General features: G+C 43.3%; 2 protein-coding genes across 4 annotated transcripts; both read right to left on the bottom strand.

Moving 5' to 3' along the window:
* Positions 1 to 31,977: 31,977 nt before the first annotated feature.
* On the bottom strand, positions 31,978 to 36,171 carry LOC115132361 (microtubule-associated protein RP/EB family member 1-like). Of its 2 annotated transcripts, XM_029664943.2 has the most exons (8): positions 36,022 to 36,171; positions 35,418 to 35,551; positions 34,095 to 34,240; positions 33,798 to 33,990; positions 33,547 to 33,594; positions 33,228 to 33,340; positions 32,876 to 33,028; positions 31,978 to 32,744 (listed from the first exon to the last, which is right to left on the bottom strand). In XM_029664943.2, the coding sequence occupies exons 2-8, from the start codon at positions 35,536 to 35,538 to the stop codon at positions 32,688 to 32,690; spliced, it is 831 nt and encodes a 276-aa protein (XP_029520803.1). In that variant the 5' UTR covers positions 35,539 to 35,551; positions 36,022 to 36,171; the 3' UTR covers positions 31,978 to 32,687. The 2 variants fall into 2 exon arrangements, with proteins under 2 accessions (XP_029520803.1, XP_029520804.1); XM_029664944.2 differs by lacking the exon at positions 33,547 to 33,594 and having other exon boundaries at positions 36,022 to 36,169.
* Positions 36,172 to 40,834: 4,663 nt separating this feature from the next.
* LOC115132360 (DNA (cytosine-5)-methyltransferase 3A-like) lies at positions 40,835 to 58,928 on the bottom strand. Of its 2 annotated transcripts, none has more exons than XM_029664940.2 (25): positions 58,769 to 58,928; positions 56,972 to 57,106; positions 56,171 to 56,316; positions 55,768 to 55,990; positions 53,837 to 55,644; positions 52,683 to 52,854; positions 51,827 to 51,928; positions 50,820 to 50,887; positions 49,938 to 50,093; positions 49,232 to 49,315; positions 48,964 to 49,116; positions 48,762 to 48,869; positions 48,472 to 48,607; positions 48,115 to 48,225; positions 47,959 to 48,000; positions 47,747 to 47,826; positions 47,479 to 47,591; positions 47,115 to 47,383; positions 46,760 to 46,905; positions 46,398 to 46,488; positions 46,036 to 46,184; positions 45,781 to 45,866; positions 43,907 to 43,976; positions 43,586 to 43,704; positions 40,835 to 43,307 (listed from the first exon to the last, which is right to left on the bottom strand). In XM_029664940.2, exons 1-25 carry the CDS (start codon positions 58,911 to 58,913, stop codon positions 43,166 to 43,168), a joined length of 4,854 nt encoding a protein of 1,617 aa, XP_029520800.1. In that variant the 5' UTR covers positions 58,914 to 58,928; the 3' UTR covers positions 40,835 to 43,165. The 2 variants fall into 2 exon arrangements, with proteins under 2 accessions (XP_029520800.1, XP_029520801.1); XM_029664941.2 differs by having other exon boundaries at positions 51,827 to 51,886.
* Positions 58,929 to 72,089: the final 13,161 nt, after the last annotated feature.

The following is a 72,089-nucleotide window of genomic DNA, read 5'->3' as shown; positions in this document are numbered from 1 at the left end:
AGTTTGAAATATCCAATAAATGTCGTTCCACTTCATGATTGTGTCCCACTTGTTGTTGATTCTTCACAAGAAAATACAGTTTTATATCTTTATGGTTGAAGCCTGAAATGTGGCAAAAGGTCGCAAAGTTCAAGGGGGCCGAATACTTTCGCAAGGCACTGTATATATATATATATATATAGATATATATATATATATATATATATATATATATATTAAATCAGCTGCAGGCCAAAACCGGGGAACCCTGATATAGTGTATCATACTAAGTGTCTCAGATTTACAGTATGTACAGAATAATACGAAATGCTCTGAGACCAGGTTGTTTCCAAAGGCCCAGACCATAATGACTGACCATAGCCACACCAAATGTTTTAAAACGTTGTCTCCTGATGAACGCGCCTGAGAACGGCAGCATGGAGGAGAATAGTCAGGATGTTATAGGATGAACAGGGATGAAACATTGGCTGTCGGGGTTCCGAAATACAAAACTATGTTGAAAGGATATAAGACATATTTCATGAACCAAAACAATATTATTAAAACAGTAATGTGCATTTTGTTATAGAGCGGGTGATCGGCATCTTGAAGGGGAGGTTCCATATTCTTGATGGGCTACTTCCTTTTCAGTTTGTGAAAATAGGAAGGTTTTTTCAACTTTGATAAATATGTCAGCAAGTGTGGTATTCAACAATAACATGTTGGGGGGTGGGTAGTGTCCATACTCCTAATTCAAGAGCTCAAATTAAAGAAAAATCTTAACATGAAAATCAAAGCAGTATACCTGGTCAATTAAGCCAAATCATCCGTTATTGTTAGCTCATTAGACACATTCCTTAGTGTTGATATGATTACATGTCCCAGCATCTACCTTACTGAACTGCTCTCCACCCTGCACTGTGTGTGAAAAGGCAATGCAACAATGCTCTACCTCAACGTGAGCAAGACGAAGGAGATGATCGTTGTCTACAGGAAAAGGAGGGCCAAACACGGCCCCATTCAAATCGGCGGGGCTGTAGTGGAGCGGGTCAAGAGTTTAAAGTTCCTTGGTGTCCACATCACCAACAAACTGTCATTGTCCAAACATACCAAGAAAGTTGTGAAGAGGGCACGACAAAGCCTTTTCTCCCTCAGACTGAAAAGATTTGGCATGGGTCCCCAGATCCTCAAAAAATCAACAGCTGCACCATCGAGAGCATCCTGACCAGTTGCATCACCACCTGGTATGGCAACTGCTCGGCATCCGACCGTAAAGCGCTACAGAGGGTAGTGCATACGGCCCAGTACTTCACTGGAGCCAAGCTTCCTGCCATCCAGGACCTATATACTAGGCGGTGTCAGAGGAAGGCCCAAAAAATTGTCAAAGACTCCAGTCACCCAAGTTATAGACTGTTCTCTCTGCCACCGCCCGGCAAGCGGTACTGGAGCGCCAACTCTAGGTCCAAAAGGCCCCTTAACAGCTTCTTCCCCCAAGCCATAAGACTGCTGAACAATTAATCAAATGGCCACCTGGACTATTTACATTGACTCCCCCCCTTCACACCTACCTACTGTACATGTACAAATGACCTCGCCTAATCTGTACCCCCGCACATTGACTCGGTACCCTGTACAGGTGTAGTCGGAAGTTTACATACACTTAGGTTGGAGTACTCCACACATTTCTTGTTAACAAGCTTAGGTTTGGCAAGTCGGTTAGGACATTTACTTTGTGCATGACACAAGTCATTTTGCCAACAATTGTTTACAGACAGATTATTTCACTTATAACTGTATCACAATTCCAGTGGGTCAGAAGTTTAAATACACTAAGTTGACTGTGCCTTTAAACAGCTTGGACAATTCCAGAAAATGATGAAGCTTAAGAAGCTTCTGATAGGCTAATTGTCATCAATTGGAGGTGTACCTGTAAATGTATTTCAAGGCCTACCTTCAAACTCAGTGCCTCTTTGCTTGACATCATGGGAAAATCAAAAGAAATCAGCCAAGACCTCAGAAAGGAGGAAAGGCCGCTCAGCAAGGAAGAAGCAACTGCTCCAAAACCGCCATAAAAAAGCCAGACTACGGTTTTCAACTGCACATGGGGACAAAGATGGTACTTTTTGGAGAAATGTCCTCTGGTCTGATGAAACAAAAATAGAACTGTTTGGCCATAATGACCATCGTTATGTTTGGAGGAAAAAGGGGGACGCTTGCAAGCCGAAGAACACCATCCCAAACACAGGGGTGGCAGTATCATGTTGTGGGGGTGCTTTGCTGCAGGAGGGATTGGTGCACTTCACAAAATGGATGACATCATGAGGTAGGAAAATGATGTGGATATATTGAAGCAACATCTCAAGACATCCGTCAAGAAGTTGCTGCAAATGGGTCTTCCAAATGGACAATGACCCCAAGCATACTTCCAAAGTTTTGGCAAAATCGCTTAAGGACAACAAAGTCAAAGTATTGGAGTGGCCATCACCAAGCCCTGACCTCAATCCTATAGAACATTTGTGGGCGGAAATGAAAAAGCGTATGCGAGCAAGAAGGCCTACAAACCTGACTCAGTTACAGCAGCTCTGTCAGATGGAATGGGCCAAAATTCGCCCAAATTATTGTGGGAAGCTTGTGGAAGGCTACCTGAAACGTTTGACCCAAGTTAAACAATTTGAAGGCAATGCTACCAAATACTAATTGTGTGAATGTGAACTTCTGACCCACTGGGAATGTGATGAAAGAAAAAGCTGAAATAAATCCTTCTCTCTACTATTATTCTGACATTTCACATTCTTAAAATTAAGTGGTGATCCTAACTGATCTAAGACAGGGAATTTTTACTAGGATTAAATGTCAGGAATTGTGGAAAACTGAGTTTAAATGTATTTGGCTAAGGTGTATGTAAACTTCTGACTTCAACTGTATATAACCTTGTTATTGTTATTTTATTGTGATACTTTTTATTTTATTTATTACTTAACTTTATTTTGTAAATAGTTTCTTAAACTCTATTTCTTGAACTGCATTGTTAAGGGCTTGTAAGTAAGCATTTCACGGTAAGGTCTACACCTGTTGTATTAGGCGCATGTGATAAATAAAATTTGAATAGATTTTTGTAGACTCTGCTTCTATCTCCTGAGAATGCAAAACATGAATTGCGACATCATTTATTATGTTATTTGTCATGTGATTCAGACAAAACAATGAATTTCAATAAAAATCTGATCATGTTTTACCTTAGTTATACTTTTTCTATTTATACAGAATAGTCTTTTAATGAACCACAATGTGTTTTACCTGAACCTCCTTGTCCATCTCTTGTGCTGAAGTTCCAACAAGCCACGGGTAAATGTGCCTTGCACAGAATCTGCTGAAGGTGTCCACTGCCTTAATGATAAAATCCTCATATCGTGGGACACGGAAAATGAAACTTTGCTGGGGAGTCCAGGTGATAAAATCAGCGTGACAGACAAACATCTTCAGCTGCACCTGTGAAAACAAATGGGAAAAAGTAGCATGCACCTCAGCCCCATGACAGTCTAACAGTATAGGCTCTATTTACATTTACATTTAAGTCATTTAGCAGACGCTCTTATCCAGAGCGACTTACAAATTGGTGCGTTCACCTTAAGACATCCAGTGGAACAGCCACTTTACAATAGTGCATCTAAATCTTATAAGGGGGGTGAGAAGGATTACTTTATCCTATCCTAGGTATTCCTGAAAGAGGTGGGGTTTCAGGTGTCTCCGGAAGGTGGTGATTGACTCCGCTGTCCTGGCGTCGTGAGGGAGTTTGTTCCACCATTGGGGGGCCAGAGCAGCGAACAGTTTTGACTGGGCTGCGCGGGAACTGTACTTCCTCAGTGGTAGGGAGGCGAGCAGGCCAGAGGTGGATGAACGCAGTGCCCTTGTTTGGGTGTAGGGCCTGATCAGAGCCTGGAGGTACTGAGGTGCCGTTCCCCTCACAGCTCCGTAGGCAAGCACCATGGTCCTGTAGCGGATGCGAGCTTCAACTGGAAGCCAGTGGAGAGAGCGGAGGAGCGGGGTGACGTGAGAGAACTTGGGAAGGTTGAACACCAGACGGGCTGCGGCGTTCTGGATGAGTTGTAGGGGTTTAATGGCACAGGCAGGGAGCCCAGCCAACAGCGAGTTGCAGTAATCCAGACGGGAGATGACAAGTGCCTGGATTAGGACCTGCGCTGCTTCCTGTGTGAGGCAGGGTCGTACTCTGCGGATGTTGTAGAGCATGAACCTACAAGAACGGGCCACCTCCTTGATGTTAGTTGAGAACGACAGGGTGTTGTCCAGGATCACGCCAAGGTTCTTAGCGCTCTGGGAGGAGGACACAATGGAGTTGTCAACCGTGATGGCGAGATCATGGAACGGGCAGTCCTTCCCGGGAGGAAGAGCAGCTCCGTCTTGCCGAGGTTCAGCTTGAGGTGGTGATCCGTCATCCACACTGATATGTCTGCCAGACATGCAGAGATGCGATTCGCCACCTGGTCATCAGAAGGGGGAAAGGAGAAGATTAATTGTGTGTCGTCTGCATAGCAATGATAGGAGAGACCATGTGAGGTTATGACAGAGCCAAGTGACTTGGTGTATAGCGAGAATAGGAGAGGGCCTAGAACAGAGCCCTGGGGGACGCCAGTGGTGAGAGCGCGTGGTGAGGAGACAGATTCTCGCCACGCCACCTGGTAGGAGCGACCTGTCAGGTAGGACGCAATCAAGCGTGGGCCGCGCCGGGAGATGCCCAACTCGGAGAGGGTGGAGAGGAGGATCTGATGGTTCACAGTATCGAAGGCAGCCGATAGGTCTAGAAGGATGAGAGCAGAGGAGAGAGAGTTAGCTTTAGCAGTGCGGAGGGCCTCCGTGATACAGAGAAGAGCAGTCTCAGTTGAATGACTAGTCTTGAAACCTGACTGATTTGGATCAAGAAGGTCATTCTGAGAGAGATAGCGGGAGAGCTGGCCAAGGACGGCACGTTCAAGAGTTTTGGAGAGAAAAGAAAGAAGGGATACTGGTCTGTAGTTGTTGACATCGGAGGGATCGAGTGTAGGTTTTTCAGAAGGGGTGCAACTCTCGCTCTCTTGAAGACAGAAGGGACGTAGCCAGCGGTCAGGGATGAGTTGATGAGCGAGGTGAGGTAAGGGAGAAGGTCTCCGGAAATGGTCTGGAGAAGAGAGGAGGGAATAGGGTCAAGCGGGCAGGTTGTTGGGCGGCCGGCCGTCACAAGACGCGAGATTTCATCTGGAGAGAGAGGGGAGAAAGAGGTCAGAGCACAGGGTAGGGCAGTGTGAGCAGAACCAGCGGTGTCGTTTGACTTAGCAAACGAGGATCGGATGTCGTCAACCTTCTTTTCAAAATGGTTGACGAAGTCATCTGCAGAGAGGGAGGAGGGGGGGGAGGGGGAGGAGGATTCAGGAGGGAGGAGAAGGTGGCTCTATCATGGGGCTGACCTTCAGGCTGGTGTAATTCCACTTAATTTTATATGATGCTTTCACGCTGACGTATAATGGTAATAAGATTAAAATTGCACAGTGACCATACCTGAGTGTGAAGGAGGAAAATAAAGTATTGAGATGTCCCCTGTTGTCTTCTGTCCAGTGGTCAGTTGAGTGGTCATTTGCCCATTTAAAGGGATACTTTGACTCAAGTACTCCTTCTCCACAGCACTCACATGATATGTATCCATCACAAGAAAAGTCTAGATATGGCATGTCTTTCAAATTCTACAGCCTGCCTTTTCCGCTTTCAAGTTAAAATGCATCTGTATACCTGGTCTGATACTATCTTTGTAGAGGTTTGTTATATGGCAGTGCTCAGACCTAACACTTATTTGTATGTCCACCTCATGGTCCTTGCCCCATAGAATGCATGGTGTTTTGAGTTGGTTGTCAACTGATTGACTTTTGCAGAGGTCTTTAATAAGTGCTTGGAATCGTTCTTCCGGTGATGTGTGAATAACCATGTGTGCAGAGGAGCCTGTGATCCGTCCTGCTCTATGTTGGTGCCAAGCCTTACAGGCAGCCTGATCTTTTGTTTCTTCCTCCACCTGAGAAACTTGCTCATCTGTAAAACCTTGTATACTATTGTCATGATGTTGCCCTGTCTGTGAGGTTTATGACCCACATAAAGGGGTTTATGACCCACATAAATACCTTTCCCCCTTTTCTCTCTCTACTCTACAGAATAAACTCTTGGAAAGCCCTTTGTTAACATAGCGAGAGAGTATGGTAACATCAAAAGGTTGGGAACGGAACAATATTTCGGTAATCCAACCAGTTTAAGGTATCCATTGGTACTTAACCTCTGCGCACGGAACCCGGTAGCGGGATGAAATTCGACAACATACGGTGATCGCTACATAAATAGTCATTTTAAACATTCATGAAAATACAAGTGTCTCACATGTTTCGAAAGCCTAGAATCTTGCTAATCCAACTGCGTTGTCAGATTTAAAAAAGGATTTAATGCGAAAGAATGCGATTATCTGAGGATAGAGCCCCATAAAAAACAACTATTTCAACCAGCACAGGCGTAACAAAATCACAAACTGCAATAAAATAAATTGTTTACCTTTGACGATCTTCCTCTGTTTGCAATCCCAATGCTCATTGTTACACAATGAATGGTCTTTTGTTTGATAAAATCCATTTTTATAGCCTAACACGAAACATTTTGTGAACCGCTTGTGTTGTGAATTTCGTCTCATTCCATTTTCGACGACACATTTGAGGTAAATACACACACAAAACGTGACTTTTCCAGTCATGTTTGGTTTGTTTGTAACACAACCAAACTTGATGGGTCATTTCGCGGGACGTATTGACTGAAAGAAACCGATTTGAAGACAACAAGTAATGACATCATTGTGCACCAATGATTTGCCCGCTGTTTCGTTGATTGACTGTATTTTAACCCAATGACCACTGATCGTCTTGAAATCTAGCTGGGTAGATAGCCAATGAGCCGAGGTAAATGGCAATATGTAATGTTTATGTGTTGGAAGACCAACCCATGTAGTAAACTCCGGCGTAAAGAGGTTCATTCGCCATTGATGATTCCTACCGGAAGGAGCAATGCATGTCTCCTGACCCCTCCTGTCTCAGCCTCCAGTATTTATGCTGCAGTAGTTTATGTGTCGGGGGGCTAGGGTCAGTTTGTTATATCTGGAGTACTTCTCCTGTCCTATTCGGTGTCCTGTGTGAATTTAAGTGTGCTCTCTCTAATTCTCTCTTTCTTTCTCTCTCTCGGAGGACATGAGCCCTAGGACCATGCCTCAGGACTGACATGATGACTCCTTGCTGTCCCCAGTCCACCTGGCCGTGCTGCTGCTCCAGTTTCAACTGTTCTGCCTTATTATTATTGGACCATGCTGGTCATTTATGAACATTTGAACATCTTGGCCATGTTCTGTTATAATCTCCACCCGGCACAGCCAGAAGAGGACTGGCCACCCCACATAGCCTGGTTCCTCTCTAGGTTTCTTCCTAGGTTTCGGCCTTTCTAGGGAGTTTTTCCTAGCCACCGTGCTTCTACACCTGCATTGCTTGCTGTTTGGGGTTTTAGGCTGGGTTTCTGTACAGCACTTTGAGATATCAGCTGATGTACGAAGGGCTATATAAATACATTTGATTTGATTTGATGTTACGCACAGCACTATTTTGGTAAAGCGCATATTCAGCTGTTTATATATCAATCAGTATGACGACTAAGTCAGGAAAAGCTAAATCTAAGTCTAGATATACAGATGTACACACAATTTTAGAAGAAATTGATCGAAGACGATTAATTTAGCGATTCCCAAATGGAGGAATATTTTTTTAACGGAGAGGACATCGTTTTGAACTGGTAAGTTCTTCTCATGCTAATGCCGTTGTTTGAAATTAATAATATAAAATATTATTTGTGAAATTAAATAGCTTATTTGAGGCTGTTGAGGGGAGGGCAGGCCCACAACAATGGCCAAAGTGAAATGGACAGTAGATACAGCTGGTCTGTTGTAATATAATAAAGACAGTAGATCTAGCTGGTCTGTCATAATATAATAGAGACAGTAGATCTAGCAGGTCTATAATAATATATTCAACCTTATGTTCCCTGTACACAGTGACACTGACTCCGAATGGGAGCCCCCAGTGCTAAGGTGTCCATCCCCCACTGAAGCTGGTACATCCAGCTCCTGCCACAAGTGGTGTTCATCTGCCCAAATTTATTTCTGCAGGCATGGATGTGCTATGGCACCTGGCATCAGCAGCATAATATTGTGTAGAGGACTGAGGGTCTTCCAAATATTGAAAGTGTTATTTTGTAAATGTATATATATTTTGGTATTTTGTATGTAGTTATTCCATTCAAAATGTATAACTTCACCAATTTGGCCACTTGGGTACATTTGGGCTACTTGTGTGGGACACCTGGGTGACTTCATGATAAATGTCATGTGGAACACTCGTTTTGGAAGTTATCATTCTGAAAATTTGACAAGTACTGTTGCCCTCTTATGTTTTTCACTGAAATTGTCCCCATCATCCTATCTGAATGTTTGTTTTATCTTGTTCATTTTAAAGATTATGATACAACAATAAAAAAAAAAACGTATGTTTTTTTTCATTGTATTATCTAAACCAGATCTATTGTGTTATATTCTCCTACATTCAATTCACATTTACACAAAATTCAGAGTGTTTTCTTTCAAATGGTACCAATAATATGCATATCCTTGGTTCTGTGCCTGAGCTACAGGCAGTTAGATTTGGGTATGTCTTCAGGCGGAAATTGAAAAAAGTAGGGGGGTAGCTCTAAGAGGTTGAAGAATATGATGTCAGATCAGTTGTCGTCTGAGACATTATTACTGATGATAGGACGACATAAATTGTATCTTCGAAAGTCTACACATTCTAGTTATCAGATTCACATGAAATTGTCGTGCAATTTAAATGTTTAAATATGAAACTGTTTGTGAAAATATTAAATGTAATTTTAGTTTTAAAATGGGAGAATTGTTTTCATAAGTGAAATATGCTCACTCAGTGGCCACGCCCACGTGAATAGGCATTGGTTGGAAATTATGAACCAACCTCTTTTCTACATTTCTATAAGAGCCCCCGTGACCCAATTCATGGTTGACTAAGCCAACCTCAGCGTGAGCTCTGGTTGCGAATGGTTGAACGACTATAACCTAACGAAATTAACATTGTGTTCTCGATGATGTCAGGACTGATGTCCATACATTTTAGAGGGTGAATTTCAACGTGGAGTTGACGATCGCCACGCTGGAAGGATGAATTTGGACTATACTAGCCAGAATATACCATGAGATTATAGTATGGCAACTTGGTATGAACATTGAACTCCTATTCACTAAAGAAGTGATACATCCTAGATATCGAGTTATTAGGAGCAGCTGTAAATGTGCGTGGCCTAGGAAAGGACGGACAATCTCTTCAGAACGACAGGGTACTACAAAGTATCCGTTCTACCACACAACGACAGACTACAACGTATCCGCCCAGAAATATTCTTCAAAAGACAAGGGAGATCTCTGCTGGGCAACCCAGCCTTCCATCTTCGACCAATCTATCGAAGCGCAGCTCAGAGTAAATGTATTTCTTGCATTTTCCTTTTCCAAATGGGCGGTTATGTAGAATGCATAAAATTCTGTATTTACGATAGCATAGCTTCATAAGGTCCGATAGAGACCCAATGCTTTTGTTCCTCAGTCTTCCCACTTTCATTCAAACCCAACCCCCTTTCTTTGTGTAACCAGCGGTCATATCGATTTTCGTCCACTAGAGACGTTTTCTTTTATGACATAATTAATAATCAATGTATGATCCATCCTGTGTATATGTAATTCTGTATGACTATTTAGGTATTTAGTAAATAAATATTTTAACCAAATGTATTGCTGATTCAACTTGTTAGCCAGGGTTCGTGAAGAATTTTACGACATTCAGATGAGACTGAATAAGGTGACGATGAATAAATTGACTGCTATTGATATAAAATATTACCAGGTCTTCACGGGTTTATTCGGAAGACACCAGCTCTATAAACATTCTTCCGTGGTGCCCTGACTTCCTAGTTAATTATATTTACATGATTAGTTTAATCAGGTAATATTAATTACAGAATAGCATGTCATATCATTTAATCGATAGTAAAGACATGACAGTATTGAACCAGGGTTTGGTTGTGAAAACATCAGCATGGTCCTTGAATGGTCCCTTATCAATGAGAGCATCTGCCGCAGCTGCTTTTCCTGTGAAGTTAAAGCTTTGGGGATGGGTCTCCTTTCCCTACCTCTCTGTGTTGGTTAATTTCTTTACTATCAAATGAGGAGAGACAAACTTATCACACAATTCAGAGTTATACTTAAACTAAATCTTTAATCATTTATTAATAAGGGAGCAGGTCAATACAACGCAAACATATAAAGTGAATCGATTTAGTGCTCTACGATTATGATGGCTGGTCATAGCTGGTCGACGATTCACGCTCAGATGATTTGTTGAGATCCCTGAGACAAAAGTACAAAGGTCTTGTATAGCCAAGATACACCCCTTTCAACCTATATGACGAACAACAGATATATAGAATGGGTCACAAGGTTAAGATCTGTATGAACGATACCTATAATACATAGCAGACGGTATCTGCTGTGTCAACAGTTTCATTGTGTAGAGACCAGTGTCTGCCCCCCCGACTCCAAACTGGACCCATCTCTTCCAGGTACAGTATAGAACAGAAACATTAACTCATGCTCTGGAATGCTCTTTAGGTTTTATCACCCAAAAGACATGGTAAATCTTGTCTGTCAGTGTTATCTCCCAGAGGCCCATCCTCAGTAGAACACACACACAATAGTTAAGAATACTCTATTCTGTTAAATAAAACAACCATTTGATGCAATAAAAGTATTATAACATAGTCTTGAAATTTTCCACCATACTTCTTAGTTAATTTTTCTTCTACTGTTTAGGTGGATACCAGGCACAGGCGATGCTAGTACATGCCATGCTTGTGTAACCCAGGCAGACAGAGGCTTCCAACTTGCAACAGGACAGCAGCAACTTTTGAACAGCTTTCGCCTAGTCTAAAGAATAAATGAAGGCAGTCAGTTATGCTACCAATTCCATTTCATTTCCACCAATCCAGATTCCAATGCTGAAAAAGTACTGCTCTTTCAGGAAGTACATTTTTGGAATTTAAATGGCATTGACCCCCAACATGAAGTCAACTTTTAATATTTTCTGAATTTAAGTGCACTTTAAAGGTATGTAGTTACTGTTTTTTGCTTACCCTGCCATGCTGTCACAGTGAGCAGCTTTTATCTTCCCATCATTTTTAACAGCCAGTCAGGTGTTGTGTGGCTTGTCAGTAACCCTCGAGGATGGTTTGACCTTGGTCTTGAAAATAGTGCTGCCAGAAGCTTCAGATTTTACACGGTAAATCACCTGCTCCCATCCACAGAGATCTGTAGTTCTTCATTTTATTTGCTGTGTAAATGTCTCTTCATGAAAATAATAATGAAACTTGTCAACCAAGGTATTGTCAAGCTAAATGGTTTATACAGCCCACTGTTAAATCAAGCAGCCATCCACACTCAAGTTAGAAGCATCAGTAAACGTAGGACTGCTAACCAAACCTGAAAAATCAAACATCTCACTGACATATATTATTTTATTTAGCACCAGATATAAACATTTATAGCTTATAACTTACATCTGTCTGGAAACTGTGTAGAATCATTGCTCAAGTTTGGAGGAGGGTGACTGAAGGGGCATGAGGGAAGACGGATCAATCGGAATTTTTCTGTGTAAAGCAAACGCTCGAGGGTGGGCAGCGTTGCAGAGTAAACGCTTTACATGTCTGTTGCACATACAATAAGGGCTAATAAAAAAACGGTGTGTAAAATATGTGAAATTACATTGACATCTTGCGTTTATTTTCCCCCAAAAAAGGATCAAGATCGTTAGGTATACCAAAGTACCGGTCATGAGAATGGTGTGTGTCTTTTAGGTCCCATTTGTTGCTATAGATCTTTAATAATGTAGTCCTGCTTTGTGAAGGCTCTATGTGATACTCATCACACTATATGTTTTTGTGTGTGTAGATATGGTTGTCCTTGTTCGATAGAGCCATTGGACATCATTCAACAACGTTCCTACCAGTGGATTGCTTGCTAAATATACAAGCTGGCATTTTTTCCAGTCTCTGAAGACTACAAATCGTGTGAGGCGTTGTTTTGTGCTCTGGCCCCGTCACTCCCCTAAGGCAGGCATTTCTTTTTAAAGGGAGACGGACACTAACAACACTCCTTTACAGTTAGAACAGATTGATAAGACGTGTAGGAAGGTAATATGGTGTGGTGATTTTAATGCCCATTACAAACTCTGAGTAAGTATGCATTAAAAACAACAATGGGAGTATTTATGGATGCACCGAACAGTTGAAGAATTTATGGATAACAGGGGATTAGTGTGTGTTAATGATGGGAGGGGGATGAGAATCAATATGGCGAGGGGTACAGTCATGCTTGGACATTGGTATGGGCGGCGATGACAGGGAGATAAGAATGGGAAGTGATGATAGAAACCGGTTCAATGGAAGGTCAATATGGGTGTGTGTATGCAGAGTAAAGGCAATAACATGAGGTGGTGCTTTGAGAAAGCTAACTGGAAGATGTTCAAGTACCTGTGGGAGCGGTTGGGACAAAAGTTATCAATGGAGGGGTCTGTGGATGAGCGCGCTGAGGCAGTAAAGTATTTAGTTATATTAGCTGCAGATGTGACCTTTCCAGTGTGCTCGGGGTGAGGAAGATGGCGGGTGTTGCCATGTTGGACAGATGAGTGCTCAGGAAACGGATATAGCTCTACAGGTACTTAAGAATGTCTTGACAGAAAGGAATCTCATGGAGTATCAAAGGAATAGAGCGATTGCGAGAAGAACGATTAAGACAGTGAAAAGGGAGGCATGGTGGGAATTGTGCTCCACTATTGGTAAAGGGACCGAAATTGGTGAGGTTTGGAAAATATGATGGGGAAGGGTAAAATGCTGAATTCCAGTGTCCAGCATCAAGTAAAGAATGTAAATGTCCTAGGTGGTGCGTTTGCAGCGGTTCACAGATGTGATCACCTGTATGATGAGACTAAGATGAGACAAAGGGAAAAGTTAAAGGAGCATGGAGATAGATGTCTTAAAGAACAAAGCGTAGTCAGGATAAGCTATGGATGCAGAGTTTTCTATGTTTGAGTTGACAAGGGCGTTGGAGGGCTGCGTGAGGACTGCCCCTGGAGAATATAGGGTGTGTTATGTGATGTTAGGGTTGTATAATAAGTAGTGGAGGACTGGGGTGATACCTGCTGGGTGGAAATGTGCTGTTGCCAAGTGTAAAATCAAGTAAATATCCCTCTAGGGCGGGCAGTTATAGGCCTATCGCGCTGACATCCAACATGTGTAAGTTGATGGAAAAGATGATAGTGAGTAGGATGATGTATTTATTGGAAGTTATGGGTTTGATGAGTATAGCACAGAGTGGGTTCAGAAGAGGGAGGTCTACCATAGATGTCCTGGTGACAGTTAGTAAAGAGATAGCCAATAAAAGAGGTGATGAGTGTTGTGTATTTTGACATTGAGAAAGCTTACGATACCATGTGGATAGAAGGGTTGTTGAGCATGTTGAGTGCATTGGGGGACGTCTGTATAACACCTGTTGAGGCATTGTAGGTGGATAGTGGGGAACTGCCACTGAGGATAAAGCGGGCCAAACTTGCATTAGGTACTGGGCAAGGTTGAAAGGGAGTTCAGAAGGACATCCTGCGGTCACGGCAACTGGGGAATGCTGGGAGGGAGGAGTGGGTAAGCAGGGTGGACAATCGGGCAGAAAGAGGTCGAATATGGACTGGGGGAGAGAAAGATGGGGCCTTCAATTGCATTGGAGAACATTCCTCCCTTTCCGAAACCAGGTGTAGATATGATTGTGGGTAGGAGAGAATGGGGTGAGGACGTGAGAGGGTGTGTGTAGAGATATATAGATCATCGTTTTTTTCTTTCTTTCTTTCTAAGAATATATATACAGTGGGGCAAAAAAGTATTTAGTCAGCCACCAATTGTGCAAGTTTTCCCACTTAAAAAGATGAGAGGCCTGTAATTTTCATCATAGGTACACTTATGACAGACAAAATGAGGGGAAAAAAATCCAGAAAATCACATTGTAGGATTTTTAATGAATTTATTTGCAAATTATGGTGGAAAGTAAGTATTTGGTCAATAACAAAAGTTTCTCAATACTTTGTTATATATACTTTGTTATATACACTTTGTTGGCAATGGCAGAGGTCAAACGTTTTCTGTAAGTCTTCACAAGGTTTTCACACACTGTTGCTGGTATTTTGGCCCATTCCTCCATGCAGATCTCCTCTAGAGCAGAAATGTTTTGGTGCTGTTGCTGGGCAACACGGACTTTCAACTCCCTCCAAAGATTTTCTATGGGGTTGAGATCTGGAGACTGGTTAGGCCACTCCAGGACCTTGAAATGCTTCTTACGAAGCCACTCCTTCGTTGCCCAGGCGGTGTGTTTGGGATCATTGTCATGCTAAAAGACCTAGCCACGTTTCATCTTCAATGCCCTTGCTGACGGAAGGAGGTTTTCACTCAAAATGTCACGATACATGGCCCCATTCATTCTTTCCTTTACACGGATCAGTCGTCCTGGTCCCTTTGCAGAAAAACATCCCCAAAGCATGATGTTTCAACCCCCATGCTTCACAGTAGGTATGGTGTTCTTTGGATGCAACTCAGCATTCTTTGTCCTCCAAACACGACAAGTTGAGTTTTTACCAAAAAGTTCTATTTTGGTTTCATCTGACCATATGACATTCTCCCAATCTTCTTCTGGATCATCCAAATGCTCTCTAGCAAACTTCAGACGGGCCTGGACATGTCCTGGCTTAAGCAGGGGACACGTCTGGCACTGCAGGATGAGAGTCCCTGGCGGCGTAGTGTGTTACTGATGGTAGGCTTTGTTACTTTGGTCCCAGCTCTCTGCAGTTCATTCACTAGGTCCCCCTGTGTGGCTCTTGGATTTTTGCTCACCGTTCTTGTGATTATTTTGACCCCACGGGGTGAGATCTTGCGTGGAGCCCCAGATCGAGGGAGATTATCAGTGGTCTTGTATGTCTTCCATTTCCTAATAATTGCTCCCAAAGTTGATTTCTTCAAACCAAGCTGCTTACCTATTGCAGATTCAGTCTTCCCAGCCTGGTGTAGGTCTACAATTGTTTTTCTGGTGTCCTTTGACAGCTCTTTGGTCTTGGCCATAGTGGAGTTTGTAGTGTGACTGTTTGAGGTTGTGGACAGGTGTCTTTCAAATTTTATTTGTCACATACACATGGTTAGCAGATGTTAATGCGAGTGTAGCGAAATGCTTGTGCTTCTAGTTCCGACAATGCAGTGATAACCAACAAGTAATCTAACTAACAATTCCAAAACTACTGTCTTATACACAGTGTAAGGGGATAAGGAATATGTACATAAGGATATATGAATGAGTGATGGTACAGAGCAGCATACAGTAGATGGTATCGAGTACAGTATATACATATGAGATGAGTATGTAGACAAAGTAAACAAAGTGGCATAGTTAAAGTGGCTAGTGACATAAGAATGCAGTCGATGATCTAGAGTACAGTATATACATATGCATATGAGATGAATAATGTAGGGTAAGTAACATTATATAAGGTAGCATTGTTTAAAGTGGCTAGTGATATATTTACATCATTTCCCATTATTAAAGTGGCTGGAGTTGGGTCAGTGTCAATGACAGTGTGTTGGCAGCAGCCACTCAATGTTAGTGGTGGCTGTTTAACAGTCTGATGGCCTTGAGATAGAAGCTGTTTTCAGTCTCTCGGTCCCAGCTTTGATGCACCTGTACTGACCTCGCCTTCTGGATGATAGCGGGGTGAACAGGCAGTGGTTCGGGTGGTTGATGTCCTTGATGATCTTTATGGCCTTCCTGTAACATCGGGTGGTGTAGGTGTCCTGGAGGGCAGGTAGTTTGCCCCGGTGATGCGTTGTGCAGACCTCACTACCCTCTGGAGAGCCTTACGGTTGAGGGCGGAGCAGTTGCCGTACCAGGCGGTGATACAGCCCGCCAGGATGCTCTCGATTGTGCATCTGTAGAAGTTTGTGAGTGCTTTTGGTGACAAGCCGAATTTCTTCAGCCTCCTGAGGTTGAAGAGGCGCTGCTGCGCCTTCTTCACGACGCTGTCAGTGTGAGTGGACCAATTCAGTTTGTCTGTGATGTGTATGCCGAGGAACTTAAAACTTGCTACCCTCTCCACTACTGATCCATCGATGTGGATAGGGGGTGTTCCCTCTGCTGTTTCCTGAAGTCCACAATCATCTCCTTAGTTTTGTTGACGTTGAGTGTGAGGTTATTTTCCTGACACCACACTCCGAGGGCCCTCACCTCCTCCCTGTAGGCCGTCTCGTCGTTGTTGGTAATCAAGCCTACCACTGTTGTGTCGTCCGCAAACTTGATGATTGAGTTGGAGCGTGCATGGCCACGCAGTCGTGGGTGAACAGGGAGTACAGGAGAGGGCTCAGAACGCACCCTTGTGGGGCCCCGTGTTGAGGATCAGCGGGAGGAGATGTTGTTGCCTACCCTCACCACCTGGGGGCGGCCCGTCAGGAAGTCCAGAACCCAGTTGCACAGGGCGGGGTCGAGACCCAGGGTCTCGAGCTTGATGACGAGCTTGGAGGGTACTATGGTGTTGAATGCCGAGCTGTAGTCGATGAACAGCATTCTCACATAGGTATTCCTCTTGTCCAGGTGGGTTAGGGCAGTGTGCAGTGTGGTTGAGATTGCATCGTCTGTGGACCTATTTGGGCGGTAAGCAAATTGGAGTGGGTCTAGGGTGTCAGGTAGGGTGGAGGTGATATGGTCCTTGACTAGTCTCTCAAAGCACTTCATGATGACGGAAGTGAGTGCTACGGGCGGTAGTCGATTAGCTCAGTTACCTTAGCTTTCTTGGGAACAGGAACAATGGTGGCCCTCTTGAAGCATGTGGGAACAGCAGACTGGTATAGGGATTGATTGAATATGTCCGTAAACACACCGGCCAGCTGGTCTGCGCATGCTCTGAGGGCGCGGCTGGGGATGCCGTCTGGGCCTGCAGCCTTGCGAGGGTTAACACGTTTAAATGTCTTACTCACCTCGGCTGCAGTGAAGGAGAGACCGCATGTTTTCGTTGCAGGCCGTGTCAGTGGCAATGTATTGTCCTCAAAGCGGGCAAAAAAGTTATTTAGTCTGCCTGGGAGCAAGACATCCTGGTCCGTGACTGGGCTGGGTTTCTTCTTGTAGTCCGTGATTGACTGTAGACCCTGCCACATGCCTCTTGTGTCTGAGCCATTGAATTGAGATTCCACTTTGTCTCTGTACTGACGCTTAGCTTGTTTAATAGCCTTGCGGAGGGAATAGCTGCATTGTTTATATTCGGACATATTACCAGACACCTTGCCCTGATTAAAAGCAGTGGTTCGCGCTTTCAGTTTCACGCGAATGCTGCCATCAATCCACGGTTTCTGGTTTGGGAATGTTTTTATCGTTGCTATGGGAACGACATCTTCGACACACGTTCTAATGAACTCGCACACCGAATCAGCGTATTCGTCAATATTTCCATCTGACGCAATACTGAAACATGTCCCAGTCCACGTGATGGAAGCAGTCTTGGAGTGTGGAGTCAGCTTGGTCTGACCAGCGTTGGACAGACCTCAGCGTGGGAGCCTCTTGTTTTAGTTTCTGCCTGTAGGCAGGGATCAGCAAAATGGAGTCGTGGTCAGCTTTTCCGAAAGGGGGCGGGGCAGGGCCTTATATGCGTCGCGGAAGTTAGAGTAACAATGATCCAAGGTTTTACCACCCCTGGTTGCGCAATCGATATGCTGGTAAAATTTAGGGAGTCTTGTTTTCAGATTAGCTTTGTTAAAATCCCCAGCTACAATGAATGCAGCCTCCGGATAAATGGTTTCCAGTTTGCAAAGAGTTAAATAAAGTTCGTTCAGAGCCATCGATGTGTCTGCTTGGGGGGATATATACGGCTGTGATTATAATCGAGGAGAATTCTCTTGGAAGATAATGCGGTCTACATTTGATTGTGAGGAATTCTAAATCAGGTGAACAGAAGGATTTGAGTTCCTGTATGTTTCCTTCATCACACCATGTCTCGTTAGTCATGAGGCATACGCCCCCGCCACTCTTCTTACCAGAAAGATGTTTGTTTCTGTCGGCGCGATGCGTGGAGAAACCCGTTGGCTGCACCGCGTCGGATAGCGTCTTCCCAGTAAGCCATGTTTCTGTGAAGCAGAGAACGTTGCAGTCTCTGATGTCCCTCTGGAATGCTACCCTTGCTCGGATTTCGTCAACCTTGTTGTCAAGAGACTGGACATTGGCAAGAAGAATGCTGGGGAGTGGTGCGCGATGTGCCCTTTTTCGGAGTCTGACCAGAACACCGCCTCGTTTCCCTCTTTTTCGGAGTCGTTTCCTTGGGTCGCTGCATGCGATCCATTCCGTTGTCCTGTTTGTAAGGCAGAACACCGGATCCGCGTCGCGGAAAACATATTCTTGGTCGTACTGATGGTGAGTTGGCGCTGATCTTATATTCAGTAGTTCTTCTCGACTGTATGTAATGAAACCTAAGATGACCTGGGGTACTAATGTAAGAAATAACACGTAAAAAAACAAAAAACTGCATAGTTTCCTAGGAACGCGAAGCGAGGCGGCCATCTCAGTCGGCGCCGGAAGTTGAGTTGTGTCTTTTATACTGATAACAAGTTCAAACAGGTGCCATTAATACAGGTAACAAGTGGAGGACAGAGGAGCCTCTTAAAGAAGAAGTTACAGGTCTGTGAGAGCCAGAAATCTTGCTTGTTTGTAGGTGACCAAATACTTATTTTCCACCATAATTTGCAAATAAATTCATTAAAAATCCTACAATGTGATTTTCTGGATTTTTTTTCTCATTTTGTCTGTCATAGTTGAAGTGTACCTATGATGAAAATTACAGGCCTCTCATCTTTTTAAGTGGGAGAACTTGCACAATTGCTGGCTGACTAAATACTTTTTTGCCCCACTGTAGATGGTTGAAAGGATCCAGTCAGTGGTAGCATGGGGACAGGGGTGTATATCCCAGATTTCAGAGTATGTAAGGGGTTAACTGATTATGTGTCAGTGTATGCAGCCGAGTTGATGGCCATGATTACAGGTCTGAGATGGGTGGAGGAGGTGAAAACACTCCGTGGAGATCTACTCTGATCCGGCTGCAGTGTTGAGCAGTGTGAAGACGGGCAGGTCGGATAGGGGAGACTTGTTTGTGGAGATGATGGTACTGTTAATGGGATTGGAGAGGATGGGAGTGGTGATAAGCTTTTGCTGGGCCTGTCATGCCAAATAATGTCCCCCGGACAAATAGTGTCCCCCTCTACGTCACAATGGGATTCGATAAACTATTAGCGTCCGTGCTATATCAATGGTGTGATGACCTTGAAGGTCATTACAGCCAATGAAGAGAAAGAGGTGCAGCTCTGTTCTGGGCCAGCTGCAGCTTAACTTGGTATTTCTTTGCAGAATTTGACCATATGCAGTGTTGTATTACTCAAGACAGGACACAGACCATACTCAAGACCAGACTCTGGTCTCGAGTCCAGTCTCGAGACCACATTTTGAGTTTCTCGGTCTTGTCTCAGTGTTGGATACATTTGTACTTGGTCTCGACTGGGTCTCCAGGACTCCTAATTTCTTCCGGAGACTAGCCGAGACCAGTGGAGTAAAAACAAATCATTATCAGCTTCCATTCAGAAAGCTCATAAAACCGCTTCACCAGGCCAAATATATACACTCCTTTCTTGAAACATTAATACCTGCAGACGTTATATCTATTAGAGCCATCTTTGCTCAGTGGATAACCTATTGAACCTAGGCCTTCAATGTGTGACAGGTTCGTGATGGTGAAAGGACAACAACGGTAATACCAGCGCACTCATGTAGGAGAGTGCACTTTTTGTAAAACACAAAGGGCCAGTGCCATAGTGGAGGCTATACGCAGGTATGCCTCCCCCATGCACAAATTAGCCTACACAATCACAAAGCGTGTGAAATATATTCACATGCTCACCACACACATAGTTTCAGCAGAATATCATCTGCAGGCAGCAATAGCAACAGCTCTCAACTGGTTTTGGCATGGAGCAGCTCACAGAAGAATGACATTGGTAGGCGGTAGGGTAGGTAGGAAAGACCTACCAAACTTATATCTACCAGTAAATGCTAACTAAGACAACAATGGGTATGCAATCCAGGTATTGAAAACGTTTGGTCCGAAGTCTTTGCTAGTAGGCTATTTGTGATGCCCAATTCAGTCATCATGCCCTGTTTGTATCAGGGGCGTAGGAAGATTGAGCAAAAACAAAAAATGAATACATTATTATTACAAAAATACTCCTCAGCAACATTGTTTCACACAAGTTATTTTCAAAGAGATGGATAACAACAGCAAGCAAACTCCAATAAAAAAACACAGTACCACTCACCAGATGATGATCATTTGAAACACAACTTCTTGTTGAAATTTAGGAGAAATTAGCCACAACATCCTCTTCAATAACACCTGCCACAGCCGCTGCAAACTAGCCTACAACAAAAGATAGCTAGCTTGACCTTGGGAAAACTACTGCTCGCTGTTGTGCTTGTGACCTGTTGGCCTTTGAGAAGGCAGAAATGTCCACATTTTTTGTAAAAACGGTCCCACCCATTTTAAGTAAAAATGTAATTGGTTGATTACACTGACACTCCAAAATGTTGCCCTAATACAGTTGAACGGCAGATGCCTTCTATCTATCTTCTGATGGCCTAGCCAACCGAGCGGTTTCTGTTTTCTTTTTTTCCAAAACAGACTGCAACTCTTTGTTAAGGGTTTCAGTGACTTCATTAGAGGTGGTTGCTGATGTGTATATGGTTGAATCATCAGCATACATGGACACACATGCTTTGTTTAATGCCAGTGGCAGGTCATTGGTAAAAATAGAAAAGAGTAAAGGGCCTAGAGAGCTGCCCTGCGGTACATCACTTTATATGTTTTACATTAAAAACTTCCATTAAATAAAACCCTCTGAGTTATATTAGATAGAAAGCTCTGAATGTACAATATGACAGAGGTTGAAAAGCCGTAACAAACGTTTTCTCAACAACAGGTTATGGTAAATAATATCAAAAGCTACATTGAAATCGAACTGTGCCGCTCCCATAATTGTATTATCACTGTCTTTCAGCCAATCATCAGTCATTTGTGTCAGTGCAGTACATGTTGAGTGCCCTTCTCTATAAGCATGCTGAAAGTCTGTTGTTCATTTGTTTACAAAGAAATAGCATTGTATTCGGTAAAACACCATTTTTTCCAACAGTTTGCTAAGAGCTGGCAGCAAGCTGATAGATCTGCTGTTAGAACCAGTAAAGGCTGCTTTACCACTCTTGGGTAGCGGAATGACTGACTTCCCTCCAGGCCTGACGACAAAGACTTTACTCTAGGCTCAGATTAAAGATGACAGATAGGAGTGGTAATAGAGTCAGCTTCCATCCTCAGTAGCTTTCCATCTAAGTTGTCAATGCCAGGAGGTTTATCACAATGGCTTCAAGTGATTCAACACGAATTTGAAGATGGAGTAGTTTTTTAGCTACATGGTGACATTCAACCATATATGTTTCAAACAGAATATAGCGAAGAGGATTTGAAAAAAAGTTGGATTTAACTAGAAGCTCAGCTACAGCCAATGTCATCACTAATAGTAGCCAGAACAATAGAAGGAGTCAAAATTCACCCAAATCTGAAAAATGGCCAAAGAGCATTAGCTGAGCTGGAACACTAGTGCGAGGCCATAGCAAATTGAATTGAAACAAACCTTTGCTGAGCCTCTTCGGACTTGATCGATGCTTAGAATTCAATTTTCCCTAAATGGCACCAAAAAATGTGTACCTTAATATTTTACCACTATAATCCGTTCTTAGGACGAAACGGAAAAATAAAACTTGTGTAGAAAGTAAACATCCACACCTCGGTGTCAAGTGTGCTTATGTCTACGTAATGAGGGAGTAGGAAAAAATGATAACTTCAGACTATTTCAGATCTAGCAATCGATGACAGCAGAGTGTCATATGTCATAAGAAAGAGATTATCCTAAAATGGTGTAGAACTTCAAAACATCAAAATACATACATTTTGAGATATTTTGCAAAATAGAAAGACATGTCCCTATTTCCCAAAAACAATGGCAGTCTGAAAGTTCTAAGAGCAGTCTTTTATTTAACCAGCTTACCATTTATCTGCTACCATTTGCCTTTTAGTGTTTACATTTGTAGTTTGAACTAGGCCTCAATGTGAGTGTGGAAATAACTTATTAATTTGATAACTTATTAACTCCACTGATGACATGGCAGTCAGACTCCTCTGATGACATGGCAGTCAGACTCCTCTGATGACAGGCAGGCAGACTCCTCCGATGACATGGCAGGCAGACTCCTCCGATGACAGGCAGGCAGACTCCTCCGATGACAGGCAGGCAGACTCCTCCGATGACATGGCAGGCAGACTCCTCCGATGACATGGCAGGCAGACTCCTCCGATGACATGGCAGGCAGACTCCTCCGATGACATGGCAGGCAGACTCCTCCGATGACATGGCAGGCAGACTCCTCCGATGACATGGCAGGCAGACTCCTCCGATGACATGGCAGGCAGACTCCTCCGATGACATGGCAGGCAGACTCCTCCGATGACATGGCAGGCAGACTCCTCCGATGACATGGCAGGCAGACTCCTCCGATGACATGGCAGGCAAACTCCTCCGATGACAGGCAAGCAGACTCCTCCGATGACATGGCAGGCAGACTCCTCCGATGACAGGCAGGCAGATTCCTCCGATGACAGGCAGGCAGACTCCTCCGATGACATGGCAGGCAGACTCCTCTGATGACATGGCAGGCAGACTCCTCTGATGACATGGCAGGCAGACTCCTCTGATGACATGGCAGGCAGACTCCTCTGATGACATGGCAGGCAGACTCCTCTGATGACATGGCAGGCAGACTCCTCTGATGACATGGCAGGCCCAGGCAGGCAGACTCCTCTGATGACATGGCAGGCAGACTCCTCTGATGACATGGCAGGCAGACTCCTCTGATGACATGGCAGGCAGACTCCTCTGATGACATGGAAGGCAGACTCCTCTGATGACATGGAAGGCAGACTCCTCTGATGACATGGCAGGCAGACTCCTCTGATGACAGGCAGGCAGACTCCTCTGATGACATGGCAGGCAGACTCCTCTGATGACATGGCAGGCAGACTCCTCTGATGACATGGCAGGCAGACTCCTCTGATGACATGGCAGGCAGACTCCTCTGATGACATGGCAGGCAGACTCCTCTGATGACAGGCAGGCAGACTCCTCTGATGACATGGCAGGCAGACTCCTCTGATGACATGGCAGGCAGACTCCTCTGATGACATGGCAGGCAGACTCCTCTGATGACATGGCAGGCAGACTCCTCTGATGACATGGCAGGCAGACTCCTCTGATGACATGGCAGGCAGACTCCTCTGATGACATGGCAGGCAGACTCCTCTGATGACATGGCAGGCAGACTCCTCTGATGACATGGCAGGCAGACAACTCTGATGACATGGCAGGCAGACAACTCTGATGACATGGCAGGCAGACTCCTCTGATGACATGGCAGGCAGACTCCTCTGATGACATGGCAGGCAGACTCCTCTGATGACATGGCAGGCAGACTCCTCTGATGACATGGCAGGCAGACTCCTCTGATGACATGGCAGGCAGACTCCTCTGATGACATGGCAGGCAGACTCCTCTGATGACATGGCAGGCAGACTCCTCTGATGACATGGCAGGCAGACTCCTCTGATGACATGGCAGGCAGACTCCTCTGATGACAGGCAGGCAGACTCCTCTGATGACATGGCAGGCAGACTCCTCTGATGACATGGCAGGCAGACTCCTCTGATGACATGGCAGGCAGACTCCTCTGATGACAGGCAGGCAGACTCCTCTGATGACAGGCAGGCAGACTCCTCTGATGACAGGCAGGCAGACTCATCTGATGACAGGCAGGCAGACTCCTCTGATGACAGGCAGGCAGACTCCTCTGATGGCAGGCAGGCAGACTCCTCTGATGACAGGCAGGCAGACTCCTCTGATGACAGGCAGGCAGACTCCTCTGATGACATGGCAGGCAGACTCCTCTGATGACATGGCAGGCAGACTCCTCTGATGACATGGCAGGCAGACTCCTCTGATGACATGGCAGGCAGACTCCTCTGATGACATGGCAGGCAGACTCCTCTGATGACATGGCAGGCAGACTCCTCTGATGACATGGCAGGCAGACTCCTCTGATGACATGGCAGGCAGACTCCTCTGATGACATGGCAGGCAGACTCCTCTGATGACATGGCAGGCAGACTCCTCTGATGACATGGCAGGCAGACTCCTCTGATGACATGGCAGGCAGACTCCTCTGATGACATGGCAGGCAGACTCCTCTGATGACATGGCAGGCAGACTCCTCTGATGACATGGCAGGCAGACTCCTCTGATGACATGGCAGGCAGACTCCTCTGATGACATGGCAGGCAGACTCCTCTGATGACATGGCAGGCAGACTCCTCTGATGACATGGCAGGCAGACTCCTCTGATGACATGGCAGGCAGACTCCTCTGATGACATGGCAGGCAGACTCCTCTGATGACATGGCAGGCAGACTCCTCTGATGACATGGCAGGCAGACTCCTCTGATGACATGGCAGGCAGACTCCTCTGATGACATGGCAGGCAGACTCCTCTGATGACATGGCAGGCAGACTCCTCTGATGACATGGCAGGCAGACTCCTCTGATGACATGGCAGGCAGACTCCTCTGATGACATAGCAGGCAGACTCCTCTGATGACAGGCAGGCAGACTCCTCTGATGACAGGCAGGCAGACTCCTCTGATGACAGGCAGGCAGACTCCTCTGATGACATGGCAGGCAGACTCCTCTGATGACAGGCAGGCAGACTCCTCTGATGACAGGCAGGCAGACTCCTCTGATGACAGGCAGGCAGACTCCTCTGATGACAGGCAGGCAGACTCCTCTGATGACATGGCAGGCAGACTCCTCTGATGACATGGCAGGCAGACTCCTCTGATGACATGGCAGGCAGACTCCTCTGATGACATGGCAGGCAGACTCCTCTGATGACATGGCAGGCAGACTCCTCTGATGACAGGCAGTCAGACTCCTCTGATGACAGGCAGGCAGACTCCTCTGATGAGGAGGAGTCTTTTTTTGAAAGCTACCAGGTTTATTTTAAAAAGCTCATTTTCAATGTCTGTGTCCAGTGTCTATGTGTTTATATGTTAAGGGGGTATTACTTGTTACGTTATCCATGTAAAGAAATATAAACATTTTTATAATTAAATGTATGGTGTTTTCCGTTTATGCGCAAAGCCAGTCAGTTTCATTGTTATGCTCTAAATTGTTATATTATGGTTGTAAGTGATAAAATCAAGTAATTACTACTTCAGTTAGGATATACACTTTATTCAGTAACTTTTGGATTGAAACTTTTTGATCTGATCGACAGTTCCAAAAAATGTATGAAGTGCAATTGCTAAATAATTCCAATAGATAGCAGCATATGACCACGAATGACATTGAGGAAGATGAGTTTTCTCCCTAGATACACCACGCCCCTTCATCAGCAGCCAGCTTGCGGTCACAGGAAACCGCCCGTGCATGCTTTTTTCTGTCCCTTTCCACACCGCTAACGCAATATGAAGGACTGAAAAAGTAACAGATTACTATGACTGGTCCTATCTGGCCGGACCGCCAGCAGGGCCCACCTGGCCGGCAGACCCTATCCGGACCTACCTACATGGCCGGCCGGACTAATCTTTGGAATTAATAAGAAAAATACACTTGATTTCTCAGATGCCTCTCCAATGTCTTTATGGTCTGCTTTGAAATAATAACTTTTAATTGCTAAATAATTCCAATAGATGGCATACATAAGACCACGAAGCATCAGTTATAGGCTACAAGCAGCAATATGATTGACATAAAATAGCATGCAACCAAAGACTATATGCCCCATGATTTTCTAAAAATGATTACTCATTACAGTATATACACTACAGTTCAAAAGTTTGGGGTCACTTAGAAATGTCCTTGTTTTCCGTGAAAACATACATGAAATGAGTTGCAAAATGAATAGGAAATATAGTCAAGACGTTGACAAGGTTATAAATAATGATTTCTAATTTAAATAATAATTGTGTCCTTCAAACTTTGCTTTCGTCCAACAATCCTCCATTTGCAGCAATTACAGCCTTGCAGACCTTTGGCATTCTTTGGCATTTGTTGAGGTAATCTGAAGAGATTTCACCCCATGCTTCCTGAAGCACCTCCCATGAGTTGGATTGGCTTGATGGGCATTTCTTACGTACCATACGCTCAAGCTGCTCCCACAACAGTTCAATAGGGTTGAGATCCGGTGACTGTGCTGGCCACTCCATTAGAGACAGCATACCAGCTGCCTGCTTCTTCCCTAAATAGTTCTTGCATAGTTTGGAGCTGTGCTTTGGGTCATTGTCCTGTTGTATGAGGAAATTGGCTCCAATTAAACACCGTCCACAGGGTATGGCATGGCAAAATGGATAGCCTTCCTTCGTCAAGATCCCTTTTAGCCTGTACAAATCTCCCACGTTACCATCACCAAAGCACTCCCAAACCATCACATTGCCTCCACCATGCTTGACAGATGGCGTCAAGCACTCCTCAAGCATCTTTCCATTTTTTCTGCGTCTCACGAATGTTCTTCTTTGTGATCCGAACACCTCAAACTTAGATTTGTCTGTCCATAACACTTTTTTTCCCAATCTTCCTCTGTCCAGTGTCTGTGTTATTTTGCCCATCTTGATCTTTTATTGGCCAGTCTGAGATATGGCTTTTTCTTGCAGCTCTGCCTAGAAGGCATCCCAGAGTCGCCTCTTTACTGTTGATGTTGAGACTGGTGTTTTGCGAGTACTATTTAATGAAGCTGCCAGTTGAGGACTTGTGAGTCGTCTGTTTCTCAAACTAGTCACTAATGTACTTGTCCTCTTGCTAAGTTGTGCACCGGGGCCTCCCATTCCTCTTTCTATTCTGGTTAGGGCCAGTTTGCGCTGTTCTGTGAAGGGACTGGTACACAGCGTTGCACGAGATCTTCAGTTTCTTGGCAATTTCTCGCATGGAATAGCCTTCATTTCTCAGAACAAGAATATACCGCCGAGTTTCAGAAGAAAGTACTTTGTTTCTGGCCATTTTGAGCCTGTAATCTAACGCACAAATGCTGATGCGCCAGACACTCAACTAATCTAAAGGCCAGTTTTATTGCTTCTTTAATCAGAACAACAGTTTTCAGCTGTGCCAACATAATTGCAAAGGGGTTTTTAAATGATCAATTAGCCTTTTAAAATGATAAACTTGGATTAGCTAAAGCAGCGTGCCATTGGAACACAGGAGTGATAGTTGCTGATAATGGGCCTCTGTACGCTTATGTAGATATTCCATGTTTTTTTTTTTTTTAAATGGACGTTTCCACCTACAATAGTCATTAACAATGTCTACACTTTATTTCTGATCAATTTGATGTTATTTTAGTGGACAAGTGCTTTTCATTCAAAAACAAGGACGTTTTTCAGTGACCCCAAAATTTTGAACAGTAGAAATATACACTGCTCAAAAAAATTAAGGGAACACTAAAATAACACATCCTAGATCTGAATGAATGAAATATTCTTATTAAATACTTTTTTATTTACATAGTTGAATGTGCTGACAACAAAATCACACAAAAATGATCAATGGAATTATCAATGCAAATTTATCAACCCATGGAGTTCTGGATTTGGAGTCACACTCAAAATTAAAGTGGAAAACCACACTACAGGCTGAGCCAACTTTGATGTAATGTCCTTAAAACAAGTCAAAATTAGGCTCAGTAATGTGTGTGGCCTCCACGTGCCTTTATGACCTCCCTACAACGCCTGGGCATGCTCCTGATGAGGTGGCGGATGGTCTCCTGAGGGATCTCCTCCCAGACCTGGACTAAAGCATCTGCCAACTCCTGGATAGTCTGTGGTGCGACGTGGCGTTGGTGGATGGAGCGAGACATGATGTCCCAGATGTGCTCAATTGGATTCAGGTCTGGGGAACGGGCGGGCCAGTCCATAGCATCAATGCCTTCCTCTTGCAGGAACTGCTGACACACTCCAGCTACATGAGGTCTAGTATTGTCTTGCATTAGGAGGAACCTAGGGCCAACCGCACCAGCATATGGTCTCACAAGGGGTCTGAGGATCTCATCTCGGTACCTAATGGCAATTTCCACCTGTTGTCTATTCCATTTGCACAACAGCATGTGACATTTATTGTCAATCAGTGTTGCTTCCTAAGTGGACAGTCTGATTTCACAGAAGTGTGATTGACTTGGAGTTACATAAGTGTTCCCTTTATTTTTTTGAGCAGTGTTTATATAAACAAATCAAAATATATTTTATATTTGAGATTCTTCAAATAGCCACCCTTTGCCTTGATGACAGCTTTGCACACTCTTGGCATTATCTCAACCAGCTTCACCTGGAATGCTTTTCCAATAGTCTTTAAGGAGTTCCCACATATGCTAAGCACTTCTTGGCTTTTAGTTGAATGCATCCAGTTGTACAACTGACATTTCTGTTATCATGTATTAGGGAAAGGGAAACGGGGATACCTAGTCAGTTGTACAACTGGATGCATTCAACTGAAATATGTCTTCCGCATTTAACCCAACCTTCTGAATCAGAGTGATGCAGGGGGCTGTCATAATCGAAGCGCCCAGGGGACAGTGGGTTAACTGCCTTGCTCAGGGCCAGAACAACAGATTTTTACAATGTCAGCTTGGGGATTCGATCCAGCATCCTTTCGGTTACTGGCCCAACTCTCTAACCACTAGGCTACCTGCTGCCCCTGTAAAAAAAAAGATCCTAACATTGACAGTGCTCAGCAGAGAGAACCTCTCGTTCCAGTAGTTGAGTACACCATCGTGGCTGATTGACAGGTAGTGTCCATTGTGGGCACGGCCCTTAGGACCCCTGAGGTCCGGCCATGATCCCCAGAGTCTGTCTGTCTTCTTTTTTTGGCTGGGGGCTTGAATGGGTAGAACTTCAGCCGGACAATGACCTCACAGTGTGCACTACACAGGCACAAATATTTCAAGGATGCACACAGTGCACACATACTACTTAGGAACCTGTAAAACATAGCCTATTAAATGCCACTTTTACAGGCACAATCTTGAGTGGTTTGGGAAGGTAGAGTGGTCTGTACTCTAAAATAATGTAGTTTAGATATTCATCCTGTATAAACAACACAAAGCTTTTGTTAAAGAGAGTAAGAATTTAAATGTGGTAACATGTTTTTCACATACCAGAGGAGTTGGTCAACTGATGACAAAACAGCACTCCCATTAATTGTCTTGTTTTCCTCTCTCACCCAGTCCACACTGCCATCACAGTTGGTGTCCACCTTCATAAAGATAATGTCCAGATCCTCATCATCCACATCGCATCCCGAAACTGATCCATATCCAACCCTGACAGAGAGAATGACTCAATGTTATGCCTGTTTGTATGACAACACTATGTAAAAATGTGCAGCCGGTGGGTGAAACTGGCAGGGATCCACTAGGGGCTAAAATTGATACTGGAGTAGACCACTAGTTATGGGGAGGGGGGAAAATATGGTCAGGTCACTCACCCCCCTCCTCCATCCGTGTCAGACTCTCTGAATATGCTTTCGATGTGGCGAAGTTGCTGTTTGTTGATCTGATTCTCAACTCCCCCCTGAACCTGCATGTCCTCCTCCCCGAGGTCAGTTCTTCCCGAATGCTCCGTCTCCCCCGCCATACCCTGCAGAGGGAGCATATAGAGGACCTCAGTCAGGATTAAGTCCACATTTGATATTAAAACCATCTTGGATCATTTTTCACTTGAAAATGTCTTAGGAATGGGAGATTAATTTTAAAAACTGAGAACAAAATGTGGGTGACAAGGTCACAAAAAACAAATTAGAATGTAAATGTTGTCTGTGCCAATAAAAAAAGAGCACTTTGGGGAGCACACCAGTATGTGGATATATTTTGTTCTGGATTTACCTGAGCTGTGGTGTGTTTCTGCTTGTCATCAGAGGTGGAGCTGTGAAAGGTTTTGATTACACAGGCAATTTTATTCAATGAATAGTCAAGGGATTCCAAATGTGATTTAGTGATCAAACACATGCATTTACAGTTTAAACCTAAATTGATATTACCGTCTGACCTTCTTCACAGTGCCCCTGTGACAGTCCACAAGCTCACACTGGCCATGGCTGTACACCTTTGACACTGGCTCAAATTTTCACAGAAAAGCTCTTTTGGTCTTCATAACATTGTATTCAGTGGTATCTAGAGGAAGTTTTTCTTTTTCAACAACAATTCAACCAAATTCTGACTACAGCAATCAAAATGTGGGGGATATAAAAAAGTTGTTTTCCAAGCTTTTTTCTGTTTATAAAAACACCCTACTCTTGATGGCCCAAAGATGACAGTCGGGAGACAGAAAGGAAGGGGAGACAGAGAAGTCCTTACTATTTGACACAATTGTTACACGAAAATAAGTTGACCAGTTTTCCAAATCTGTTTTGCATCTTGACACACACTGAGAAGCTTCTGGATGAAGAGATGCAGGAAAACATGTCCAATGACCCAGTGAATAGCCTTGTAGACAAACAACCTCTGCAGTTACCCAAGGCCTGGGCCCCATACTGGGCCAAGCAGATGGAAGCAGAAACTGGATGCCAGATCAAAATGAAAGAATGGGGGTCAGTAAAGGACAACAGAATGAAGAGGCAAACCCAGCATGGAAGATTTAGACGAGGACCTGTACGTACTGACCAGCGTGAATGACAAGGCAGAACACGCCAGGGTCAGAATGAGGAAAGCGTTGGAGGTCAGGAGAATCCTGGTGCTTACAGCAGAGGGAAAGAAAACATGAAGATCCCAATGGAGCTGGTGATTCTCAATGGAACATACCAGAATCAAGACATGAATAGGTCCTCTGTCTCACAGTGGCCGCCACAAGGCAGGTTCTCCCTATTGCGGACCCCCAGAGACCAGGCAGGGAGCCCCATCAGGAACAGCATCGGGCCCATCCAAAGGGCTGCCCTGTTGCTCAATGATGGCAGCATCAACACCACCCAAAAAAACCACCCTGCTACCAACATCTCTGCTTGGGTCCCCCATCACGCACAGTGGGGCTCTAGACCTTTATTGTTTTTATGGCCCTTTACTCTGGGTATGTTTACATTTATATTTAATGATCAGCCAATATCACTATTTCGGTTTTGATTTCTGCAGTTACTCTACCAAGGACCAACTGCCAATAGCAATGCAGAAGTCTGTCAGGACATTTTAATGGAGAAAGAAATTGAATTAGAAAAATTTATACATTTGAGTTTTTAATAACATAAAACTTGTCAAAACAAGTTATTTCTTCAACCTAAAAACATTTAATTTCTCCAATCAATACTTCATTTCTAAAGACAAGAGATGCTTATGGAAACCTTATATTGCTCCCAAGTTTAAAACAGACTCCCGAGGTCTAAAAGACAGCTCTCAGTTCCTCTGCTAAGAGCGTATAGTTCTGCTCTTATTGTAGACTAGAAGGAAGTATTTCTTCAGTGTGGACAGGCAACCATACATCCGGTCTTTGCCTTACATGAGGAAGTAAATTAGAACATAGGTCAGTAGAGATGCTAGTCCCTAGTGTAAAACTAGCCTACATACAACACACAAATGTCAGAATGAGTCTATAATTTAGCATTTAAGTAAAAAGTACAGTATTTTATTTAAAGGTTATCAATAAAACATTACTTTTTTACTTAAAAAAAAGTAATGTGATGAATACCTCCCCAGATAAACAGGAAACTAAATACAAATGCTGATCGCCTAAACCACAAATTTGAACTCAAGTATAATGAATATGCGTAAACATACCATAAAAATTACAATAATTTCCATTGGCAGAGTAAACATATTCATATATCTTTAATAATTAATCATATTTGCAAATATATCAAAATCACCTAGTACAGTTTTGTTTAGGTCAATTGGAAATTAGGAATAGAAAGACCTGAACATATTTCAAAAGTAACAGGCCAAGGTTGAAAGGCACAGCAGAGGCCAGAATAAGAACAAGGCAGAAAAGAAACCAGAAAGGAATGGCCCTATTAGAATTTCATCCAGGGTTCTTCTTCTCTGGCGGCTGGATCAGCAGGCTCTCTGAAAAGTATTATGGTCCAAAAAACACTTGGACCAACAAAGACTTGGACCAAGGGGGCAGCCAGTGTATGATCCAAAGGCAACTTAATCCACAGTGGCAGTATGTGTGAGTAAGTGCATGTTCATTAGAGCACACGAGTGCGTATGCATGCACATGCAAACGTGTGTTCACTAACCTGTGTGTGTGTGTGTGTGTGTGTGTGTGAGAGAGATTATGGCATGGACTAGAGTTGTCCATTTTTCATCAGAACTCTTCTGGTTCTTCTCCTTCAGCATCGGAATCAGGAATAACAAACCCCTCCTGTAAGCAGGAAACAATTTTTATTTAAATATTCAAATACAAAGCTAAAAATTATATGAAAATGAACACTGAGCCTCTCAACTGTTTGTGTGTGTGTGTCAAAGAGAGTATTCTGGTGAGGTGTCACTCACATCAGTGGCATATAGAACATCCATAATCTTCTGCATAGTTGTATCTGCCTCTCCATCCACTTCTTGGCAGATGACCTCAATGGACCTCAGCTTTCCAAAATAAAAGTCTCTCTCTTTCTCCATGTCCTGGACAGTGGCTTTCAGGGAACTGACCTGAAGTGAGAGCAGCAGAGTGATAGAGTCATAGGAGAATGAATGGGCGGGGCTGTCATGTTCATGTTACAACTAAACAAGCTTCAATTTCAATAAACTATTCAACTAGCACACAAAAAGCCATACAGGAGATTGAGGGGAAATCTCACCGTCTCATCAAAACAACTTATGTTAGCTTTGACACTCCGAAAGACCATACCTCTTGGGATAGCTCCTCCCTCTCCACATCCCCTGCTGCTCCGGGCCTACGCAAGGCACTCCCTGCTGACTTGGGCGGGGGTTTGGTCACTGTTGTTGTAGACCTCATGGGAGCTAGATCAAACACAAATCAGTTAAAAAAATAGAAGAGAATAATATAGCTGTGGACTGTGTATGCCCTCAACCTTAGACGCACAACTGCACATTAACACCTACTGACTCCAGTGTCTAGCCATACAGCAATATTCCTTTCCACAGTGACCATGACAGCCCACCATAGGTGCCCATTGGAGATCCGTTTGACCATTAAACCACCTTACCGACTCTCGCAGCTGGTTTGATAACAGGTGGGGAGCTGTGGGGCTGTACTGAAATAGAAATGCATACAGTATGCATTTACAGGTCCAAGCATCAAAGACACTGGATCAATATTTTTTTTGTTCCACCAGCTGACAGAGTAACTTGGATTATAACGTGACTTAGACCCCTCATTGCTGCTTGCAGCTATATTTTCAATTGGGTATTTAGAATACAATCAAAATGTTAGAAATTATAAATGCGTCTCCCTCACCAGTGCTGGGCTTCCTGGGCTTGGGTGCGACCTGTCCTGGGTTGGGAGTAGGAGCAGTGTCCTGGCCTTGGCGAGCACTGACCGGGTCATACTCCTTCCCATCGTAGTTGGCATCAAATAATTTCTTGAACCACTGCACAAACTCAAAGTTGTCCTGGAACTTGCCTTTTATCAATTTATCAACAGGAATGATCTGGAAATATATTAAAAAGTGTCACAATCTCAATGGCTGAAATGTAGGAATAGCTGAATAGCCAACAGTACACAGACGTAAAAAAAAAACAACTATGCACTCACCTTGTCAACCCCAATCTTCTTAAAACTGGTCTGTAGAAGTTTGAAGTTGTGGAGGAACTCAGTCTCTAGTTTAGCCTGGAATTTAACCTTCTTCAATGGTATGCATCCAGGGAAAAGCATGTCCATGAACTGACAGTAAGCAGCACCTGTGTGAATGTGATAACATAATTCAATTACCAGCTAATCAAGTTTCAACTTCTATAGGCTATAATACTCTGCTCCTGCCATTACCTTTCCCCAACCCACTGCAAGGTACACTACATGACCAAAAGTATGTGGACACCTGTTCATCGAACATCTTCCAAAATCACAGATATTAATATGGAGCTGGTCCCCCTTGCTGCTATAACAGCCTCCACTCATCTGGGAAGGCTTTCCACTAGATGTTGGAACATTGCTGCAGGGACTTGCTTCCATTCAGCCACAAGAGAGTACATTCCCCGTGACGGCCCAAGCTACTGTGGGGAGTACAATTTCCCTAGACGGTGAGTAGTTTCTAAAATGGTGGTAGATTCAAATATAGGCCTATACATATATGGGGTATTGCACAGGAGGTTGATGAGGGAAGGACAGCTAATTACAGCTGGAATGGAGTGGTATCAAACACATGGAAACCATGTGTTTGATACCATTCCAGCCATTACTTTGAACCCATCCTCCCCAATTAAGGTGACACCAGCCACCTGTGGCTGATGGTGGTGTAGTTAGCGGCCAAGCAGGCTCAAACTTCCAGCGCATAACTAGCGGTCGAGCAGATAATACGGTACCACTACTTTCAACCAACATTCACCTGGCGATACTGTCTTTGTTCTCAATTCTGAGGGCACCGGTGTCTTAAACTTCAGTTTCCAGGTGGAACTTTTTTTTTTAAATGAACATTCAGAAAGATTCAATTCACTTTTTCTATCAAGTGAGAAATGGCCTATCGCATGTGTGCAAATATTTGTTTGGGTCAAGTGCTGTCATCTTGTTCGACATGCAGCTACCACTGCTTTGCTTAGAAATGACAAGCTCCTGCAAAGATGGGAAATACGAGATGTCTGGTCGCCATGTCGGCTTATAACTTCACATGTAGCAAAAATACTATTTATACATTTTCTGAATGTTCCGTTTTTTTGGAGTTCCACCTGCAACTGAAAACATGAATTTATAAATCACAGGTGCCTTCAGAATCTAAAACGAATGAAGTATCTCCAAGTAAAAGGTTGATCGAAAATAACTGTACCACACTTTGAACGAGCCATCGGATCAACAGCCATCACAAGCTAGTTAGCCATGCCAATGAACGTACTTCTGGTTTGACCCAGACGTCATCTTACTGACCTGAGCACAACTGCTCAATCTTGGAGTAGTTCATCTGTACAGACTCGTTGATCCAAGAAAGCATATCATGGCGACTAAGGTTGTCGCCGGTCACAGATGTAGAGTAAACGTTCACAGCCATCTTCTAACGTTAACTTGGTAAGGGAAGACATGAGAATGTAAGTTACGTTAAGGAAGGAGACAAAGACATCTAAACTTGCTTATTTTACATTACCTAGAAACCCGTTACATTTTAGTTAAGACACGCACAACTATTTATATAACATTAGCTAACTAGTCAAAGCTTTAGCTAACGTTACGCCCTGCTAAATTATCGGGTTAGCTAAACTAGCTATAATTATATTAAACGAGTTGGCCATCGTTGACAGTGAGTTAAGTACGAGCTAACATTAGTTATAGCTATTATGTTAACGTTATACCGCTAACGTTGGTATAAAAAAAATCGAGTTTCATTTTAGCTAATCCGGAACTGTTAGCTACCGATACAACAGCTAGCTAGCTATCAAACACACCCATCATTCAACAACGACATCATCGCTAACGTTAGCTATCTAGCTAGTTTTACTGACCATTAACCATTTAAGACACATGCTTTTGAACTTACATTGTCTTAATTTTCCAACAGATAAATCAAATTACTCAAAAATGTTAAAACTTGTAGATACTTTCTCGCCGTTCCCCGGCGGCTTATTTCGTTAGTGTCTTGGCTCTTGCACAGTTGTGATGTAGCTAGCTAGCCTGAACATTGGAATATCTCAAATTGAACACCTCGCATCCTCGTCTCCTTCTCAAAACCCATTGGAGGAGAAGGTCAGAAGGGCGGTGCCTCTGGCTTTCTCCTCCAATGAGTTTGAGAGCCGAGAGAGGACGCGAGGAGGATACAAATGAGATCTTCCCCACGAACTCGTCTTATTCTTTAAAATGTATTAAGGGATCGCAACCATAGACTGTAAAAAGATCGCAACTAACTGAAAGGTGCATACACTGCCACCTATGGTACAGGAGTGTGAAACCAGTCACGGTACCACAGATGAAACAATGAGCCTGATATTTTACCTGCTTTATACATGTGAAGCATCTGATAGGGGTTTTATTCACTACCAAATATGGTGATGAGAGGAAGCCCAGTGGCGGGTAGTGGGAGAAAATGGAGAAAGATGGATTTTAGCCGACATGACGCTAATTTTCTCATCGATTAAATATTTAATCTCCATACAGTTTTCTGTTTCCAAAACTAGAATCTGTAACAAACAGAGTGGAAGGGTTTGGTTGACTTGACCATTTGCCGAACAATTGCGTTGTTTAGAAGGAGCGCAAGGGCGAATTGAGTTCTTGCATACCCGCACTTCAGAGTAGGCGTTCCCTAACGGAAATATGCAAATAAATGCTAGAACACGAATAGTATCTCACTAGCTCGTGCTTGGCTCTGCCCACCTCCTCACTTGTTCTGCCCTCTATGATTAATTTGCTCCCATTGGAAAGGGCAGGCTCTGGTCTATCTTGAGTTAGTTATACAAATCTTTGCCTATACTACTACTACAGGTAACTACCAAAATAACGGAAACACCAATAGTGTCTTAATAGGTCATTTGGCCACCACGAGCCACAAGAAAAGTGTCAGCAACTCTATTGGAGGGATGCGACACCATTCTTCCACAATAAATTTCATAATTTGGTGTTTTGTTAATGGTGGTGGAAAACTCTGTTTCAGGCGTCGTACCAGAAACTCCCCCAAGTGTTCAATTGGGTTGACACCTGGGGACTGAGAAGGCCATGGCAAATCGTGTTACATCAGCAAGTTGAGCAGTCTTCGTCACTGAAGCTCCTGCCAAATGTGTGCAAACAATCACCCCTCTTTCAAAAGTCCCAGATCTCTTTTTCTAGCCTGGTAAACAAAATAATGGGCACACATTTTTTTTAAATGACCCTAAGCATGATGGGAAGTTAATTCCACACCTGTGTGCAAGCACCTGCTTTCAATATACTTTGTATCCCTCGTTTACTCAAGCGTTTCCTTTATTTGGGCAGTTACCTGTATATTCTATTTATTTGACCTTTATTTAACTAGGCAAGTAAGTTAAGAACAAATTCTTATTTTACAATGACGGCCTACCCCGGCTAAACCCTCCCCTAACCCGGACGACGCTGGGCCAATTGTGTGCTGCCCTATGGGACTCCCGATCACGGCCGGTTGTGATACAGCCCGGGATCAAACCAGGGTCTGTAGTCACACATCTAGCACTGAGATGCAGTGCCTTAGACCGCTGCGCCACTCAGAAGTCGAACTCTTAGCTACCTAACCCTGCATTTCTAATAAAATAAATCAAATCAAAGTTTATTTCTCACGTGCGCCGAATACAACAGGTGTAGACCTTACAGTGAAATGCTTACTTACAGGTTCAAACCAATAGTGCAAAAAAGGTATTACGTGAACAATAGGTAGGTAAAGAAATAAAACAGTAAAAAGACAGGCTATATACAGTAGCGAGGCTACATACAGACACTGGTTAGTCAGGCTGATTGAAGTAGTACAGTGGGGCAAAAAAGTATTTAGTCAGCCACCAATTGTGCAAGTTCTCCCACTTAAAAAGATGAGGCCTGTAATTTTCATCATAGGTACACTTCAACTATGACAGACAAAATGAGAAAAGAAATCCAGAAAATCACATTGTAGGATTTTTAATGAATTTATTTGCAAATTATGGTGAAAAATAAGTATTTGGTCACCTACAAACAAGCATGATTTCTGGCTCTCACAGACCTGTAACTTCTTCTTTAAGAGGCTCCTCTGTCCTCCACTCGTTACCTGTATTAATGGCACTTGTTTGAACTTGTTATCAGTATAAAAGACACCTGTCCACAACCTCAAACAGTCATAGTTGAAGTGTACCTATGATGAAAATTACAGGCCTCTCTCATCTTTTTAAGTGGGAGAACTTGCACAATTGGTGGCTGACTAAATACTTTTTTGCCCCACTGTATGTACATGTAGATATGTTTAATGTGACTATGCATATATGATGAACAGAGAGTAGCAGTAGCGTAAAAGAGGGGTTGGCGGGTGGTGGGTGGGACACAATGCAGATAGCCCGGTTAGCCAATGTGCGGGAGCACTTGTTGGTCAGCCCAATTGAAGTAGTATGTACATGAATGTATAGTTAAAGTGACTATGCATATATGATAAACAGAGAGTAGCAGCAGTGTAAAAAGAGGGGTTGGGGGTGGCACACAATTCAAATTGTCCGGGTAGCCATTTGATTACCTGTTCAGGAGTCTTATGGCTTGGGGGTAAAAACTGTTGAGAAGCCTTTTTGTCCTAGACTTGGCACTCTGGTACCGCTTGCCATGCGGTAGTAGAGAGAACAGTCTGTGACTGGGGTGGCTGGGATCTTTGATAAGTTTTAGGGCCTTCCTGACACCGCCTGGTGTAGAGGTCCTGGATGGCAGGCAGCTTAGAGGTCCTGGATGGCAGGCAGCTTGTATGTACTACCCTCTGTAGTGCCTTGCGGTCAGAGGCTGAGCAATTGCCGTACCAGGCAGTGATGCAACCAGTCATGCTCTCGATGTTGCAGCTGTAAAACCTTTTGAGGATCTCAGGACCCATGCCAAATCTTTTTAGTTTCCTGAGGGGGAATAGGCTTTGTCGTGCCCTCTTCACGACTGTCTTGGTGTGTTCGGACCATTCTAGTTTGTTGTTGATGTGGACACCAAGGAACTTGAAGCTCTCAACCTGCTTCACTACAGCCCCGTCGATGAGACAGGGGGCGTGCTCGGTCCTCCTTTTCCTGTAGTCCACAATCAACTCCTTAGTCTTTGTTACGTTGAGGCATAGGTTGTTATTCTGGCACCACCCGTCCAGGTCTCTGACCTCCTCCCTATAGGCTGTCTCGTCGTTGTCGGTGATCAGGCCTACCACTGTTGTGTCGTCTGCAAACGTAATGATGGTGTTGGAGTCGTGCCTGGCCATGCAGTTGTGGGTGAACAGGGAGTACAGGAGGGGACTAAGCATGCACCCCTGGGGAGCTCCAGTGTTGTGCTCCATACAAACCTACCTAACCCCCCACCCCCTGACCCTATCAAACAAACTCTCCCTTTATACATCATTCAGTTCACAATAGACTAATAATACATGCTCAACCGTTTCCTCTACCATACACCCATCACACATTCCAGTACCATGTCAATTTCAAAGAAGAATTCAATCCCATATGCCCTAATAACATCCTACTCAACATAACTTCCTCCCTTCTGTTCCCATTACATGGCACTAGGTTACCGCCCATACAGATTTCCTTGTACTATAAAAATGTATCCCCTTAGAACTGGCACCCTATTGCCTTTGCCAGCAATCCAACCCAGTCTTTCAGATCAATGTTTTAACCTCTCCTCTACCAAGCTGCTCCTGCATATCCACTTTGTTAAATTTACATTGCTTTCTTTTCAATTATACAGTATCTACTATAACATTTCCATTGATTCCTGTATGAGCAGAAATCCAACAAAACCTCTGTACCATTTCTTTGTAATTCTAACAAAATCGCAATTACTTCAAACCATAAATTGTTTCGCTCTGATTTTCCAGATATTAAACTACACAAAACAGATGCAGAATCCATTCATATTTATACTCTTCTTGGTTGCACATCCTCTATCCATTGCAATCCAAAAATTATTGCGACCATTTCTGTTGAATATACTGATCGATTATTTGTTAGTCTCTTGCATAGATTAACATCGAACTCAGGAATAAATACACCTGTTCCTGTATTCACGTCAATGGGATCCTTCAAACCATCTGTGTACACTGCCAAACAAGAATACAACGTATTACTAATATATTGATCCACTATTATTCATACATGATCTTCTTCACACCACTGTTTCATTTCTTTGTTCAGGTTAAGATTAATATATGGCCTTGTATAAAACCACAATAGCACATTTCACCTACAGGCTTGGAGTGTACACAACAGGCTATGGTCCCAGAGACCACTGTCACGACTTCGGCCGAAGTTGGTCCCTCTCCTTCTTCGGGCGGCGTTCGGCCTCACCGGGTTTCCAGACACCACCGATCCATGTTTCATTTTCATTTTGTTTTGTCTTGATCAAACACACCTGGTTTCCATTCCATTAATTATGTTCCTTATTTAACCCTCTGGCTTCCCTCTCTGTTTTGTGCGTTATTGTTTGTCATGTGGGTTCTCGTTGTTAGTTCTCTGGATTATTGTGTTTGTTCCTGGTTGGAATCTTACTTATTTGAGTATATTTTGGACTATTACTCATATCGGTCTCCTGCGCCTGACTCTGTATTTTTCCATTCACCAACGTCCTCACAACCACCTATAAGCTTTAAGTGCACACACACTATAATATAAAATCAATAAATTAACCGACTGACAAGGACAAAGTACAAATAATACCATTTGGGAAGTTTATTTCTAATCTAACATGACTGTAGATGTGGGACAAAAGCTTTACATGCAGTTACGAGACTGTGACAACTATACATTAAACTAGTCTGTGGACAACTACACATGTTTTATCCAACCTGACCAATATTAAACATACCATGCAAGAAAATAAGAAAACAATTGAATAATATAGCACCAACAGGAGTCTAGTGAAGACCCTAATAACATAACATTTGAGGTATTGGTATAAAAGTTATCAAAACATACAGTACACAGAACGATATTGTGAATTCCCTTTGTGTCATTAAAAAAAACAAATTAATAAGGCCAGCATCTTATGTACGTAAATCACAGTCCAGAAGGTGTTCAACTGATGGTGCTTATTAAAAACAGATGGTAAGAAAAACCCCATTTGGTATTGAGTATGTGTTCGGTCTCTGAGTTAAGAGAAGTTTGACGTCAGTCACCACACTGACACACTTCACGAAAGGAAGGTATGGAACTGACAGACAGCATGAGAGGAAGGTATGGAACTGACAGACAGCATGAGAGGAAGGTATGGAACTGACACACAGCATGAGAGGAAGGTATGGAACTGACACACAGCATGAGAGGAAGGTATGGAACTGACACACAGCATGAGAGGAAGGTATGGAACTGACACACAGCATGAGAGGAAGGTATGGAACTGACACACAGCATGAGAGGAAGGTATGGAACTGACACACAGCATGAGAGGAAGGTATGGAAATGACACAGCATGAGAGGAAGGTATGAACTGACACACAGCATGAGAGGAAGGTATGGAACTGACAGACAGCATGAGAGGAAGGTATGGAACTGACAGACAGCATGAGAGGAAGGTATGGAACTGACAGACAGCATGAGAGGAAGGTATGGAACTGACACACAGCATGAGAGGAAGGTATGGAACTGACACACAGCATGAGAGGAAGGTATGGATGCTGGAGGGGAACAAGGGTTCAAAACCTAATTATTAGTTAAGAATCTCAATAACCCCAAATGATAAACAATACTTATGATTTCAGAATGTAGAGTAACTTGTTCTATGAGAGAGAGTAGAGTAAGTTGTTCTATGAAAAATGGTTGTGGTATATTTCAACAAACTTGCTGAGAGAGGTGAACAGAACACTGAAGTTAAAACCATCACTTTAACTTAACACACAGTTTACTGGTCATAACAGCACACGTCAAACACAGGCATGAAACCGAAGTGGGTATTTTATGAGTAGGCCCTCCATGTGACCTTCATCAACACCCTAAGAACATACAAGGGAATTTTAAAATATTTGCTTTCACAAACGAGACAACGTTTATGATGTATTCCTTTCCTCCAGCTCCCTTTGAAATATTAAAGAATTAATAATAATTACAGGAGAAAAATAGTTCTACATGTGTTGTTCCTGGGTTTAAAACATTTGTTTAGTAGGCACTTGCAATTAAAACCGTTCCTCTGCCCACTGCTCCAAGAGAGAGGGAGAATGTACACATCTTACTAATTAAATCAAAGCTGTTAGGACTGGCTTTCAGCAACTTTTTCTTTGAAGAAAATAAGCATGCAGGTTTATATAGCATTCACATGCTTGACTATATCACCCAAATTAAAGTCTATAAATGGCAAGTGAGACAATGCAAGTCAAAATGTGTGTCCTGTGACCAACTATCATTAAAAACCTAAACATACTCTAGCACCACAGAGAGAGTAACAATGGTGAATATTGGGCAAGTTAAAATACAAACAAACACACAAGGCACATTTTCTGCCTTGAATTTCAGATTTTCAATTCTCAGAGGATCTTTTTTTCCAAACAAGTAACAAAACATTAGAAGGTTCAGTCATATTTACAAGTGAATATGATTTTATGACTATTTATAAAATTCAATTAAAATACAGAAAACTGCAGATTTAAGACACAGATCAGTATTGAGGTAGATAGTGGGCAGGGTTTGAGTTCTGATCTCACCATCATTGACCAAATGTAAACAAAACATCAAATACATGATTGACAAACTTGAACTACTCCAGACAAACCGAAATAACCAAAAAGTGTCAGTGCATTCTGGGAATACTGTGATCATATGACCACAATGCATTGAAACAGCTGCTCATTAACTGAAAAGGAATAAAACAGACAATACAGACAGTAGTACAAAAAGACTAATATGATTGAGGTCAGTCTGATAAACACAGGATAGTTTCATTCACTGAAAAGCAGGGAAGGATAAGTATACTGTTTTTATCCTCCCCTCTCCAACAATCAGCCATTTCATGTTGCTGTTGTTGTTGACAGTGCAGCATACAGGAATGTGAGGTTCCTACTCACAGGCAAAGTAGTCCTTGAGTGGAGCGAAGAGGTGCCTGATAACTGGTACACTCCATGATCGGCCCAGTACTTTTTGCCGCTGGCTCTGACCCATATTGTTGACATCAGTGTAATGCTTGGGAAAGCCAAAGATCCTGCAGGAAGGTCAATCATATAACGTGGAAAATGTTAGAACAATGTAAAAACAACCTGAGTGTAAGTGTATTTGTAACAGAAAATACAGATTACATTCACTTAACTACCACACTATAAGACCATTGACTTTGACAAGTGAGAGCCGTATCCATGAACAGTTATGGTATTAGAATAATGGTAACTATAACAACTTATAAACAATGTAATTACACTGTAATCACTTCTATATTCTATGCTGTCCACCCCTACCCCTTTACTCTCAATAATAAAGGCTTACTTCTCCATCTCTTTGCACCAAAGGGAGTCCTCCTTGCCTTTCAAATCGACGGGTAGGGGTCCCATCTTCCCCTGTCTGATGGAGTTGGACTTGGTGGTGATGGTACGAACTTTGTTATACTATAAGGGAAAGAACAGACGGATAACAATCACAGCTTTAACCATGTTTCAAATATGGACATCCCATCTGATGCTAGAAACTCATTCATACATTTGAAAATATGCATTAGAATTCATCTGAACATCAAACATTTAACTTCAACCTCTCTTGCCAGTGAAGTACTGATGGCTAAAACCATCTAGAAAAGCTTATTAGTGTTACCTTGGCCGTGCGTCCAAGCTCCGGATAATCCTGCAGGTTCACCTTGTCATCCAGAGAGGTAGCTAGAGGTCTAAGGAGATAAACACATACAGATGAGTGAACTCTCTTCCAAACCATCTTAAAGTCATTTTACTTCATGTAGATGACTTGAACATAAGAAAAACAACATGATATTGAGTGCATGTGTTAGTGTTTATCAGTAGGCGTGTGTGTAGATGTATGGGGATGTGTCTATGTGTTAGTTGTATATACAGTTGAAGTCAGAAGTTTACATACACCTTAGCCAAATACATTTAAACTCAGTTTTTCACAATTCCTGACATTTAATCAGGGTAAAAATTCCCTGTCTTAGGTCAGTTAGGATCACCACTTTATTTTAAAAGAGTGAAATGTCAGAATAATAGTAGAGTGATTTATTTCAGCTTTTATTTCTTTCATCACATTCCCAGTGGGTCAGAAGTTTACATACACTCAATTAGTATTTGGTAGCATTGCCTTTAAATTGTTTAACTTGGGTCAAACGTTTCAGGTAGCCTTCCACAAGCTTCCCACAATAAGGTGGGTGAATTTTGGCCCATTCCTCCTGACAGAGCTGGTGAAACTGAGTCAGGTTTGTAGGCCTCCTTGCTCGCACACGCTTTTTCAGTTCTGCCTACAAATGTTCTATAGGATTGAGGTAAGGGCTCTGTGAAGGCCACTCCAATACCTTGACTTTGTTGTTGTTAAGCCATTTTGCCACAACTTTGGAAGTATGCTTGGGGTCATTGTCCATTTGGAAAACCCATTTGCGACAAAGCTTTAACTTCCTGACTAATGTCTTGAGATGTTGCTTCAATATATCCACATAATTTTCCTACCTCATGATGTCATCTATTTTGTGAAGTGCACCAGTCCCTCTTGCAGCAAAGCACCCCCACAACATGATGCTGCGACCCCCGTGCTTCACGGTTGGGATGGTGTTCCTCGGCTTGCAAGCCTCCCCCTTTTTCCTCCAAAAAAACCAATGGTTTATTATGGCCAGAGGACATTTCTCCAAAAAGTAGGATCTTTGTCCCCATGTGCAGTTGAAAACAGTAGTCAGGCTTTTTTAATGGCGGTTTTGGAGCAGTGGCTTCTTCCTTGCTGAGTGGCCTTTCAGTTTATGTCGATATAGGACTCGTTTTACTGTGGATATAGATAATGTTGTATAGATATAGATACTTTTGTTTCCTCTAGCAGCTTCACAAGGTCCTTCTTTGCTGTTGTTCTGGGATCGATTTGCACTTTTCGCACCAAAGTACATTCATCTCTAGGAGACAGAACGCTTCTCCTTCCTGAGCGGTATGACGGCTGCATGGTCCCATGGACTTGCATACTATTGTTTGTACAGATGAACATGGTACCTTTAGGCGTTTGGAGGATGCTCCCAAGGATGAACCAGACTTGTGGAGGTTTACACATTTTTTTCTGAGGTCTTGGCTGATTTCTTTTGATTTTCCCATGATGTCAAGCAAAGAGGCACTGAGTTTGAAGGTAGGCCTTGAAATACATCCACAGGTACACCTCCAATTGACTCAAATGATGTCAATTTGCCTATCAGAAGCTTCTAAAGTCATGACATCATTTTCTGGAATTTTCCAAGCTGTTTAAAGGCAGTCAATTTAGTGTATGTAAACTTCTGACCCACTGGAATTGTGATACAGTGAATTATAAGTGAAATAACCTGTCTGTAAACAATTGTTGGAAAAATTACTTGTGTCATGCACAAAGTAGATGTCCTAGCCGACTTGCCAAAACTAGTTTGTTAACAAGAAATTTGCGGAGTGGTTGAAAAACAAGTTTTAATGACTCCAACCTTAGTGTATGTAAACTTCTGACTTCAACTGTATGTTTACCTGTTCATGCCCGGGAGGTTTCCCCAGAAGTAGCGAGCTCTGTGAGCTGGGCTCACTTTTACTGCATCGATCAGGATGGGATTGCACTGGACACAGATGAGATTATTAGTCATTATTAAATGAATACGCAAACATACAGCCAAATGTATTGACCAGAGAGAGTGAGAAAGATCCAGAGAGTGAAAGAAGGAGAGAGAGACAGGCCTCATTGACCATGGATTAGCGTATTCTTATAGAAATACCTAGTATCTTTACCTCAAGGAAGCGACAGATGTCAGCCTTGTCATGACCGCTCATGGCCACCACATTTTCAAAGAGCCAGAAGAATGGCCGATCATCATCTTCCCTTGGCCTCATCATGGTCAGCATCCTGTAATATTCAAAGAACAGCCTGCCTGTGCCCTCTGGAAACAGAGACAGAGAAAACCAATGAAACACCATTAAAACACGTTTATTAGGCCAATGGAAAGGTAAGCATGTACATGTAACAGTAGGCTACTCTGTTAACTGCTGATAAAACAATGTGAAAATGGACTGGATAAAGTGCTTCAGACATTTGCTCTCTACATTGTCTAGAAGAAGCACTCTTTTTACTTTGAAGTCAGGAGGTTCCTTACCAAATAAGCCCTTCCGAGCAGGGTTGACGCAGGCCAAATCATTGCAGGGGCTTCCTCCAATCAGGAGGTCAAAAGGACCCCATTCAGCCAGCTAAAGCAAACACACAGACACACAAAGGTTACCCTCTTAGAAGAAAAGGGTTCCAAAAGGAAAGGGTTGTACATGGAACCCAATGGGGTTCTACCTGGAACCAAAAAGGGTTCTTCAACGGGTTCTCCTATGGGGACAGCTGTAGAACCCATTTAGGTTCTAGATAGCACATTTTTTGTAGAGAATGACCATAGGAGTGTGTGTGTGTGTGTGTGTTGTAATGTGTTCTAACATGAATGTGTGTGTGTGTGTGTGTGTATGCTGAACTCACATGTTTCCTGGTGATGGTGCGTACGTCGTTGATATGCTCTATCTGGCCCTGGTGTTTGATCATACCCACAGCAATTGAGTTCCCGCAGATCTCAGAGGCAATGTAGCGTTTTATGTTGAAGCCCAGGTCTTTGAGCACCAGGTAACCTGCAGGAGCACAATGGTCATACAAAGCCATCCAACACCATTAACCACACCTAAAAAAGACCAAACCCTAACCTTTCTGCACACAGTAACCTGTCAGATAACAGAAGAAACACCTGCCATTGCATACATCCTCATACAACACATCACAATCACTCATCTGTAACAATCTCCCCAAGAAGAATGAAAGCCCATATTGAGAATGTACAAACCTGTGGCAATCCCATCAAAGAGAGACAATACCCGGATGGGTCTGCGTTGATGTGTAGGGATGGAGGGATATATCCTGTGGGGTTCAAATTTGAGGGCACTGTTGTTGACGAAGAACTGTTGAACCCGCACGCTCCAGTCAGGCCGTAGCTTGAGTGATCCGTTGCACTGGGATGGTAAGCACATGAAGCAGCTCCACGGGTCCACGTCCTTCAGTTGGTTAAAGGTTCCATCGCCAACCAAAAAGTTCAGGCAGTCCTTACAGAAACACCTGAGAGAGAGAGAATGACAGAGAGGATATGCATGTAAAAGAGGAAATGGGAGTGAAAGAAAAGAGGGGAAAATGTACTCTTGAGCCATGCTTACCTGCAACAGCTGGCATTGCCACACAGAATGACCTCTTGGCCAGCACAACAAACAGTGCAGTAGGACTGGTAGCCATCTTTGTCGTATCTGTACAAAGTCTCAATAAAGTTATCCTGTAAAGGTTACAAGGGGACAGCTTTACCATGGGGATGAGGTTAATTAATGTCAACAATCTTTCAAATGATAAGCAGACATGATCTAACATGTCTACGTTTACATAAATAAACTGAACAGTCATTAAAGGACTAGGAAGACGTAGTTGGTTTACCTTACACTTCTGGCAGAGACTCCCTTCAAACAGTGGGTGGAAGGTGTGGATGTGGGGGGTTCCACATGATAAACAGAATTCTGAGGTGATACAATAATTAATTGTATACATTAGTATAGTAAAATGACTGATTCCATTATATGCCATATTTCAAAAGCGCAGAGAAATACAGAGCAAGAAAATACAATTACAGTGGAAAGAAATCAAAATACCTTCAATTTTCTTGCCTTTCATAACCTCTTGTAGCATTGCCCCTATGAACAACAAAAAAGGAATTGAATTGATGTAAATATAATTATTTAGTGACAGAGTAATTAGAAAAACTGCCCTCATTAATGAATATGGATTACGGTGGGTATAGGACTTACCTCTGCTGTAGACCTGATTCCCAGAGGATGGTTTCTTCTTATTCACATACTTCTTCTTAGCTGGGGGTTGGTAGTCTGACAGAGCTGAGTCTGAAGATTCTGCCTTCAAATCTTTGGGAATGAAACAAAACAAAAAGAAACTGAGATGACCTGCTAATAGAAGTGTAACTACAGTGTTACTACACAGGAATAGGTATTACCCTGTTGTGGAAATATAATAGAAGCAACACAAAGCACTACGGGGTGAAGTTTCACCTAGGTACAGAGCTTGGTCAGCTTCCCCTCCCCCAATCCTAACTTTAACCATTTGTGGGGAGATCACAGTCTAGGAGCAACTTCACTCTAAACCACACATACCTGCAGGGGCTGGGGGGGTGAACCCATCTGGTCCAGTGGGCTGGAATCCACTGTGGGCCCAGTCCAGCATCAACTTAAGCTCCTCTTGTTTATTCCCCGCTGCAAGAAAGGACTTCTCACAGCGTTCACCAGCCAACTGCACAGACATGAAATATGAGTGGTAAGTAATGTGGTGCTTGGTGGTATTATACATTATGGAATATTGTGATATATATGTTAAGGTAACAAACAGTGATGTACAGAGCTTTACAATGGAATGTTATACAGTGATAAAATAATTCCAGCCCTACCTCAAGGACCTGGTAGAGGGCATCTTTGTAGGTGGGCAAGCTAGCATAGGAATTCTTGCAGAAGCCCTTTGCAAAAGCTGCAAAACGCAGAAGCTTCTCTGTACAGATCTGAAACACAAAACAAAGGAAGGATTCAGATCAAACATCAATCTGTTCTGCAGATCAATCTTATTATTTACAACGAGTCAAGTCAAGTCCTCACCTCGGAAAATGTGCCGTCTCCAAAACATTCTACCCGGCGCATGGATACAGGCGGTGTTTTGTTGGACTTCCAGAGCACCACCACTCCAGGCCACCAGGAGAAGCCCTTCACCTTTCCCCACACCAGCTCTCCAGTGGGGAAACCCTTCCCATCCTACAGGGTGAGACCCCGGGAGATGGAGGGTTATTCACATGGGTTTACATGATAAGGAAGCATGTTGCCATGCATAGCAAATATTTGTGATACTAATTGTCATGAAAGTAGGAACCTGGTAATCAACACCCTTCTTTGCTGCCCTGCGACTCGGAGTAGACACCTTGGATGTTGATGTTTGATTCTCATTCTTCAGGGTCTGAAAATCAAAAATGTTCATGCTTGAATACACAGATAAAATAGTCTGAAGACAATGACAAACACATTCACAGATTAACCTGAAAAATGTAAACAAAGACATTTGAAAGGGTGTCTAATGGGTGACTGCAATTGTAAATATCCGTTTCTTTTTTTTTCTTTTTCTTTTTTACATGTAATACGCTACTCTGGTACTTGGTTTGTCAGCATTTATTTAAGCAACCCAATCCAGCTGACCATGGTGCACAATTGAGAATGATAAAGGTGAGGAAATTGGAGACTACCATGTCCATAAAAAGTGTTAGAAGGGAAGTCAGAACGTTAGAATCCGAATCACAAGAGCCACGCAGACAAATTATGATGTGCCAATGACAGCCAAGCCCACCTTTATAACGAAATATACATGTTCTGTTGTTTTGACAGTACTGTGCCTTTCACTGTCCCATTCGCCAGAGGGGCTCTCCTACAGGCTGGTGGGTGAAGATATAGGAGGACGGGCTCATTCTTATGGTTGGAATGGAATTAATCCATGTGTTTGATACCGTAGCCATTACAATGAGCCTGTCCTCAGGTATCTCTGCCCACCAGCCATCACAGGTAGGAGCACAGGTGAGAGTACCTACCGTCACAGCCTCAGACTCCTGGTCCTTTTTGCTGTTGATGTCAAGAACCTGTGGCTTGGCCCAGGCACCAGCACCGGCACCAGCCTGAAATACAGCTCTCGCCTGTGGCTTCTGGCGTATGCTGCTCTCCCAGCCATAAATGCCCCTAATGTTGCCCTGAGGGACAACACACATGCACACACACACATATTAAACACATCGAGCACACACACACACACACACATTTACGCATTCAAGCACTCACACACACTCACATCCAATAACTAGCCCACTACTACAAACCATAAAGCAGATCACGTGAAAAAAATTGAAAGAAAAAGAAGAAGATAAAAAAGCTACTGATGAGGTTAGTTTGTTAGACAAGGGTGAAAGGCTGGCATGCACTTGTCCTAGGCATAGTTTAAGGTTTTGAATTCAAAGAATGTCAAATCTTAGAGAATGGTTGATTGGACAAGCAACAGCAGAGTTAAGCATACTGCTGACCTCTATTTAAAAAGGCCCGTAGAGAAAAGTTTACCATAATGTCAAGATTTGGAGACATCCATGTACACAAAAGATTCATGAACACTTTGCTTTGTTTGATTTGAAAGAATTATATTGTTTCCATTGTCAGGTGTTGTCACATGCAGTTTACTTGGGGTTTAATTTGTCACACATCCCCCCCCACTACAGCAAGGTAAAAACACGCATAGGCTCCAATATCTATGTCTGTTTTCTACTGGGAAGCTCTGTTATGCAAAGTTGATTATGAGTCCCAAGAAAACAATAACGCCACTCTTAGCTAAATCTTAAGTTACCATATACGTCGAAATTGGTTCACCCAATACTGCCAGACATGAAATATGGTTAAAAAAAGAAAGAAAAAAGAATACTAAACATTACCTCCATAGTATTTGTCCAAATGACATCATCCTCAACGAACACAGTATGTTCCTCATTCTTTGGTCCATCTACAAACACAAATTGTATTAAACCAAATAACATTTTATTTTATTTGCCTGAAATTGTCCAAAGGTGAAAAGACAGCGCATAGACAACTAAAGAGACAGGGTTTCATTGAAAAGCATTGAGAGAAATTTGAATTTCAGTTTACATTGACTGAATTGCAATGAAATTAACTCCAACCATGGGAAGAGCCGTAGGCAGATTGTGAAGCATTCTCTGGTAATGTGTCACCTGTACACTGCTTAAATCGAGTATAAAGGTCAAATACAGCGGTTTTTATCTCAATAACAAATAATTTCTTAAGTACCCTAGAGTGATTGTTTTCAATTAAAATGGTCAAGAAGAGCAGCAGGCCAAAACTCCATCCAACCAAAACAGGCTGAATTTTCAGGCAGTCTTTTCAAACAGCTCTTAAACTAAAAGGGCATTATTATCATTTTCACAATTTCACAGTATAATTTCAACCTCATAGCATGGAAATACATAGAAAACACAGGAAAAAAAATCACTGCACTGGGCTTTAAAGGGGTCAATCAGCAGTTGAAACAATAACAAAGTGTCGTCCCCACAACTGTTTCGGTAGAAATCTGAGGGACGGAGCTGGAGAAATGTAACCACTTTCAAATTCATAGAAAAGTCTATGGATTCAAGGACTGACCATCCATGATATCAACAGTATCATTTTAAGGCTTTAAAGTGTTTGCTTACATTTACTTTGTTTACAAACATTGGAGTAAAACAAGCTTATATTTTGGGTTCTGATAGGAAAAGACAGTTGAAATAAGCTCATGAGGCATTTAGAAGTTATATTGTTCAGGAATCAATGGGTACATATCATTCATTTATAAGTCCACATGTGGATGTAGCAACTGCTGATTTCCCCTTTAAGTGATCTAGATGATTACCAATGATCATCTTCAGTAATTGTCAATATCTTATCTTACTGATTATCTTCTGCAGCCGCACTGTGCATGGCTTCACTGTCCCATTAAGGTAATTCACCCCTGGAAAACAACACATTGATGCTTCCATTGTTAACAGGGATCCTGTAATAGAAGTATGTGAAACACTGAATCAATGGACAGTGTAAGATTACAACCCATATAATACTGAATTCTGCCATCATGACTACAATATTAGATGATTAGATGTGTAGCTGTTTTGGTGCTGTGCAGGGTGTCATGTCAAAATGCACTTTTGCTTTCAGGGCTTGTGCATACCAGACAATGCTAAGGGCACCACACACATGCAGAGATGATGACAAATGGTTTCTAATATGTGACAGTGCCCATGTCAGGGTATTTGCATGCACACATTTTGAAATTCATATGAGAGGCATACAATTATAGCCAACTCAACCAATGGTATAATATGTTGATAGCATCCCCTCTATGATAATACCATCCCCTTTAAATAACAATAATGATTTCTCACAAAAATATATACATCTGTCTATTCAGTCTGTTAAACTTACACAACAACTTCTATAAGACTGTCCAGAAATGTAAACCTGAAGCATGCTCATGCTACACTAACCTACCCCAACAATGGAGAGCTGGCACCATCCTGAGCATCTCAACCCATTAAAGCTAACCCTTTCATGTGTTAATCCACGTGATAAGCTGCTTGCCGGTACACACACACACAAACTAATGCTAAACCAAAATGGAACTGTACCTTTAAAAAAGCATTTGAGTGCTCTTGTGGGTGCAACTCAACACATTATTAATATACTTAATTATTATAATTATACCACATTCTATTATATTCCTATCCCAGTCCCCTAATGAAATAACGTACCTGATGGAATCTTTCTGGAATGACCTGGACTTTCCTTCTTCCTGCCAAGCCCGTTGACACTGTTGTTGTCTGAGAGAGTGCTATCATTGGTAAGGTCTACTTTCTGAATGGAGTCCAGCTCACTCTCTGTCACACTGTCAGCGAACTGGTCAGCATCCCCATTCTCCACAGCCTGAGAACACAGACACAAATAATATAGATGCAGAGACACACACACACACACACACAGCTTTTGGACAGACCTCTTGACTTTTTCCACATTTTGTTAGGTCACTTAATCTAAAAGTGGTTACATTTTACCCCCACATCAATCTACACACAATAGCCCATAATGACAAAGCAAAAACAGGGTTTTAGAATTTTTTGCTAATAAAAAATAAAAATAAAACCCGAAATGTCACATTTACATAAGTATTCAGACCCTTTACTCAGTGCTTTGTTGAAGTACCTTTGGCAGCGATTACAGCCTCGAATCTTCTTGGGTATGACACTACAAGCTTGGCACACCTGTATTGTGGGAGTTTCTCCCATTCTTCTCTACAGATCCTCTCAAGCTCTGTCAGGTTGGATGGGGAGCGTTGCTGCACAGCTATTTTCAGGTCTCTCCAGAGATGTTCGATCAGGTTCAAGTCCGGGCTCTGGCTGGGCCACTCAAGGACATTCAGAGACTTGTTCCGAAGTCACTCCTGCATTGTCTTGGCTGTGTGCTTAGGGTTGTTGTGTGCTTAGGTGTACCTTCGGCCCAGTCTGAGGTCCTGAGCGCTCTGGAGTAGGTTTGCGTCAAGGATCTCTCTGTACTTTGCTCCATTCATCTTTGCCTCGATCCTGACTATTCTCCCAGTCCCTGCCACAACCATGCTTCATCGTAGGGATGGTGCCAGGTTTCCAGGAGTGTCATTGCAAAGGGTCTGAATACTGTAAATAACGTATCTAAAAAAATCTAAAACCCTGTTTTGGCTTTGTCATTCTGAAATGTTTTTATTTAATCCATTTTAGATTAAGGCTGTAACGTAATAAAACGTGGAAAATGTCCAGGGGTCTGAATACTTACCGAAGGCACTGTAAGTACATAAATGGGACAGTACCAACGCAATAACTTCCATGCAGGCATGCATTGACATACACGTGTGTGATGCTTTTTATCTTTCACATACCTGTGTGAAGACTTTCTGAGCTTCAAGTGGGGGGCAGGGCATGGCTAAGAGGGTCAAAACAAGTTTCCTGAAGATGGTGGTCGACCCAGAAGCCTTCAGCACAGTGCTCCAATGTTGCTCCAGCGAAGGTGCTGCCGAGTCATTCTGGACCCCTCCATCACATCTGTTTTCTCCCTCGTCCCCCTCTCCCTCCTCTGCCAGCTGGTATTCCAGGAACTCCTTGTTCAGCTGGCTGATTTCCTCAGGTGAGCTGCAGAGCCCCAGTTTGGCCCCCAGCTCTCCCACAGCCTTCCCTGTCACTTTCAGCCTACCCTGAGGGCTCAGTAGCTGGGCCATGCTCCTCAACACACCGTCACTAAGAGGCAGCCCCTCCGCCACGCGGGCTGTGAGCGCTGTGTAGAAGGACAGAGCCTGTTCCTGTAATAACTGCAGTGCTTCACTTCCCGTCTCTGATGACTCACACAGGAAGTCCTCCACTACAGCCCCACCCACATTCAGCTCTGCCCCTGGCAGGTGGAACTTTGTGGTCTTGAGGAGAAAGGCGTCACGTTCCTTGAGGAAGAGCACGACGGCTTGAGGACGGAGGAAACTGGAGGCATAGGAGCGCAGGAGGCCGCTGGCATCCTGTAGGATCTGCACCAAGTCAGCCCGGGCTGAGCCCTCATGGTGATGCAGTCGCTCCTGGAAGACACGGAGGGGCTCTAGGGCCTGGTCCAGAAACATGAAGATAGCCCTGAGTTTGGGGTCCTGCAGCTGTGTGCAGATCAGCTTAGCCTTATTATCTACGTTATCCTCTTCATTACAGGAGCTGAAGTGGGAGATGAGATCGGTCCACATTCCCAAAAACTTCTTGACTAACATGCAGAAGTTAAGGCAGCAGGTGGTGAGGGGAAGGGTGAGGCCATCAGTACCGCTAATGCTGGAAAACAGTTCCTTCAGGTTGTCATCCTTGGTGGAGCAGGAGGAGTAGTGGGAGTAGATATCTACAATAAGCTCCTGGGCCTGAGTGGAGAGCTCCGACACCCCAGCATGGCAGGCTGCATCAGCCACTCCATACAGCCCACTTAGCACCAACATGTTGGTGTTGAGTTCCCTGAGTTGTGAGCATATTGGCTCTGAGGCAGAACCATTACCATCTGAGTAGAGAGCAGCGAGGTTAGCTGCAGGAAGCCCAAACCTCTCCAAGGTCTCCACCAGAGCTGCAGCTGTTTTCTCTCCAGCATTGTCATCATCTGGAGGCTGCAGAACATCCAACAGCCTGATGCAGTGCCTGGCTTCCTTTACATCAAAATACCCCACTAGAACTACAGAAGCCATGTCAGTCTGCCCTAGCACCACTCCTCCGTACATGTATATGCAGTAAGGAGTCTTTTGGCAGGCAGACACTATGTCCTCTGGGTACTGTAGTCCCAGGACATACTGGCCGTATCTGTTAGACACTTGGTCCTCAGCCGCGGAGGGACCAGAGACACAGTTGGCTTGAATGAAGCGAAAGACCAACTCACTACAGGGTGGAAGGTCACTGCAGCTGCCCTGACTGCTTTTCCCTGGCTCTGGCGTTAGGGTGCCATCACTGGCAGCCAGGGAAAGCTTGCAGTGCTTCTTGGACTGTGAGTGACACTTCAGGTCAAACAGACCTGAGTGATAGATGTTGAGGTTAAGATCGCACAGACTGCAGTAGGCATAGATCTCTCCCAGAGTGCTGGCCCCCACCCAGGAGTAAGTCTCCCTCCATATATCCTCATAAATAATACTTTTCCTTTGATACTTCCCTAAAGCTTCTTCCTCCGCGTCGGTTTCCAACACCCCTGTCGAAAAAAGGAAAACACAAATTGATTAACACAAAAAGATCAACAATAATCTAGCTTGATTATAAGGTCAGAAACAGCACAAATAATATTTCAACCCATGATATGTAAAATACTGAACACCTGATTGACTGGGACTGTGGCTGGCAGAATTGTGGCCCTTGAGGTGAAGTCTCTGAGGAGAATGTAAGCGGAATATGGCAGGCTGGATGTCCTGGCCTTGGCGAGCCTCTACAGGGTTATACACCTGCCCTGCCAGGTTAGCCTGGAAAAACCTCTTGAACCACTTCAGGAATATTAAGTTGGGCTGGAACTTTCCATTTATCAGCTCCTCCACTGGAACAGTCTAAAGGGGAGGGATTTAGAACAATAAGCAGATACCACAAAGAAACTAAGGGAGAATCCCTCTGCCCATATATAAAATATTAACATACAATAGAAAAAGATCCTTGACTTAAATGTGATGGACAAAAAGCTATGGGTGTAAGTAATTTATTTACGGAAACAAAATGGGGTGTAGTCAAACCTTGGTGACACCAGTCTTGTTGAAGCCAGCTTGGAGCATATTGTAGTTGTGGAGGAAGTCTGACGTGTCCTGGGCCTGAAACTTCACTGTGCTGAGGTCGATGCACCCAGGGAAGATCCAGTCCATCAGCTGGCAGTAGCAGGAACCTTCACACCACAGCCACACAAAAGAGGTTTTAGACCCTCTAGTAACCAGGGACAGCAGGACAGAATAGCCTGTAGTCTCCAACAGGTTAATCACGAGCTACCAGTAGCTCGCAGCCCAACTATGAGTAACAATTCTGAGAGTACATGCAATTTTCACATTTTCCACCGCAAACTGTCATAATCAAATCTCACAAGTATCAGACACTGCAAGCTCCCAGCTACCTTCTAATTAATGTAACACTGACATTATCCCACTCCTGATTGGTCACTATTGGCTTAAAAAGACAAACCGAACACAATATCTGCCAATTAAATGGCAGAGAACATGGTGCACTACTTTCTCTTGCACACTAAGGACCCGGGGAAGAGTTTTCAGGGGAAAGGAAGAGAAAATAACATGCCTATTTAAAAGCTAGAAAATAATGAGTAGATCACAACAGGTTTAATTCTTTTTAAAGTAGCTCTCATGCTAGAAAAGGTTGGAGACATCTGCTATAGTGAAACGTGTGCTTTTCATCAGACATTAGAGAGAAAGGTACCTGTCCACTAAGTGTCAGGAGTCTACGTTTTTTCTATATGATAAAAGCATTGTAGACGGCTCTATGATTCTTATTATAGCATTGCAATGAAGCTGTGTGACCTAGTGAGACAGTACCTGAGCATATGTGCTCCACCCGGGTGAATTTGATGTCCAGGGTCTTATTGAGCCAGTCCAGCAGTTCAAAACTGCTGCATTTCTCTGCAGTGGCATCTGGGGTCTGGTCCAGGTCCACATTTGTCGCCATTTTTTCTGTTATTTAAAAACGGACATAAAAACAGAGACGTTTCACATGGACATCATAGCATTTCTTTCAAAAGATAACATTTGAACCTCTGTAATATTTTTTAAAATAAAAAGTACTGGTTTCAAATGTTGTACACCAAAAACAAAATGACAATCCTTCTGTATTTAAGCCTATATTTTCTTGGGTCAAATTTGTAATTACCAGTGTCACATTTAGATTTCTTGACAACAGTATATCTGTCATCTGAAGCCATAACAGCCCCCAATCAGGCAAAAAGAAGATGGGGACCACTCTTTCATAGGAAGGTCCAACGCTCTATGTTGTCATATCAACTATCATACCTATTCCATAATTAAACCAACCCTGTTCCCCTTCAGGGGGCAGCATGGGGTATTGGGGTAGACAACAGACCAATGGATGGGGCCACTCAATCTTTTGTTCTACAGACAAAGGGCTGCTTGACTTTTTGTTGTTGTGTGGCGATAGTCAAAGGACAGTTCTTCTCCAAATCAATCCTACTATTTTACACAACATATTTCAGTAATATTAGGCTATCCTTTATAAAGTCCTAATGGTTGTACAATATTAAACAGACCCCTTTAGGGGTTCATCATAAGACTGACTGAAGGACTCGGAAAAGGGAAACTGCCAATGCAACGGGTAGTTTATTAGGTTTAATTGTTGTGTAAGTATATGGGTGTGTTACATAGGCGAATTCAAATGATCAGATCAATGGGAGAATATTGCAGGCACACGTTTGCAAAACGTGCAACCCACATTGCTTTCCCTGTCTGTTAGTTCGGAGTTCGACACGCTGGGTCATCACTAGTTACCATAGCCACAGTCCTAATTTTGGCTAAACACCGCCTCTTTCAACAATTGATCTTCTTAAAATTTGATTTTAAACCTAACCCTGGCCCGAACCAGCCTGCTAACCTTATTCCTAAACGTAACCTTAAACTACAACCAAAAAGCACATTTTTGTTTTTATGCATTTTTAAAGATATAGCCACATTTAGCTTTGTGGCTGTGGTACCTAATGTTAACCGCCAGCTGGTTTCATTTCTCCCCCTTCCTATGTGTATAAAGAACTCTCGCGGGGTAATTTTTGCCGCGAATGTTCCATGCAAAGGAAGAGCAGAGGAGTCTTTTCTCCGATACAGGTTACTGCCAGACATGCACACTGCAGCTCAGGATTTGGTAATACTGTAGCCTAGATTCTATTGTCAACAAAGCTGTTGCCTTTATACTGACAAGACATTATGACACTATAAACTACTGTACTTTTTAAAATCTAATCTTGTTCTTCAGCATTGCCCTCTAATCTAATATTCCCTAACAGACATGTAAACAAATACTGTAGGCCTATTAATTCTAAAAGACAGGGCATTACTTCTACTGACATGATGTATGATCAAATACAGTAGGCTACAGTAACATCGGGGTAAGCATGCCAGTTCCTAGGCTGTTGACTTGTCTTTTGTGTCGTCAACCAGACTTTGTGCTTTTGTTAATAGGTGGTAGTAGACCAATTGGCATACACAATGTTGGCTATAAGCAATTAATATACACGTAATCATAGCGTCACCATTCGTGTCGCATGCGAAGTCGTACAGTGGAGAATGATAACTAGTGGCTTTAAAATATGAATCATGGGTTTTACCTACCTTTGTTGTCCTTCCTCCTGGTAGACTGCCACTGGGATGGAGAACCACGGGCTACTTCCCCAATACTCTCTGATGACGTCTCCCCAACCTGGCTATTCGGATTGGCGGACTGTACGAAAAGGGGACGTCCGGTATGGCTATACATACAACGGTAGCTAGAGTTAGAAAAAAAGGCAAGGCCCGGATGTTGAAATTGTGCAAAATTATACAATTGTATTTTATTCGCGTTTGCTCGACGATTTATGTAAACAATGTTAAAAGCTTGTGCGTAATGTCCCGTAGGCGACCGATTGATCGGCGCAAACTGTATTGCCAGTTCTTGACTAAGTTGGCCGACCAGGGAAAACCAGTCGTGGGCTATAAAGGGCCTCGAGCACGACTGAAAAACATCCTGAAAATATGCATATCACCATTGCTAGACTTGATCTGAAATAAATTCGAGTAGAGACCACCCCCCAGGCCGTGGCCATGGTACCCATGTAAGCCCTGGGGTGGTACAGAAGAAAGGGGGCCTCGACCCCAGGAGAAGGGTCCCCCACAACACCCAAGCACGGCCTGACAGCCTTGCGAAGCCTAGGGGAGTGATCTCCTCTGGGCCCCGAGGGACAGGACGGTTATTGATTGGGAAAAGCAGGAGGAGGCGAGCTTGTACAAAGGACCGAAGACATTTGTACACATTTTAAATGGCTTTTACAGTTTGGATGTTTTACAAGAAAAATAATTTTATTCGTGGTTGTTTCTATTGATTGCAACAACATGTAATTTTTAACAAATGTAAATGTAATATTCAACTGCTGTGTTTTATGCTTTTATGCCATTTTATGTCTTTTTTTATTTTATTTTTTATTTCACCTTTATTTAACCAGGTAGGCTAGTTGAGAACAAGTTCTCATTTACAACTGCGACCTGGCCAAGATAAAGCAAAGCAGTGCGACAAAAGCAACACAGAGTTACACATGGGATTAACAAATGTACAGTCAATAACACAATAGAAAATCTGTATACAGTGTGTGCAAATGAAGTAAAAGGAGGTAAGGCAATAAATAGGCCATAGTGGCGAAGTAATTACAAATGAGCAATTAACACTGGAGTGATAGATATGCAGATGAGGATGTGCATGTAGAAATATTGGCGTGCAGAAAAAAGCAAAAACACATGGGGATGAGGTAGGTAGTTGGTTGGATGGGTTATTTACAGATGGGCTGTGTACTGCTGCAGTGATCGGTAAGCTGCTCTGACAGCCGATGCTTGAAGTTAGTGAGGGAGATATGTCTCCAACATATTTTGCAATTTGTTCCAGTCATTTGCAGCAGAGAACTGGAAGGAAAGGCTGCCAAAGAGGTGTTGGCTTTGGGGATGACCAGTGAAATATACCTGCTGAAGTGCGTGCTACGGGTGGGTGTTGCTATGGTGACCATGTGAGCTGGGATAAGGCGGAGTTTTACCTAGCAAAGACATTTATAGATTACCTGGAGCCAGTGGGTTTGGGGACAAATATGTAGCGAGGACCAGCCAACGAGAGCATATAGGTCACAATGGTGGGTAGTATATGGAGCTTTGGTAACAAAATGAATGGCACTGTGATAGACTGCATCCAATTTGGAGGCTATTTTGTAAATGACATCGCCGAAGTCAAGGATCGGTAGGATAGTCAGTTTTACGAGAGTATGTTTGGCAGAGTGAGGGAAGGCTTTGTTGCAAAATTGGAAGCCGATTCTAGATTTAATTTTGGATTGGAGATGCTTAATATGAGTCTGGAAGGAGAGTTTACAGTCTAGACAAACAACTAGGTACTTATAGTTGTCCACATATTCTAAGTCAGAACCGTCCAGAGTAGTGATGCTAGGCGGGTGCGGGCAGCGATTGGTTGAAGAGCATGCATTTAGTTTTACTAGCGTTTAAGAGCATTTGGAGGCCACGAAAGGAGTGTTGTATGGCATTGACGCTCGTTTGGAGGTTGATTAACACAGTGTCCAAAGAAGGGCCAGATGTACAGTATACAGAATGGTGTCGTCTGCGTAGAGGTGGATCAAAGAATCACCCGCAGCAAGTGCGACATCATTGATATATACAGAGAAAAGAGTCGGCCCGAGAATTTAATCCTGTGGCACCCCCATAGAGACTGCCAGAGGTCCGGACAACAGGCCCTCCGATTTGCCACACTTTCGAAGACTTTAGAAAGGCAGGGCATGATGGATATAGGTGTGTAACAGTTTGGGTCTAGAGTGTCTCCCACTTTGAAGAGGGGCATGACCGCGGCCGCTTTTCAATCTTTAGGAATCTCAGACGATATGAAAGAGAGGTTGAACAGACTAGTAATAGGGGCTGCGACAATGGCGGCGGATAATTTTAGGAAGAGAGGGTCCAGATTGTCTAGCCCAGCTGATTTGTAGGGATCCAGATTTTGCAGCTCTTTCAGGACATCATCTGTCTGGATTTGGGTGAAGGAGAAGGGGGAGGCTTGGGCCAGTTGCTGCGGGGGGTGCAAAGCTGTTGGCCGGGGTTGAGGTAGCCAGGTGGAAAGAGTGGCCAGCCGTAGAGAAATGCTTATTAAAATTCTCGATTATCGTGGATTTATCGGTGGTGACAGTGTTTCCTAGCCTCAGCGCAGAAAAGTTGCATATCGCAGGGACTATTCGAATCTAGTGCAGTGCGCCACAGGATGTTTTTGTGCAGGTTAAGAGCAGTCAACTCTGGAGTGAACCAAGGGTTATATCTGTTCTTAGTTCTACATTTTTTTAAAGGGTACACTTATTTAAGATGGTGAGGAAGTTGTGTGATGAAATGACGTACACAAATATATTTGAGCTGTTTTTAAAGGAAATGCAACAATACAACTTTTCCAAAAGAAAAAAAAAGAAAAATTCCTGAACTAATTTTGGGTGCTGGTACTGATTATATTTAGGTGCAGGAGCTCCACAGTAGTTTTGAGCTAACATTCTATAAGAGGAACAGGAGCTCAATCAGTAGAACATTTGAGGTGTTGGTACTGATTATATTTATGTGCAGGAGCTCCACAGTAGTTTTGAGCTAACATTCTATAAGAGGAACAGGAGCTCAATCAGTAGAACATTTGAGGTGTTGGTACTCGGCTCCGGTGATCTCCTGTCTAAGTCAAGCACTCGATATCACAAAGGTCAACATACAGCCTAGACCTAGCATAAAAGACCAGACTACCCTGAAATAAAAGGACATCAAACAGACTAACTCAATTGAAGCAGTTCTTTGGGCATTGTAAAATGTACAACACCTAGGCTAAATTGCAAAGCCAGGCATTATTGACATGTCCATCCCGTGGTTTAGAAGATGGCAGTGCGTGCTTGGGGAGTTGGCCCGGGTTCTTGCAAATGGACAATTTTGGGATGGATCATTAAATCATAATGAATCATATGGATGGACCAGCCATGTTTTATTGATAAATAAAATTAAAAACTTTTGTGAGTCACTAATTGGCAGAAAGTAGACCCTAATTATTCAGAGTAGTATACTAAACTCCGTGATATATGCACCTCAATAGAGTTGAGTTGCAGTGAGTCTGGGCAACTACCTCCAACTACATCCAGTTCGCCATCTGTAGATACTTGTAAAAAAAAAAATCATGCTTCCCTTGTGCTTATGTTTGTGCTGTGTAATGCAAGATTTTCTTTATGTGCTGAAATCTGAAGGTTTTGATAAAAAAAATAGCATTTTATGCGACTCCTGCCAAGGTAGCCATTGTTTGTTAACAGAGGAGCAGCCCATAATTGCACAGCAGATATTTTAGTTTGTGCAGGGGATGCATAGAATATATTTTTTATATAAAAAATGATGTATTCCAAATCCAAGTGACAACTCTATAACAATCAGGACAAGCACAGGTACACAGAAGGCCCTAAGAGTGTACGAATAGATATTTATAAAAGTATTGAATGGTAGTGCACGCTTGAAGTCGTAACTTCCTACTCCATTGTAAAACAGTAGATTACAAGGAGCAGTTTGACAGACGTCACTCAAAGTGACGTTTTTTTATTTTTTTATTTCAGCACAGGACAAACATAGATAGAAGGAAAGCATTAAAGAATGTACATTCTTACAAGTATCGACTTATAAAGTAACTCATGTAGTGGCATTACACTCTTCTGGGTGCATTGCACTAGAACCCTATATGGAAGATATCCATTATTACAGGGATCTAAACTAGAGCTAGGTCTACAGTATTAAATCAATAAGTAATCATTGAAAGGGTATTGCATTTAGCTGGTCAGTTATTTACAGATAATTGTTCTGATGATATGTCATGGTTTAACTTCAGTTTGTTACAGCCCAACATTTTTGGTCAACAGACCTATATAATCATGTTAGGGCCAGGGGTCTTTGAAATACTTAATCCAATTACATGATGCTTCTTCAATCATCTCCTAAGGCAACAGAGAGACAGTCTCAGTATGAATGCGCTTATTAAGGGCAGAAAATAAGCTCACGGTAGAAAATTGTTCCTCGGCAGTGAGGGCTGGTAAGGCCCCCAAAGGAGGAGCCAGCTGAGGACACAGGGACTGGAGACATCAGGGTCGCAGCAGAGCTTGACGACGTTCTAAAGACTGGATACTTTGGTGGCTGGACCAAGGAAGCAGCAACAGGCGGCGAACTCAGGCAGAGGGACCGGATGAAGGCCTCGGACCTGGAGACCAGGCCACAGCAGGGCAACCAGACAAAGGCCCTGGATCACGAGGCCAGGCCGCAGCAGGAGGGCAGAGCTGGGCCCCCACAGCGACGACAGGAGAGTGCTCCAAGATTGGAGTTGAGGTTGGCTGGATCGCCACAGAAAGGACGGGCAGTGATCTCAGAACAGCAGATGGCACGATCCCCACACCAGCGACAGGAGAAGGCCCCGGGACAGGACATGGCTGCACACTTGAAACTGGACCCCTGGTCCAGGAGAAACTGATTGAGTGTCCAGATGTTAGTGACTTGGGGCCTGACAGAGCTAGTGACGTGGGGTCTGGCTGGTCTACAGACTGTGATCTAGAGGATGTTACACATACCAGGACAGAAAGCTCTGTGCCTATTGGGATAGGAAATGTGGGCCTAGCATAGCAGGAAACTGTGAAACCACTAGATCAGGGAACTGAGGGCTAAGATGCTCTGGACCTACTGGATCTATAGGGGCTATAGACTGAAGACCTAGTAGGGCAATTACGACAGGACACTGAACACCTCGGAGAGGAGGGTCCCCCACGTGGACGTCAGGAGGGTCCCCACAGAGACGTCATGCGGGTCCCCCACAGTGACGTCAGGCGGGTCCCCCACCACTAGGACGTCAGGAGGGTCTCCCAAGGCTGGAGCTTACGGGAAGTTCAGAGGGGCTAGCATGAACCCCAAGCCTTAGACAGGCAGGTCCCACCAAGCAGGGGCTGACAGGGCCTGGACAGCAGACATGGATTTAGACACTGCAGCAGAGACTGGAAGGGGCTCCCAGGGAGGAGCTTGGAGACGTCTTTGAACAGGAGCAGGCTGGACGTCAAAGGTAGGACTAGACAGATCCCACCATCCTAGGTCCAAAGAGGTCTGAGTGATGAGCTGGACTTTGCATGTACAACTGCTACAGGCAGAGCCCCCCACATTATGGACAAACTGACATTCTGAGGTGTCGGCTGGTGTAGGAGTAGGGTGCTCTCTCAGGGTGAGCTCTGGTAGCTCTTCCGTCCCTGTTGAAGGCTGTAGGACCACTGTGAGGGACACTAGAGCAGGTGTCCACTTGAGCACAGTGGTAGGGTTCTCCCCCAGGGTGAGCTCTGTTAGCTCCTTCGTCCCTGAAGAAGGCTCTTTGGTCACTGTGATGGACTCCACAACGGGTGTCGGCTGGAGCACAGTGGTAGGGTGCTTTCCCAAGGTGAGCTCTGGTAGCTCCTCTTGGAAGTTCATCTGGTTGTGGGTGTGGTTTGGCTCGTGAAGTCATGAGCTGTTCCATCCTATGCTCAATCTTTTTTAGCTCCCGCTTGGCCTCAAGTAGCACCTCGGACCTCTCCCTGACAGCATGCAACAGTAAGAATATTTTAAGATAATACACAATGCAGAGTACAGTCAATAGGGAATTAACAATCAATGGAAATAGTTGGTTTTCAGTTCAACATCTGTATAGAATCTGTAGGAATGTCAGGCCCAATTTTACTGCAAGGAATTCTAATTGGTCAACCACAGACTAGGGTTGGGGGTTATAAATTACATCCTGTCCCTTTGTTCTGTGGAGAAAAACTGAGGACAGGGAAGAATGAACATCTACTTCTCAGCATAACATTTATGATTTTTCCTTATTTTAACCTAAAGCATTTGATAAAGACATGTACATGTATAGTACAATATTATGGGGAATGGGAATGAGAGGGCTACTTATACCGTGTTGGAAAGGGAGCACAGCAGTGATTGGAAGAGGGTATGAGGCATGAGTTGAGGTGTTCAGAGGCTTGACCAGGGCAGGACATGATTTGACTGGGAAGACAAAAAACAATAACACAACACACTACACAGTTAGACAAAAGAGCTAAGAATGAGTTAGTCCAAGCAAGGAGTAAAATCATTGATGTGTAATAATGTGATTGTTTTTGTGTATGTGATTGACATAAAATTGATAAGGGTACTCACAGTGCTTGGAGAGGAAACATTCAATGTGCCAGTGGATGAGGGGGCACATGAGACGTGGCTTCAGTTCATGTCAGGAGAGAGTTGACAATAGTAGTGGAGTGGAGTAGTCATCACCTCTTAATCAGGGAACAGGAGGGGGCTTAGCTGTAAATACAAATAGCAGATACATTCCATTACAGCTGAGCCATCGTAGGTTTGGACAATGTGTTTCTCTATGAAGGTTAACTCAAGACAACTCAAAATTCATAAAGTCAAACACAGACTGCGTATCTTGCCCACTTGACACATCAAAGTAGCCCAAGAAACGTTGCCTGACAATAACTAACAACTGCAAGTAGCCTGATGGCACCATAGGTCCGAGAGCGGTGGGGCAATTTTTACCCCCTGGTGCCTGGAGTTTTTCCTGTTAACCTAACTAGGAGAACTCTGCACCCTATGAGGTATGACAGTGAAATGTTTTATATGGGCTATGATGGGACCAGTTTTTCCTAGTCAGGTAACATGGTTTTAAGAAAACCCCTGGCCCTGGGGGGATGAAACACATGTCAAACTGCAACTACCTTATATTTGTTCATATAAATTATATTTAGACTAGATTAAGAGGGGGATTTCCTCTAACCAGACACATAGACAACAACCGATAGACAATATAATTCACATGGCTGAGCTTTCTTTATGCATGTTTGCATCATGCAGACCTATGCAACGGTAGACCTTATAAAATATTTACTCACGTCTGTCATCACTATTATGTTGATTGATTAATTCCAGTTAATAATATTGGATTAAAAACATATAGGCAGCCTAGCCAGCCCAATTTTGAATATAAACTAAATTTGATCACATTCACATTTTCTCCTGACACACAAATGGACTATAAATACATTACGTTACCAATTAGCTTACCCTGACCAGATGGACACGCAGAGGTTGACCCTCGCTTTTAATTCGCACCTTTTCTGCACCTTTTCCGTGTTCTTCAACAAAAAGTTTACACATTTTCTAGTGTTAGCCATTCTACTATTCTGGCGGAGAAAACTGCACACGTGCTGGTAGCTATCTAACGTTAGCTAATGAAGGAAAATGTAAATAAATTGCGCTAACTGGACACAAAAATAAAGTTCTAAAACCAAGAAAACAATTTACAATATACCTCTTCCATCTCCTGTATTTAAAAAAAAACGAATTTGAATGGAATAATATCCCAAAAATTCTCACCTATCACGATTCACTCTTAATCTCTATCCAACAATGTCACCAAGATTTTCAACACATAGAACCCCCATAATACTCTGTGGCACAATCCCAATACAACACACTAGGTTCATTCTCTGATCCTAATTTTATGATTGGATGGACAACATGTCAGTTAATACTGCAAACGCTTTGATTGATTGGAGGACGTCCTCCTGAAGTTGTCATAATTACCATGTATGTCTATGGAAGGGGGTGAGGCCTACGAGCCTCCTAGGTTTTGTACTGAAGTCAATGTAGCCAGAGGAGGATGGAAGCTAGCTGTCCTCCGGCTACACCATGGTGCTACCCCAGACAGTGCTTTTGAAGTTAGTGTATATCTTCACTCACTGCAAAACAATGTATTTCAATCAATTATTTGGTGAAATATAAATTTTTCGTCCTCACCAGGGTCTTGACCTGACTGCAGTTCAGCATCGTAACGGATTTCAGTGGAAAAATGCTCACCTTCAATGGCCACTGACACACTGAAGAAGTGTGCTCTTCATGGATGAATCCTGGTTTCAACTGTACTGGGCAGATGGTAGATGTTGTGAACAGAGTGCCCTATAGGGGGGGGGGGGTTATGGTATGGGCATGCATAAGCTACGGACAACGAACACAATTGCATTTTATTGATGGCAATTTGAATGCACAGCGATACCGTGACGAGAGCCTGAGGCCCATTGTCGTGCAATTCATCCACTACCATCACCTCATGTTTCAGCATTATAATACACGGCCCCATGTCGCAAGAATCTGTACACAAGATCTGTAAACTGAAAATGTCCCAGTTCTACAATGGCCTGCATACTCACCAGACATGTCACTTGTTGAGCATGTTTGGGATGCTCTGGATCTACGTGTATGACAGCGTGTTCCATTTCCCACGAAGTTCACACAGCCATTGAAGAGGAGTGGGACAACATTCCACAGGCCACAACCAACAGCCTGATCAAATCTATGCGAAGGAGACGTGTCGCACTGCATGAGGCAAATAGTGGTCACACTATTTGTAAAATCTTTGAAATTGTTGGAAGTTTGTGTTTATATTTTTGTAGAGTCTTACTGCTGTAAGAACATTCAAAGATAAATATACAACGCAGAGAACTAGAGATCAAGAGAACTAAATATCAATAGAACTAGTTGTTTTTCTCTAATAGAGAACTAGAGATCAATGGAAGTAGTTGTTTTTTAGTTCAACATCTGTTTAGAATCTGTGTAGGGGTTCTAATTTGAACTCATAGCTATGTGTGGCAAGTTCTCATTGGTCCAAACTATCTATACATTGAAGCCTGAAACGGGATACTTTTTATTTGGCCATTGGCCCAATTTTACTGCAATGAATTCTAATTGGTCAACCACATGCTAGGTTTTGGTATAAACGTTGTTCAGTGGAGAAAAAAATGAAAACAGGAAAGAATCAACATTGACCAACAACTATTATTTGTTCTCTTTGAATAAATATATTTTTCTCCCCCGATCTGCTTTGGGGTCTGTGTCGAAGAATAACATCAACTGCTAACTCATGGTGCCTTGACCCGGATGACCTGGTCTTGACCAAAAACCTCATCAACTGTGTGTTGATCCAGGAGAAAAAGGGAGGGTGGCACCCATTGGGAGTCAGCTCTTGATCTCCTGATTGACTGCATATTGCATATTGCATATGTGATTCTAGACCTACATCATCTAAAAGAACCAAATCACGTTAATATTTTCTATGTGCATGCAATTAGTGAAAAATATTGGTTAAAGCCCTATCAGTTAAAGGGGCGGCAGGTAGCCTAGTGGTTAGAGCATTGGGCCAGTAACCAAAAGGTTGCTGGATTGAATCCCCAAATCCCTGAGCTGTCAAGATAAAAATATGTTGTTCTGCCCCTGAACAAGGCAGTTAAACCACTGTTCTCCAGGAGACCGTTAAAGCCCTATCAGTTATAAGGGGCGGCAGGTAGCCTAGTGGCTAGAGCGTTGGGCCAGTAACCGAAAGGTTGCTGGATCAAATCCCTGAGCTGTGTGGGGGTTCATTTCTTTACGATCAAATGAGGAGAGACAAACTTATCACACAAGTCAGAGTTATACTTAAACTAAATCTTTAATCACGTATTTCAATCAATTATTAATAAGGGAGCAGGTCAATAGAACGCACACATTTAAAGTGAATCGATTAAGTGCTCTACGATAATGATGGCTGGTCAACGATTCATGGTCAAATGATTCGTTGAGAGCCCAGAGACAAAAGTGCAAAGGTATAGCCAAGGTATAGCCAAGATACACCTCTTTCAACCTACATGACGAAAAACAGATATATAGAATGGGTCACAAGGTTAAGATCTGAATGAACGATACCTATAATACATAGCAGACAGTATCTGCTGTGTCAACAGTTTCATTGTGTAGAGACCAGTGTCTGGTCCCCCGACTCCAAACTGGAACCATCTCTTCCAGGTACAGTATAGAACAGAAACATTAACTCATGCTCTGGAATGCTCTTTAGGTTTTATCACCCAAAAGACATGGTAAATCTTGTCTGTCAGTGTTATCTCCCAGAGGCCCATCCTCAGTAGAACACACACACAATAGTTAAGAATACTCTATTCTGTTGCATAACACAACCATTTGATGCAATGCAAGTATTAGAGCATAATCTTGCAATTTTTTCACCATAATCCCCCATTTTGAGAATCCTCTCAACTTAAAATATAATTACAAGATTTAAGAACATTCATTCACATGTAGAAAATGCATATATTCTACATTAACCAAGAAGCATAAAAGCAATAACTCATTGCATGGGTTCCAGCACGTGACCGGCTGCCATAGCACTGGCTCAGCCTCATTCCAAGAAACATAGCACTGTCTTGTCCATTCGTCAACCAGTATACCAGCAGCATAAGAGAAGTTTAGAACAGATCTCTCCCCATGCTCACTCCACGTGGACTCCTCTCACACTCCTGAGAAAAGACATGAGAGAAAAGCAGTTGATAGCTTAAATCGGATGCTGTACACCGGTTGCTGGTTTCGAACTAATTTCTCTCGGTAGAAGTGGTGCGTGCGGGCAGGGCCGTATTGAACGCCTTTGTCACTCTTCTTCAGCCAGCTAGAGGGGGGTTTTAGGTACACACGCTGTTTGGTCCAATTATCTCTTCCATGCATTAAGATACCGTATGATGTCACTTTTCTTGATAACCCCGAAAGGACAGATCAGAACAACAGTTTAGTTCAGTTCATTAACGATATGATAAATGATTACTTTTACCAATTATTCTTAATACAAATGTCTAAACATAAGTCAAAGAGAATAACAGCACATTCTATTGAAACTATTCTTTCAAATTGGCTTATACTCCCCATCACACTGTCAACTTCATCACAGAGCCACAGGATCAGGACGTTAGACCTATAACCCATCGGGAATAGAACAGAACAAACGACACAACAATACACTCCTTCACATATCACTCCATACACTCCTACACATCACTCAAGGTGTGAACTTCAATCCAAAACCTCAGAGGACTGTTCCCTCCCCCATTTTTTACACATAACTCCCCATGTGAGTAATGTGTAAAAAAAAAACACTACTGGTCAAAAAATAAAACAAAATTACAAAAAACAAATCAAATTAAAATCACTACTCTTAAGAACATAAAGAAAAATAATTGTACCCATATGGTCATAGGAAAATAGATTTAAGGCAGCCTACCCTTAGTCAAAGGCAACACCCTCTCCTTCTTTACATTGGTCCAAATCACAAATATGGCTAAGAACTATAAAGTTCATCATAATTATCAATATTACAAATTACCTTCAAATAGGTATTACAAATGACCATAAATTCATTATCCAAATGGCTTTCCAATGAGGGTGATCAAACCACAATGGAAAGTCATGATAGGCCTCCTATGTTGAACATAATAAACGTCTCTCTATCCACCGGATGTGTACCAAACTCACTAAAAGTGGCAGTAATAAAGCCTCTCTTGAAAAAGCCAAACCTTGACCCAGAAAATATAAAAAACTATCGGCCTATATTGAATCTTCCATTTCTCTCAATTTTTTTTTAGAAAAGGCTGTTGCGCAGCAACTCACTGCCTTCCTGAAGACAAACAATGTATACGAAATGCTTCAGTCTGGTTTTAGACCCCATCATAGCACTGAGACTGCACTTGTGAAGGTGGTAAATGACCTTTTAATGGCATCAGACCGAGGCTCTGCATCTGTCCTCGTGCTCCTAGACCTTAGTGCTGCTTTTGACACCATCGATCACCACATTCCTTTGGAGAGATTGGAAACACAAATTGGTCTACACGGACAAGTTCTGGCCTGGTTTAGATCTTATCAAATCAAATCAAATTTATTTATATAGCCCTTCGTACATCAGCTGATATCTCAAAGTGCTGTACAGAAACCCAGCCTAAAACCCCAAACAGCAAGCAATGCAGGTGTAGAAGCACGGTGGCTAGGAAAAACTCCCTAGAAAGGCCAAAACATAGGAAGAAACCTAGAGAGGAACCAGGCTATGAGGGCTGACCAGTCCTCTTCTGGCTGTGCCGGGTGGAGATTATGACAGAACATGGCCAAGATGTTCAAATGTTCATAAATGACCAGCATGGTCGAATAATAATAAGGCAGAACAGTTGAAACTGGAGCAGCAGCACGGCCAGGTGGACTGGGGACAGCAAGGAGTCATCATGTCAGGTAGTCCTGGGGCATGGTCCTAGGGCTCAGGTCCTCCGAGAGAGAGAAAGAAAGAGAGAAGGAGAGAATTAGAGAACGCACACTTAGATTCACACAGGACACCGAATAGGACAGGAGAAGTACTCCAGATATAACAAACTGCAACCCAGACAGGATGACCACATCAGTGAATCAACCCACTCAGGTGACGCACCCCTTCCAGGGACGGCATGAGAGAGCCCCAGTAAGCCAGTGACTCAGCTCCTGTAATAGGGTTAGAGGCAGAGAATCCCAGTGGAAAGAGGGGAACCGGCTAGGCAGAGACAGCAAGGGCGGTTCGTTGCTCCAGAGCCTTTCCGTTCACCTTCCCGCTCCTGGGCCAGACTACACTCAATCATATGACCCACTGAAGAGATGAGTCTTCAGTAAAGACTTAAAGGTTGAGACCGAGTTTGCGTCTCTGACATGGGTAGGCAGACCGTTCCATAAAAATGGAGCTCTATAGGAGAAAGCCCTGCCTCCAGCTGTTTGCTTAGAAATTCTAGGGACAACTAGGAGGCCTGCGTCTTGTGACCGTAGCGTACGTGTAGGTATGTACGGCAGGACCAAATCAGAGAGATAGGTAGGAGCAAGCCCATGTAATGCTTTGTAGGTTAGCAGTAAAACCTTGACATCAGCCCTTGCTTTGACAGGAAGCCAGTGTAGAGAGGCTAGCACTGGAGTAATATGATCAGATTTGTTGGTTCTAGTCAGGATTCTAGCAGCCGTATTTAGCACTAACTGAAGTTTATTT

The sequence above is a fragment of the Oncorhynchus nerka genome, linkage group LG7, assembly GCF_034236695.1.
Source record: "Oncorhynchus nerka isolate Pitt River linkage group LG7, Oner_Uvic_2.0, whole genome shotgun sequence".
Lineage (NCBI taxonomy): Eukaryota > Metazoa > Chordata > Actinopteri > Salmoniformes > Salmonidae > Oncorhynchus > Oncorhynchus nerka.
Note: the sequence above shows the minus strand (reverse complement) of the source record. Positions and strands in the feature narration are given on the sequence as shown.

What these genes read in the sequence shown, in the direction of transcription:
- LOC115132361 (XM_029664943.2), bottom strand. Translation starts at nt 35,538, where the DNA reads ATGGCTGTGAACGTTTACTCTACATCTGTGACCGGCGACAACCTTAGT. An exon ending in GATTGAGCAGTTGTGCTCAG is followed by an intron (nt 34,241 to 35,417) that starts GTCAGTAAGATG and finishes ACATTCACACAG; the next exon opens with GTGCTGCTTACTGTCAGTTC. An exon ending in GGGAGGAGCTATCCCAAGAG is followed by an intron (nt 33,029 to 33,227) that starts GTATGGTCTTTC and finishes CTCTCACTTCAG; the next exon opens with GTCAGTTCCCTGAAAGCCAC.
- LOC115132360 (XM_029664940.2), bottom strand. Translation starts at nt 58,913, where the DNA reads ATGTATAGCCATACCGGACGTCCCCTTTTCGTACAGTCCGCCAATCCG. An exon ending in GGCAATGCCAGCTGTTGCAG is followed by an intron (nt 47,384 to 47,478) that starts GTAAGCATGGCT and finishes TCTCTCTCTCAG; the next exon opens with GTGTTTCTGTAAGGACTGCC. An exon ending in CTTTGATGGGATTGCCACAG is followed by an intron (nt 46,906 to 47,114) that starts GTTTGTACATTC and finishes GTGCTCCTGCAG; the next exon opens with GTTACCTGGTGCTCAAAGAC.